Below are 72,089 nucleotides of genomic sequence, written 5' to 3'. Positions count from 1 at the left end.
TCCTACCCAGCTAGGGAATTATTCCTAGCACACAACCATACTTCCCCCATTAGGGTCGCATTGGGTCACCATTGTTACAACTCAGGTCCAAATCATGGGTAAGACCAGCGCCATACCCTCAAAGATACGACCAATCTGCCAATAAGTATCATGGATGTATAAGAAGAATTGTGAATTATATGACATGAGAATGTGCATGATTCTATGCTGATGATTATATCAAGTTACTGAGATGATAACCAAGTGGAATTCTTATTTACTGAGTAGGTGCCTATCTCTTCTCTAGAAATTTCTAGAATCCACACTAAGTCCATTTCTGGACCACAACACAGTAGCTCCAAGTTTTAGATCAAAATGGGAGTTTTACTCAACCAAATGCTATGATGTAGGACTTTATAGAAATCTTATAAAATTGCCTACAACTTTAATTTAATCACCAAAAGCTAATTCCACCTCTATACTAGTCAAAACATGTAAACTTACTAGGTCTATCCAGAAATTCCAAAGAGTAAGCATTTCAGGAGACCAACTTCTAACAGCCATAACTCCTAAACCATTTGGCCTATTACTCTGAACTTTTGACATAAGCTAGATAAAAGAAGTTCTCTACAACTTTGTTATTAACTATTTTACAAGAAATCTCATCTTGCCAATGTAATTCACCAAGTGACAGAATCTGTCCAAAACAACCTCTATGATGGAATTATAGAGCAATAATATTTTCACTGCATATAAGCATTCAAAATTGGACATCACCAATTATACCAATAGTTCATAGACCTCAAATACACTATAGAAAACATACTGGTCAAGCCCAATTTATTTATTTAAATGCCTTTATTAATTTAATTAGATAATTAGGTGAAATAACAAACATATACCAATTGTGCACAGTAAATTCTCAGAAAATTACAGTAGCTTCCAAGTGCTCCCAATAGGCTACTGTTTAAATTTCATATCATTTGAACATGTATAACATCCTCTACAAAAATGACAAGATAGCAAGGTTTATTTTAGTGAAAATAGTTACCCCTATTGAAAAGTGTCAAGAAATAGATTTAATATTTTTCTTAGCTTCACCATAACACATGAACATTGTACAAAACTTTGCATGAGCCCAAGTTATGTATTTTTGCCTTATTTATTTTCACTAGAAACTAGCATTTATTTAGGATTAAATAAGAAGACCATATCCAAAGTATGACCACTGCAAATTCAGTATTTTTCCTAACTAGAACATGTAAACACAAAGCCAGCAAAATTTGATTCACAATTTTATCACTTCCCTAGCTCAAGTTATGTATTTTACAATATTGCAAACAATTTAAAAGCACTTATTTAGCTCCATTTAATTCTCTAAGAAAAATACTAGAAACAGTGCATTTCATATTTTTATCAAATACTACACTTCATGATGAATCCAACAAAATTTGGTTAACTCCATTTGGACACTCCTAGCTCTAGATATGAATTTTTGAAACATGCATTCAAATCTGAAAACATAAATCAGAAATTCAAACCATCACAGACTGACAGCTGGGGCCCAAAGTCAGTGGACCCACATGTCAGACACATAGAAGTAGAGCGTGGTGGTTGATCGGTGAGAGTTCGCCGTCGATGAGGTTTCCGATGGTAGCATCTACACCGCTGCACTCTACACGTCGAGCCGCTTTGGTAGGTGTGCTCGGTTTGCCTAGAAGCTCACCGGAAGTAGCTCGCCAGCGGTAATTATCGACGACGGAGGTCACGCGATGGCATGCTAGCGTGCTCTGACCACCATACGCTCTGGTGAGGTTCTCTACAACTTCGTGGTAACCTATCGGAGCTAACCTAGGTGGCTAGGGTTCTAGTGATGTGACGGCGAGCTTGGTCTGCGTGCATGGCCGCGCGGCGGCGCTCGGTGCACATCGGTGCTCTCACCGTTCTGGCAAGATGGTGGTGGGAGAGAGGTATCCATCATGTCGTTAACTAGACCTAGGTTTACCCTACCAAAGACTCGAGGATGGAGGGATACGGTTGACTAGCGCGATGGTAATGAGCTTTAGTGACACGACAGCAATGGAGGCCGCGCGCAGAGCGGTGACCCATTCTGGCACCGACACACGGTGGCATCATCCCTAGATTTTGCCTAAGCTACAAGACTCTAATGGGATGCTAGACCAAAGGAGATGGAGGCCAGCGGGGTAGTGGAATGGCCATGCCACGGTGAGCCACGAGCGCGGCGACGCACTTTTGATGGCACGATGGCGGCAAAGCGAAATGCGCCCTTACCCTAGCTCGGCAAAAGGGGTTAAAGGGTCAGGGTCAAAGAGGTGACGATGGCGGAGCTGCAAGCGAGCTGGATTGGGTGGTGGTGTAGCAACGGCGGCGAGCGGGCATGGCAGAGCGACGGCAATGGCGCGGCAGCACGGTGCTTCGCTTTGCACGGGCGCGGGCAAGATTGAGCACGGTGGGAGAGTGAAATGAAGCGAGCAGCAGAGGCGCATGACTTATCCCTCTGTGCTGGCCTAATCGACCAGGCCGGTGCCGGCGTACGGCCACCACGCAGTCTGCCTGGCCTGCCCCGGTTGGCCACTGATGGCATGGCGTCCGCGGCCATCAGGCCCTAATGACATGACTGACAGAGTGACTTTGACCCCCGGTATCTCACAAACCCGTTAGAGTTAGCAAAATTTCCCTGAATAGAAATTGTAGAGCTACATGTAATCTACAAACTTACTTTAAGAAGCATCCCCAAATTCTCAATGGTTAGCCAGTTACAATGCTCCCAAGTGAGGTACATTGAAACTGTAAACAACACTAAGACTTAGAAAAATTTTAGCAAGTCCAAAACAGCATTTCTTGCTAGTTATGATCTATTTTTGAGCATGCTATGCACCGAATTAGGTCTTGACCCAAAAATAACAGTTGTTACTCTAGTCAAGTACTACAACTTTGCTTAAGGGTGCACTGCCATGCAAACATTATATGATATAGTTCAACTAAGGTCAATCATGCAACTTGAAAATGATAACTTACACTATAACCATGACTTAAAGGCCAAACGGGTCCAAGTCATGAATACCAAAGTTGTTCCATGTGACATTATAAACATGTTTAAGGTACTCCTAAGGTCCCACAAACATTTTATACATTGGTCACATGTAAATCCTAGCATATGTAAAGCATTTAGTAACAAACACATGTGATATAAGCAATCATAGAGATAAATTTTGAGATATTCGTGCTCATGAATGATCAATTATGCTTGTGCTCATCCAATGCCAATGCCAAATGCATGCTTAACACCAAGGGTGTTACACGTGCGCTTTCTCCCTCGCATAGCCGGTGGCCGCTGAAGCTCATGGGCAGAGTAGTTTCTCCTCTCTTCCCTTCAATCCATGAGTTCTAAGGTGATAACCCTAATCCTTCCCGATCTATGCAATGGAGTTGGTTCTTTGATGGATTACAATTTCTAGTGACTGCTTGATTATGATAGAAGTAGATTTGATGATCAAATTGAATCAAAATATAGATTTATGGATTGAGTGTCACTTGAGTCTATGGCAGTGCCGCATACTGGGAGCGGCAGTGCCGCGCACTATACATTGTTTATACAATTCAAAGTGACATTCCATTGATGACTCTCTATTTTGATTGGATTTGTTCACTAGATCTATTACTCTCTTAAACACAAAGTTACTTTACCTATTTAGTACTCAACTCCATGTTCTTATTAGATCACATATTCTAAGATTGTGTAGTGGCTTTGAAGAGCATTTGTTGAATGGGTTGAGTAAGCAAGAAGGAGCAGATCATGGGAGATGTGAAGCGCTAGGTGTGGCAGTCTTGCTCCTAGGGTGTGGCAGTGCCACACTACCTCAAATAAAAATGTTCAGGGTGCTTCCCTAGCTCGAGATTTGAACCTTCTTGCTTATTCAAATCATTTAACAAGTGTTCTTTAGTCTTCCATCTATATAGTTTCTCATTTGAATCTATTCTTATGCATAGATGGCTTCTAGAGGAGATGATGATCGAAGGGGGAAGAGGAAGATGACAGAACCTCATGACAAGCCAACTCCTCGCCATGGTCATGGGAGGACAACGGCTGGTAGCAGTAGTGCAGCAGCTAGAGGAGATGTCAAAAACAGGGGAAGGACTCAATTGATCTAGGAGGAGGAGAACTTGGAGAGGGCTGGCCACACCATTCCTCCTAGTTCTTGCCTAGCCACTCCTCACCTTGAGGAGTTTGACAAAGCCTATATCACCGAGTACCCTAAGGAGGTGCTCATGAGGCATCCAGTTGATAACCGTGCTCATCCCGTGCTCAATTATGCGAGAAAGCAGAAGATGGTATAAGAAGCACGTGAGAACAATCCTTATGAGCAACCAAAGGATTTAGGGTTTGACTATAGATTCTAGAATGAGTTTCATTCCAACTTCTATGCCTCAGCGATCTTCAACTCAAGGAAGTCCAAGATTGTCAAGATGCAATATGTTGACTGGGAGGAGATCAAGGAGAAGGATGACCCTAAATTCAACAAGGTGATCAAGACTTGTGAGCACTTTGGCCTCACTGATATCATGAGTTTCTAGTATAATTGGAATGAGGAAGTGTTAGCCTAGTTCCATGCCACCTTCTACTATGACATCTATGCAGATGAGATCCACTAGATGACTAAAGGAAGACACTATCACATTGACTTTGTGACCTTCAGCAGGATCCTTGGTTTTGGTGAGGAGGAGCAGGGCTTCACTTATATCCATGATGAGGCTAGAGCAGAGATCTGTGATATTGCATACATGTGGATTGACAGGAGAGGAGCAGATCATAGAGCTAGTGTCTTGCAAAGCTACTACTACATCTTGAACAACCTAATTAGGCACACCATCAATCCCAAGGATGGAGCAGCTTCAATTCTTAATGGCTATGTGAGGAATGTGCTTGCTAGGTTTGCTCCTAGAGGTGAGAGGTTCAATGTCCCTCACTTCATGTGGCGTGAGCTAAGGATTGCCATGGACGATGGGAGAAAGGGGCTGCCCTATGCCCCCTATCTCATGTTCATGATTGAGAGGGTCACTGGCTACAAGTTTGACAAAGATGATCTCCACACCATCTACAAGATTAAGAAAATCCAAGCCATAGGTGCTAGCAAGGCAGTGAGACGCTCTCCTTCAATTGAGGGTATGCCCGAGTCCTCTCGTTCTAGGTCCCACAAAGGTAAGAAGATGGAGAAGTTTGGAAAATGGATCAAGGCCATTTTTACCACCTGCACCTATGCAGTGAGCACCGCATATGAGGACTGGTTGGAGAACCGTGAGGCCAACTGGGAGGCTAAAGAGCGTGCAAGGCTGCCACCCCTTCCTCTAGCTGAATCACCGTTGAGGTTTGATAACCTCTCTAGCCTCTCTAACACCGATTCAGAGGATGAGGAGGATGAGGAGCAGCAGGAGCAGCCGGTGTTGGACCCTCACATGACCTTGGCATCGACCTTAGAGTCCTTGAGGAGGAGCACCAGACGCACTCGCCACACTTTGACCACACATCACCAAGGGAGAGCTATGGTGTCCTCTAATGACAATGATGATGATGATGGCAATGATGGAGATGCTACCCATGGTGGAGATGATGTCAACTGGGAGGTCATCCAAGAAGATGAGGAGTGAGTTTGTTGGTCTTTCTTTTTTTCTCTTTTTGGTGCTTTATGCCAAAGTGGGAGAAAATTAGAGGGGTCAACAACTTTTTGATGCCATGGAGAGGTTGATGCAGCAGGAGCTTCATGTCCTATCCATTGAGAGTAGTCTTCACTAGATGAGAGTTTGAGAGTCGCTCAAAACTCTATTTGTGTAATAATGCTGCCTAAGTACTCTTTATGTATGGGATATGGACATGTATTGATCTGTGTTGTAGCTTGTCATATAACTATGCTAGAATGTTCTTTTATATGAGTATTACATGTTGTGTGGTGCCTATTTTTACCTATGCTGTTACAGCAAGTGCGGCACTGCCGCACCCAGGCCCAGCAATGCCGCTCTGCGGTAGTGCTACGGCTAAGGAGCAGCAATGCCGCACATAACTATCACAGCAATCTTTGTTGTGCATAAACTATCATTTGCATCATGATTATATATCTGACACAGTGTGCAGCACCCCACAGGAGCATGGATGCAGGGGGACCCCATCACTTTCACTAAAATGTAAATCTTGGCTTCTTATGCCAAATTGAGAATTCAATTCTCCATTCACACATTTAGGGGGAGGCTCTACACCCATGGCTCAAAAGTCTCAGTTATGTTTCATATCTTTTGTAAGCTCTAGTTGGGTTGTCATCAATCACCAAAAAGGGGGAGATTGAAATTGCGATCAAGCCCTAATTATGGGTTTTGGTGATAATGACCACATAATTAGAGAACTAATGAGATTTATTGAGATGACAAGCAGGGAATCTATAATCGATGATGTTGTACGAAATGGAGGAGCCCCCAATTACATTTGTTGATGGCTTCAAACTCAAGGGAGGTTTAATTTCCTTTTTTATTTCAAATTTGAGTATAGGAGAAGTCATACTATAAAGGGGGCCACAATACTTAGGCTAAAGTGTGCAACCAAGTGCTCAACTCATACACTTACATCCTCAGTTACTCAGCCAAGATAGCCAGCACTTCAGAGTGCTCTTCTCTCTCTCCTCCATTAGTGACCTTGAGCTCCAAAGCTTCTCCATTGATTTCCCCATCAATCCTTGATAGAAAAAGGTCCCAAACTCGATTAGAGAGCAGATCCTTTGATTCCCCAACTCTAAAGGGCACTTGGTTCACGTTTTGGCTGGCAGTTGTGTTTGTCACTCTTGGAGCTTGGATCCTAGTTGGCTAGAGTGTCGCCCGTGGAGCTTGCCAACTCATATGGCAGCCCCGGGAGGTTTGTAACCATCTCTTGAAGCTAGTAAACTCATCCCTCATCTCAAGAGTTTACTCTCTTGACTTGAGAATGAGGAAGGGTTGCAAATCCCTAAGCCTTAGTGGCTAACCTCAACAACATGGACTTAGGCAAGCCTTGGTGGCGAGCCGAACCACGGAATAAATCATTGTGTCATCGTATGCTTGTTCTACTTTCTTGTGATTCATATTGTTGTTGAGGTGATTTCTACGATTTGTGGCCGATCTACTTGTGTGTGGTGTTCCTACCACTTCTAGCAGTTGATCTATGATCCATATACCTGTAAGAAGCTTAGTAATTTCTCTGATCTAAGTTTTCAATGATATATTTTGAATTGTGCCTCAAAGTTGTCTATAGGTTGTTGATGGTAGTTAACAACTATTATAAATCGTCAATATAACATGCATAAGGGCATAAATATGATCACCAACAAAGGTCTAGGGGTTTAAACTAATAAATTCCATGAGTTTTGGTAAATCTATATTTTCTGTAGGGTTTATCTAGAAAACCATCAAGGTGGACCTACATGTTGGAATTAATCACGCTTATCCGCCGTGAAACGGACACCAGAAGATTCTTGAAGACTCGAGAGGACTCCACACCAAAGCGGAGGGCGAGGCGCCGCTAGGTGGGGTCGGCCAGCCCTACCTGTAGACCACCCAGCCCCCTGGGACCCACATGTCATCCCTCGTCGCAATGTCGGTTCTCCACCGCCTCCTAGGTTGCATCTACACCATCCTTTAAGTTGGTTTGATCCAAGGGCTCATGATGGACGCTCCGGCCTATATATACCAGCCCCTGCCACCCCCTAGGAGAGAAGTCATTTGAGAAGAAAGAAACCCTAATCATCCTCAAAGCTCCACTATATTCTAGGACATAGCTAGTTAGGCTAGGTCTAGAGGGAGTCAAGCAGGTCTCGCTTGGATTCTTGATCTTGTCAAGAGCATGGTTTGGTATAATCTTTGTACCCCCTCTCTTTTGTATCTCCATTAATTTTATATGCTTGCTACAATTGTTATGACAACATTAAGATTCATATCATTCATGTTTCTAGTTATAATGTTCATCGTCTACTTTGATTATATGCTTAGTATAGTTGGATTATCATCAAATTCATACATAAGTTCGTATAGCGCTCACTCTAAAGTACACGGGGTGAGTGGTTGACATTGTGTAAGCATGGTGCCTATACGTTGTTTACCTGTGGATACACCCTATATTCTGGGTCATATGGTAGATCGAGGATGTGACACTCCTGTTGAGTCCTTTGTAGTCCACTCCTTGAATATAGGTGCAAATGGGGTCCAGTTACAAAGGAAGATAAGCTCTATTCTTCATCTTCCTTAGTAATATCCCTTATGTGTAGATATGAAGTTGATCTTAGCCATGACTACTAGGTGTAATTACACTAATCAATGTATGCTTTGACTTGTAATTAAGAATGACTTAGGAATTATTCCTCTAATATTCTTCCTGACCATGCTAATGCCATAGAAAGGAGTACTCTGAGTGATTTATCATTGATCAATACTTATCATATACATATTTTATCATATGACTTACCCCTGTTGTGAGTAGAAATGTGTCATGGTTTACTTCTCCAACAATAGTATAAGTTATCAATATATGTCCATGCCAGACCTTCCCTGTGGTAAAAATATAAATAACGATGCTTGGAATACTTCCGAGTGAAGTGCTACAATGGTATATTATCTGTGCACTTGCAGATCCTTTTCTTCCATATATTTCTTCTTTCAAGTCACAAGTAATTACCAACCAGCATTTCTGGCATTGTTGCTAGAGATTAAATTCATAACCGTGTTCTTAGTAGCGACGTTATGAAATGTCAACACAGGTGCGGCAGTGCCGCTGTTCTAGGCTGACAGTGCCGCGGTCTTAGAGCGGTAGTGCCGTGGGTTGAATTTGACAAAAATTCAAGTTTTGTTTTGACAAGCCTATTCACCCCCCCCTCTAGGCTAACCAGAGATCCTACAACTATGAGCTTCCTAACATCGTGGATGCGGACGTGATCGAAGCATTCCTCTCTGGCACGACCAATGAAGCACTCCTCCACGAGCTCGGACGCAGCAAACCATGTATGAGGCGGCAGTAGCTCGACCTCGCCACAAGCCATGCCTCCAGTGAGGAGGCCATCCGAGCAATCTTTTGCAAATATAAGGGCAAGGCCTAGGACGAACCCATGGACGAGGCTAAGGAATGCAATCGGTGAGAGAAAGGCAAGAAGGACAGCTGGAGGCGTCGCGATAGCGAGTTTGTCACGGCGGTCAACAAGGTCCACAAGCAGAAGACTGATAAGCTCAACCATGTCAGTTTTGACAAGACAGTCAAGCTATCGTGCCACAACCATGGCTACCTAGTCAAACACACCCTTGAAGAGTATGACCTCATCAAATGTTATTTCAAGGGTGACTAGAAGGCAACTGGCATGGGTGCGTCGTCCAGATCTGACGGTAATGAGGGAAAGAGGGATGCATATCCCTACCCAAAAGGGTGGCTCATGATTATTGGTGGGCCGACGGCACATGAGTCCAAACACTAGCAAAAGCTCGCAGACAGGGAGGTCAATGTGGCCACCCTAGGCGACACCGTCCTAGCTTTCCTAAAATGATCAGAGACCATGGTCACTTTTGATAGAAAGGATCATCCCGATCACATTCCATAGCCAGGACATTTTCTCCTTATCATTGACCCAATCATCAGCAAGACCCACCTATCTCATGTCCTCATGGATGGCGGGAGCAGTCTCAACCTCCTCTAACCCAATCATCAGCAAGACCCACCTATCTCATGTCCTCATGGATGGCGAGAGCGGTCTCAACCTCCTCTACGCCGAGACCTATGATGCAATGGGACTATCGCGAGTGGCGATGCGGCCATCCGATGCTCTGTTCCACAGAGGGCGCGATGCCACCGGATCTGTCCTACGACACTTCAGTCATGAAAATGGAGTTGGATTGGGCTAAGCCTCGTGGGTTGATCCCTAGGCAAGGTCGCATGACTATGGCATTCGAACGATCATATCATCAGCAAGCACGACAAGATGGCGGTGCACAAAAGAAAAGAAATCAAGAAACACGAGCTGATAAGATTTCTTTATTAAAAGGCCCTAGGTACAACCTAAGGCCCTTGGCCACCACCGCGGAGGATGTTCTCCACATTCACGGTGGCCACAATGGCGGCCACAGTGGTGGCGAAGTCACCGACCAGCTCGACCTGCTCCGCCTGCCCAGTGTGGCCCGGGAAGCTGTGCTCCACTCGACAGAAAGTCCTGGTCGGTGCGGAGCTACATGGCACCAAGGGCGACACTGGCTCCCTGCTAGATTCCCAACACCATAGCCCACTCATGGTCCTCCATTAGGAGAAACTCCTAGAGGCGGGCTTCCACCATCTTGTGGCAAGAGGCCGCCAGCTGCTCCTCCAGCGCTGGCAACAAAACGACAAGAAGATCAGAAGCTGTGGATGTCAGATAGGACGACAAGATGGAGAGAACCCTCGCCCACGATATGGGCCTGGGCATCGGCGGTCGCTGCATGCATGGTGGTAGTCTCCCTCTCCAAGGCGGTGAGCATCACCCCGACAGCGTCGAGGCAGCGACCTAGCCAACCCACCTCGTGGGTGGCCTCATCCGCCACGCGGACGAGCTCGATGACCTCCCACCGACCATCCGAGGAAGACAATGATGACGAGGACAAACTCAATCCCATCATCAGCGGGGTCATGACACGAGCGGCACTGGCAGCCCCTCTGGATGCGGCATGGGAAACGGCCCTAGAAATGTCACCGATCAGCACAGGTCAATCCCAATCTCAAAATATTGCTCGAAAACTTACCCTTGCCCGCGCAGGTAGGCTCAGAGACATAGTGGTGGACCTTCAGCCTCCAGTGACTCCTCTCGAGGATGCTTGCCATGATCCATCTCGGCGAGTGGAGAAGAGGCTGCAAGCACACAAGAACAAGAACGAGGAAGTGGCGGAGCAGCCGTACCACTCTAGTGTATTTATAACCGCGACGGACACCTAAGGCAGGTGATGCGATTGGAGGGAAGGCATAGCGATGGTTACCCACGCAGCGGTGTGAACCAAGTAACCATACGCATTCCCATCTTTTCCATACCATTTTGATTTATGCGCCCACGTTCTACGGTGCACGACTGCTCATGGGTGGGCGCCATTAAGCCACGATGTGACTGGCGAGGGCACCAACCGCCCACTGAATATGTGCACAGAATGACCCACCATTGCAACTTTGCCTCGACGATGTGCAGACGGCGCTTGTTGCGTCAAAGCGTGAAATGGCCACGGCTGAGGATGCAGCCACCGAGGCCCAAGCGTGGCTCGCTGGTAAGTCATATTGGGCACGATCTTGATCTTTCACTTCGTGCGATGCGACATCGTGTGTTCAGTTGTAGGGTTTTCTTGTCATCTTTTTCAGCCATCGAGGAGCAGCTCAACGCCACGTAGACCTAGGCAACAAAGTTGTCTAGGGCCAATGATGACCTGCTCGGTAGACGGTGGAGGCGATCCTCCTTCGTTGGGATGCTGACGACAATGCCCGTGTCACTGCACAATTATTGGTGGAAAACAGCCACCGCTTTGACGCCCTCAACCAGGCAGTAGTAGCCGCCATCCACGCGGTGGCGCCTGCATGCAGGGATGACAGTGGAGCAGCATCTTTAGTGTGGGGGCCTATGTGGGCTGGATCCGGGGTTCCCACTATGGTCGTCCTTTCACGATTGAGAGGATCTTCTCCTCTACTTTCAGCCCATGGCCACGGCCATCTCGGCCATGATGGATGTACTAGACATCATTCTTAACACTCCCCATGAGTAGTTGGATTGTAATCTGCCTCGACATCTTGTACAAAAATTGTTCATACTACTAGTTACTTTGAGTTTGAACTTTGAACATATATGTGTTTTTTGTTGCCTAGAATGTTCCATTTGTGCGCCTTTGACACGTATGACACCGTATGACACTGCAGTCGTTATTAGGTGCTACATCTTCATAGGACCCATTCACCACCACCGGTAGCCTTCACCGCTGCCTGCAAACGGCGTGGATGGTAACACTTTCGTGTCAATTTCCAAGCCCGCGCGTGAGTCCCGCGTGTATCGTTTCATTTTTTAACATTTGCATTTTTAGACATATTATTTCTTTGATTGACTGTTGCCTTCCCCGCTCGTGTCATATCATATATTGTACCATTGTATAAGTGGCTATTGTCATGCAACTCACATTCCTATTTTTATTCTATGCATTAATTAATGAATTGTGAGTTACTATGAGACAATTTAAAAGGACAACCATTGTACATATAGTCTATTAAGTCATCTTAAGTTATAGGAGAAGTGTTCCGGGAGAAGCGTGCTCCACTAAGATCACGTGGGACATGTGGCCTATTTAATGAAAATGAAAGTCCCACTAAGACTAGCCTTTAGTAGATGAGTATGAAATGTGCAAGTGAATGTAAACCACCTCATTTTCCACTTCCCGTCATCTTTGCCGCGCTGTCGCTCATGACCCGCATGGGTGACCGCGCAAGTCACGGATCATGATGGTTCCTTCCCCGCTCGCGTCTTGAGGTAGGGCTATTTAAGCAAAGGTAAGGCGAGCCTCTTAAGCGTGCTTTGATCCCAACCTTCTTTCTCCCTTACCATCGGACAAACCAGAGAAACCCTTCAGTTGCTCCTAGTCTCCCATCGCCATGGCTACCCTAGACCTCCATCTACTCCAATGCCACTAGGAGAAGGCCTTCAAGATCAGCTTCTGCCATCACCTGGGCATGGCTATGTCCGCTCATCTTGGCTATTAGAGGATGTTTTGCGAAGGTAGAGAGGAAGGCCTCCATTGTACGGTCCCGCTACTGATCGCCATCTGCGGTTAGAGCATGTAGAATCGAAACCATGGAGAGCTTTTATTGCAGCAAGGGCCCTGGCGCTGGTGGATCTTCTAGAGCTTTCATTAGAGCAAGGGCCCAAGCATCATCTGGATTACATTCATGAGCCAAAGTAGTTCTGGCTCATGAATGCAATCTAGATGTGGGAATAGATATCCCCGTTGCTCTGCTTCTCCACTTCCTCCCACTGCTCCTAGGGGGATGTTAGAGGAAGTTTTGCGAGGCTATTCCCATCTCCATTCTTCTATTTAGTCGAGTATGGGTTAAGGAGATAGATGCAAATGGAAGAATGTTGTTCCTCATCGCCGCTCCTTGCTCCCCAGTGCTGAACTATGTGACTACCCCTACTCCGCGAGGTGCAAGCCGCCACTCACCGCCAAAAAGCTAGTACCCCGTGCCAGTATGCCTCACCGGTAAAGGCCCACACAGATCCACCGATGACTAGGCTAGTACTCATCACTATCGTGGCCGCTCCAGCTCAATCCTACAAGATCCAAATGCAATGGTAATGCCTTTGCACTTCTCTCCATCTTTCTTGGATTTTTTCCCCTCTTCACTCATCTGAGTATGAAACAAGCTTCCATATATTTACTAAGGAGCCCATGATCCAATCTCCATAAGCGCTCCTTCTCTGATTCAGGCGATAGCGCCACCGCTTCCATCACCAGCCCCGATCCACCAGATCCTAGTCAAGAACTCAAGAGGGAGGAGGAGACCCCCAACAAGAGGAACGAAGTGGCCGTCCTCATAGACCATGTCTTCATCCTCATCCTCCAATGCCTCACCACCTGCTCCTTGTGCAGTTGCAAGTGTGTCTGTTGCTCCTAGAACCGCCTCATCTCCGAATCTAAGTATCATAAGGAGCTACCCTAGATTATCACCGGATTCTTCTATCACAGATAGAAAGGCAAACAAAACTTCACCAGCATCAACGGTGAATACCCCTCCTTGACCTTCTTGCCCTTCCCCATTTAGGATGTTGTGATCTCAGATTGCTGCCGTGGGCTCATCCTCTGCTGGTGCATTGGGTTTCTCTATGTTGTCTATAATCCGATGACTAACAAATGGTGGTTATTGTTGGATAACAACCTTTCTCTTGGTTTAGCTCGCTTGGGGTTCGATCTAGTAGTCTCCTCACACTTCCATGTGATTGAATATGGGAAGAAGAGGGCGGGTGAGTCTATAGGTGTGAGCATCTACTCATCTAAGAATGAAGCATGGATGTTTAAGGAATCTAAATGGGGTGAGGGTGTTGTATGCACATATTCGACAAGTGTGTTCCTTAATAGTTCTATGCACTGGCTGGAGTTGTCCTAGATAGTTGCTGTTGATATGCAGGGAAAGACATGGAGGAAAATTTGTAGGCCACGTGATGAAGCAATCTCCATCCATGAAGCTCAGGGTTAGTTGTGTTTATGTACTGCTAGTATGTTCAGGAAGTATCAACTTTTATTTGGATCCTAGAAGACTATGGTACTAATAACTGGCCATTGAAGCATACGGTGACCACGTTGGAGATATTTGGATAGGACAATATATATTCAATTTGGTTACAATGTTTGCGATGCGGACTACAGAGTGATTGCAGTTCACCTGGAATGGAATTTGATTTTCCTTGCTGGCAAGGACAGAACATTGATCGCATATGACATAAACCTTAGAAAAGTTCTTGTCCTCCCTGCATAGGTCATGCGGTATCCTAGACCTACTTGGAGGCTACGTCCGAAGGGACCTCACTATCTTCCTTATGTTCCCTTGTTCATGGAGTCAGTAGGAGAGCAGTAAAGTTGCATATGCTATTCTTTCTTCAGGTAGGGAGTTGTTTTGATTCTATATACAGTCCAATTTTGTTGTGGTAACTAAAGCACTTGTATGTTGGATATTATTAATGCTGCTACTTTGTGCAGGTTGTGGAGTCTGAGTGCTTTTAAACGATTTTCCTGCAATGGCTAAGGGAGGAAGAAGAGGGGTTCCATGGTCCACTAGCTACCAAGCTAAAGGAAGCTTTGCCTTGCAAGTAGGAGTGCCAATCTGAAGGAGCGGAGCATATCTACCTCATTTTCATTACGTAAGTCTATAGGGAGGAGAACCTTTATTCTCCTATCTATGTACCGCTTGTGTTAATTCTTGAGTTGACACAATTGTTATGTTAGTGTCGCTTGTTATTATAAAAGTACTCTTCGTTGTGGACATGATGAATGATGTATAATGAATATATCTATATGGTGTGTGTTCAATAAGTTATTAAGGACTAGCTGAATTGGTAAATACATTGTGAAAACTGGATGCAATTCTATCACCGTCAGATGTAAGGGCCGTTGGTTGTTTTGTCATCACCGCCATACCACTCGTCTTTGGTGAAGCAGACGGCCATCACCACCACTATTCGTCTGATGCAGCAGGGGTCAATAGTATATCACCGACACATCGTTTAGTAACTCGACACCGACTAAAGGATCATCACAGGTGCATCGTACTGCAATGTGACAGTGATCATGCCCTATGACTAGACGGTTCATACGCTGAAGCGATGGTGATGTTCACCTCGATACAGGCGGGTCATGCTCCAATGCAATGGAATAAGGATCTGATCACAAATGGATCATAAGCCATGCGGCGGTGTTAGTGCATACCCACATAGGCGGGTCGTGCTCCAACGTGACGGAAGTAAGGACCTTATCATGAATGAATGATAAGCCAATACGCTGGTGTAGTGTGCACCCCAGTCGGTCTCAAATACCAACAGTGATGGCTATGACTATCACTGCTGACAGCTTACTACCAAGGCCAAAATTGGACTGCAATGGGGGTTACGACGTGGCTGTGAAAGGTTCGAGTGTAGTAGTGGTTAAGTAAAGACTATGATTACCTTAGGTGAGTTGGTCTAACTTAGTGAATCAATATTGAGTTGTTCATCATTTTATATGAAATGCAACTCATAATGAACAACATATAAGCATCCAAAATAGGGTAATAGTAGTGTTGTCTGCATGTCATGAAGTCCCAATGACCCAGGTGTGTAGGGACGAGCTGGCAGACTAGAGGGAGGTGAATAATCCTTTCTAAAAATTAATCTCCCTGGCTAACCGAAACAAATATGAAATTAAAACTATCGGTCTAGCCAAGACTACACCCCTCTATCTAAGTTATCAAGCACCTTAAAAAGATCCTAAACAAGCAACTAAGGTACCAGGCTAGCTAGAGCTCACCTAACCAATTCTAGGAGCAAGGTCACACAAACCTATGTCACTAGTACTTCAAGCACCGGAGAGCTCCTACACATGCTAGTAGCAAAAGCACAAAGCTCACTAACAATGCTCAATAAAAAGGCTACACAAGCCAAATTAGAGAGCTCAATTTACTTAGCTACACAAACTAAGCAAGGCAACTAATTTACTACAAAAGTAAACTAGTTACACAATGAAGCTACTTCTATGCTACACAAGCAAGAAGGTAACTAGCAAGCTACATAAGCTAACTAATTACAAGAGCAATTACACAAGCACAATATATATGAAAGTAAATACAAGCTTGTGTATAGGGATCGCAAACCAATGGAAAGATGATGACACGATGATTTTTATCCCGAGGTTCACTTGATTGACACCAAAGCTAGTCCCCGTTGTGTCGACCGCACACTTGGTGGTTCGGCGGCTAATAGGCGTTCACAAGCCTAGCCCACATGTTGGCACCGCAAGAACCAACCCACAATGGAGGGTAGCTCAATGACAGGCTCTACTAGTGTTGCTCTTCGTGTCTCCCGCGGGGTGAGCACGGTACCCCTCACAAATCCTTCTCTGGAGCACCGCACAATCTTCTTGCATGCTTCACGACGGAGAATTCACCACCAAGCCATCTAGGAGGTGGCAACCTCCAAGAGTAACAAGCACCACTGGCTTGCAACTCGAACACCTAGTGCCACTTGATGCAATCTCATAATGCAATCGCACTAGAATCACTCACTGGCAATTGATTCACACTCTTGCAAGCACAAGTGAGTTAGAGGCTCTCCTAGCACTCTCCAAGCATGGACACTATGTCCCAAGGCCGAGCTCCACCTCTGTCTATAGCCCCCAAGCCAAATAGAGCCATTGGAGCCTTGGAGCACATTTCTACGCGGTCACTGGACAGCAACGTGTGGGCACCAGACAAGGGGTGGTGGTGCCCCAATGGTCGAATTGCAACAGCTAATTTGAACTAGATGTTGGGAAACTTGGCACCGAACAAGGGGGGTGGTGCACCACCCTAGGGGTGACAGTGCCCGCGACCAAGTTTCCTTGCTCTCTGAAAAAATAGGGCGGTGCTAGTCACCAGACAGTCCAGCGACCATGGCAGTGGCCCTTCAGCTCAAAACCAAAAACCACCACTTCAATCTTGTAGAGCATTTTATTAGCTTTCCTCAAAGTTCTAGATCATCGAAATCGGGGTTTGGAGCTAAGAGTTATGCCCAAAATACGAAAGGGTGGTAGTGCTGATTTGGGCACGTTACAGGGGTGCACCGCCCTCGGTGCACAACAAAAAGGGTGGTGGCACCCCCCAGGCTGGGCTGCACATTGGCCACAAGTTTGGTTGTGTTTTCCAACAATTAGGCAATCCAAACTTTCTATTTTCTTCTCCTTTTCTTCTCCAAGTTGATCCAAATCAACTCCAACAACTTCTCCTTTGCAAATGTGCCAACACCACCAAGTATACAACATCATGTGCATGTGTGTTACCATTTTCACAATCATTTCAAAGGATTAGTCACTCAATTCACCACGCCACTCGATCCTAGCAATGATGCAAAGTTAGATTACTCGAGTGGCACTAGATGACCGATATGCAAACAAGTTTGCCCCTCTTGATAGTACGGCCATCTATCCTAAACCCGGTCATGCACTTCTCTACACAACCTTTGACCAGTGAAATAAAATGCCCTATAGGTTATACCTTTGCCTTGCTCATTCCATTCCATCTTCTCCAATGTTGATGCAACACATGCACCAACCATATCACAAATGATATGATCCACTTCATATCATCATGTGACCTTGTTGGTTCATCGATCTTGACCTCACTTGCTTTACACCATTGCCTTCATCCAACGGCGTCAAGTCTTGCTCAAGCTTCACCGCCACGTGGTCCATCGCTCCAAAGCCTCCAACTTGCCATTCACGCTTGCAACTGGTCCATCAAGCCAAGTCTTGTCTTGATCTTCTCCACCTTAGTCACATGACTCAATGTTATGTCTCATATACAATAAGCTCCTTCATCATATTTGTACCTGTGGACTAATTTTCCTGTGTCTCTTACATAAACACAAATTAGCCCACCTAGGTTGTCACTCAATTACCAAAACCAAACAAGGACCTTTCACCAGGGTGATCATGACTACCCATAAATGTTCCTCACAACCTAGGTTAACCTACGAGAGGATATTGAAAGAGTTAGAGATGAGCTCGCTTGATTGAAACGAGAGATAAAGAGCATATGAAAGTTATCTGAGATAGAGAGCTTCAACGATTGATCTAACAGTGGATTAGTGTTGTACTAATTTATATCTAGACATGTGATAGGGTAGTTAGTCCTAGGGTTAAGGGTTAAACATTTTAAACATTAAAAAATATTTGACGGACGATACGTAGACTCGATAGACAGTCCATGGAAATTATTCTCGAAGCTAGCAAGTTTAGGTTGGGCTCTGAGTGAATTTACATAACATTCTAGTAAAATTGCTGGATGATCCGTGGGTCGACAAAACGTTACACGGAGCGATTCATGGTGTAGGGACAGTCATTTTGGGTGATATGTGTTCACGGATGCTCCATGGATTTGACGGACGCTCCGTGGTGAACTTTGTTGTTGTGGGGGTCGTCGCCGCGACACGAGACCCCTAGGAGAGTGCCATCTGCACTTCCTCTTTAGGATCTTTGTAACGATCGAGTGACACATAACACCCCAAATGGCAAACCAACACATAACACGCAACATTGCGCCATTCAACTCAAATAATTTAAATCATACTATTTAAGTTGGTTCAAAATACAATGACCACAAGTAAGGTTATGAAGAACACATTTTAACCCTCTATGGCTCAGCTTCGGGAAAATCACTCAAAGCTTATCGAAGTTTAATAACCTACAGCTCATCTTGGAATCGCCTGTTCTAAGGTCTGCTAGTCATTAGTAGGGTGAGCCTTGGCTCAAGATAACCAAATCAAGATACCTGCCAAACAAGTTATTAGCAGCACCATGAGTACATTGCATACTCATAGGACTTAATTCCAACATATAAATATCTGGTGGATGCAGATATTATCAGGCATTTGTACATTTGCAGAAAAGCAATGACGTTTCTTAAGATGACATGCTCATGATTCAAGTTTGACATGATCATTAATATTTGTTAGAAATAGTAGTAGATAGCACATATAAAATGATTACCACATCAATCCATATCATAATACCATTTGCCATTAGTTCTACCATGGGTATAGAAAGTAAGAACAACCGAAAAGATTCTGCCCGAGGGACTTCAGGCTTTCAAATAAACTCTGCAGAGGTGTATAACTGTATCCACATAGAAGAATAGGACTAACCACCATATCTTGTGCACAAAGATAAGGGTTGCCTCACGTCTCCAACCTTTCCCTAACCTGGCCAGAATGTCCGATGAAAGGTTCAACTGGTTTTCGGTTAACGCTACCACCATCTAACCGGCACCACCTTCTTACTAGTTTCACGGATAGACCAGTTGCAATTAGTTACTCAGCTTGCCGCCCCCATATGTAACATGTGGTCTGTACAGGTGGTTACTGAGACTCACATAACCCAATGCATTGTCCTTAATCGCTCCATGAGCTACGCCACTTGAGATCCAACACTTACAGTGACCTACCCCTCGTATGAGCAAGAATTACCAAATTGATCATCAAGTTTATGTTTCATATTGAGGTTGGTCCTTAGTCATGATTAGGGAAGTAGATAAGTTGTAACCCTCTCAAGTTTTAGTAATTAGTTAACCCGGTGTAGCATCCTACACGCGCGAGAGTGCGTTCCCTTCTTAAACTCGACTTCTAACGGATCTAAGCAATTAAACGTTACAAACCTGGTCGATTAAGTGAAGGGCTCTAATTACTTAATGAGTAGTTCTAAATTAATGAAGCCGCTTTAAGTTGTTAATCACATCCCAATCAAATGCACAACTCATAATGAGACAAATAATGAGTATCCAAAATAGGGTTCATAGTAGTGGGTGCCTGCCTAGTTATACCGTTCGAACGAATCCGAAGCTGACGATGGTGACTTATACACGTTCCTCATGCTACACGATTTCATGAAAGAAACGGGAATTGAGATTGAAGATAATCGATAGAGACATAGAGACCAAGAACTGAGTTGGAACTTTGGAAGAGATGTCTAACAAGACTCTACTATTGCACTATTTATAACTAGGTTTGATCTAGTATTGTTGACCTCATGGGTAAGCTTCCTAAACAACCTCACATCTTCTGTTAACTAACGGACTCTTCGCTATATGTGGCGGACTCTCCGTCGAGTTGGGCTCCGAGGTGACTTGGTCCTAGTTTGACTCTGTTAGGGTTGGCGGACTCTCCGTCCTGGGTGACAGACACTCCGTTACTTAGCGGATGCTCCGAAGAACACTCGGTGGTTTAGGACTTTAGCATTTATGGGTTCATATCCTTCATCGGACGGTCCGGTCCATTTGGCGGACACTTTGGTAAAAACTGGGAGCTCTCGGGTTGCTGGTTAACTAGGTTTATAATTCAGCGAACCCTCCATGAGAGGTCACGGACCCTCCGCTGGAAACTTGGTGCTCTCAAGTACTTTGGTCACTACCTTTATAAATTGGTGAACACTCCTTGGAATGTCGCGCACTCTCCGCTGACTCACTCCAAAGGAGTTTAAGGATTTGTTGGGTAACCTATTAAGGCTGGCAGACTCTCCATCATATCTGATGGACTCTCTGTCAATAGGTCAGTAGAACCTATGTTCATAGCTTTTCATGGGTGATCTTGGGTTTCAATCCTAGATATGTGGTGCTGTGATGCATACATGTGCAAGACATTCCTAGCTATGGTAGTTTAGGTGACTCACTAGGCTCAAGATAACTATGTTTTGAGCTAGGTTTACTAAGTGTAACTATGGGTTTGGGATTAAACCAAAAATATAATAAAAGGGAGATAAGTCATGAGATTGAGATAAAATCCTTAGCTCTGAGATTTGAGAGCTTCCGTAGCCAAAAACTTGAAGATCCAACTTCTTTCCATCCTTGCTTTTACATCCAAAAGAGTAATTGGCTTCCCATGTGCTTCCTCTTGCAAACATTCCAAAATATGAATCAAAGGAAATACATAGGGTGATTGGGTGATTGAGCTAGATGAGGATCTCTTGAACTTACTCCACCTATGATGGAATCACCACCAGCAAGAAGTCTTCAATCTTGCACCAAGAACCATAGATTAGGTTTTTGGAGAGAAATCCAAGAAATGAGGGTTACTCTTCTTGAGCTCATCATGAATGTGATTGAGAAGTGGAGGATGTCCATGAGGTGCTGCTGATGTTTCTCTTCTTCTTCTTCCTTTCCTTCTCCAATCCTTCCCCCAATCCTTTCTCCTTCTAGTTCTAGGGTTCTTGCTTGTTCTTTAGTGTAGAGTGAGAGAGGGATGGATGCAAATGAAGAAATAGGTGAGAGTGAGTGAGGAGGTGTGGCTTCAGCTGAGGGATATCTCATTCTCATGCTGATATGTGGGCCCAAGTCTTTATAAATGGAAAACAGCTCATCTTCCACTTACTCTTGTTGTTCTATGACCTGGCAGATGGTCTAGTACATCTTTTTTTAGCGGAGTCTCTGGTGAATCTTTGTCTTTCCTGAAGTGCTCAAGTGACTCGATGGCTTTGTATTGAACACCAAGATATCCTATTCTAGGATACTCCCTGAGGTTGAGTTGGTGTTGATGATATCAATAGATTGCCTTCTAGCTTATGTAGAAATTGCCTAATCCCTTTGGTCATTAGCCTGACCATGTCTATTCGAGGATACTTGTGGGGTGAACTAATGGATTCACAACTATTGACCTTGCTCAAAGCACCATGGATTTCCACAGGATCTCGGTAGGATGCTTCCTCTGATGGTCCAAAATAAGAGCCTATATTGTAACGAACTTGGGTCGTTACATCTGTGCTCTCGGGTTCTCTTGAAATCAAATTTAATTGTTGATGGAAGATCTGGGGATCTCGTGGACGATTCGTGAATTCATTATCACTACGGACTGTGTTTGGCTGTGATTTGGTTAAGCGCTGGTGTTGACGGATGATATGTGAATGTGACGGACGCCAGAACATATGTTCTTCATTGTTCATATTGCTTATTTGTGATTCAAGCCTAGATTGTGGGTGATGTTTACCATGGATGTGTAGGGGCTCTCTAGGATTGTTTAGGTGACATGTTGGGCTAGTGATGACTAGGTTTTTAGCTCTAGTTATCATGTGCACCATAGTGATTTGTGAATCAATTTAATCATGAGAAATGAAAAAGAATTTCATGAGATTAGGCATGGCAACTTATCTTTGATGGGTGACCTCTAGGCCACCAAGATCAGAGATGGGGTCTTGCTCAACCTTGCTACCAAGCAAAAGGGATGGATTTAGCTATTTCATGAAATTTCTTGCAAAATCCATAAAAATATATGGAGCTGCTCCATGGTGAATCCTGAATCCAGATTCACCTTTTCAGTGGTGGAGCTCTACCAAATAGGTCCTTAGCGGTCGACCACTACTCGATCAATTATTAATTTTGGTTATTTTTTCATTCACTTTTTCTTTTTGGCGTCGCTTCCCACATCTTTTGTTTCTTAGGTTTGTTCCCATGTCCTATTTATATTGACTGGTTTTCTTTACTTATATTATAGCATAGAACTTGTTGATTCAACACTTCTACCAAAACTATTAATTCAATATTTTCTGGTTGGGCCATTTTGTATAATTTGTTGATTCAACATTTTCGCAAAAAATATTGATTCAACATTATTAGTTATCTAACTTTTTTATGAGAGAGGTAATTTAACCAGAGTTATTTAACACAGGAATTTCACAAGATTCATATATTTTTTTAAAAAAAATCAGGTAATTCTACAGAAAAAATATTTGGATTCGAAAAAACCTAATAATAACCTAAACTAAAGTACCAAAAACAACAACGAACTATGCGTTTAGGTTTACGTTTTTGACTTGACGCGAGCGTTTACATTTTGCTAAATTTATTCTAGCTGACTTCGTGAATCTCAACATTTATATCTGATCTTAATCTTTCAGACTAATTCATCGATATCAAAATTTGCCGGTTAGCCGAAAGCTTCCGGACGTATTCATCATTCTTGACAATTGCCGGTGTACTCTGTCTCTCTCCTTGCTCTCTCGCTTGGGTTTGGTTCTCCAGGGCCAGGTCTTGTTCGGGCTCTTCGCCGGCGACGAGCACCCACCAGGAGTCCAGGACCAGATATGCCCACCCCTTCTCTTCCCCTAACTTAAGCTATTGGTACTCAAATCTGATCTATTGTATAGTGTATACATGTGTAGTATTATGACTATTAAGTTCGATTCTTTTTAGGCAACAATTATCCGGTGTACATGTGTACACGCGTGTCTTATACTTGGTAGAGCAACTAATATTTCTTTCCTTTCAGAAGAAAAGTGATGCTCTCCAGTGTAGGATTCGTAGGTCTGTAATTAGCAATGAGAGAGGGTTCCCAGGTGAGCTTATTTACTGCTCTACTGTCTTATTGAACGTACAAATGAACTAATATGTTCTGATCCCAAAAAAAAAGAATTAATATGTTTTCAGTGGAAGTGATTATGTTCTATTCCATCGAATTGAATGTGCAAATTAATGTTTGCCCCAGTGAACAAATTGTGGAATGTGTGCATTATTTATGCCTTGGCGCTTTGGAGAAGTTTAAAGCAGAAGGTTCATCCATTTTCCATTAGGATTAGGATGACACAGAATAACAAAACGATATTTGCAAGGTGAAGAAAAATGGACTTAATGTTAGATAAATCTATTAGTATAATAAGTATATTCATTTTATAGCAAATAGAATATGTGGAATACGCGATGTATTACTCAGAGACAAGAGTTGTGTACATATAGGGTACGGCAAGCCCATGGGCCGTGACACGTTTACAATCTAACACTCCTCCACAGTCGGAATTGGGAGCACCGCGAACATTAAGACTGGAACTAAACTTGACGAAGACGGACGTCGGGTGCCCCTTGGTAAAGATGTCGGCATACTGTGAAGTAGTAGGAACATGTAGAACTCGAACTTCTCCAAGAGCGACGCGGTCACGAACGAAGTGTAGATCAATCTCCACATGCTTGGTCCGCTGATGCTGAACGGGGTTGGTGGATAAATAAACGGCACTGACATTGTCACAATACACAACTGTAGCTCATCGAAGAGGGCAATGGAGCTCAAGAAGAAGCTGCCGTAACCAGCACGCCTCCGCAACCCCATCGGCAATAGCGCGATACTCAGCCTCTGCACTGGATCTGGATACAGTTGCCTGACGCTTCGAGGACCAGGAAACCAAGTTGTCACCTAAAAAGACGCTGTAACCAGAGGTGGAACGACTAGTCTCAGGACAGCCGGCCCAATCAGCATCGGAGTACACAGTGAGATCAACAGGCGAGGTGCGATGGAGGTGAAAGCCAAGCTCCAAAGTTCCCTGGATGTAGCACAGGATGCGCTTCATGGCGGCGAGGTGAGGCTCTCTCGGATCATGCATATATAAATAGATCTGCTGAACAGCATAGGCAATATCAAGATGGGTGAAGGTGAGATACTGAAGCGCACCAGCGAGACTGCGATAGTGTGTTGGATCAGCCACGGGAACACCATCAGTAGACAACTTGGCGTGAGTATCAATAGGTGTGCTGCACGGCTTGCAGTCACGCATACCAGCACGGTCCAAAATATCCAGCATATACTGCTTCTGAGAGAGGAACAACTCATCAACCCGACGATCAACTGAAACACCCAGGAAATGATGGAGAGCACCCATATCAGTCATAGAGAATTCCCGCTGGAGAGCTGCTATAATGCGCTGAAGAAAACTCTGTGACGAGGTGGTGAGAACAATATCATCCACGTAGAGAAGCAAGAAAGTTGTGTCAGCGCTGCAACGGTACGTGAAGAGTGAAGTGTCAGCCTTGGCCTCAACAAAACCAAGAGAGGTGATGTGACTGGCAAAGCGACTGTACCACGCGCGGGGGGCTGCTTCAATCCATACAGTGACTTGTTCAATCGGCACACATGATTGGGGCGGGAGGAATCACAAAACCCAGACGGCTGCTGACAGTACACAGTCTCTGTCAATGTCCCATGAAGAAAAGCATTCTTGACGTCCAGCTGATGAATGGGCCAAGAATGGGACAGAGAAAGTGTGAGCACAACACATACGGTAGCGGGCTTGATGACTGGACTAAAAGTCTCCTCATAATCAATGCTAGGACGCTGAGTGAAGCCACTGAGAACCCACCTGACCTTATAACGATCAAGAGAGCCATCAGACAAAAACTTGTGACGATAAACCCATTTACCGGTGACGACGTCCACACCCGGTGGATGGGGAACCAGAGTCCAAGTGTCGTTGGCCAGGAGGGCATCAAACTCCGCCTGCATCGCTGCTCGCCAATGAGGATCAGCGAGAGTAGAGCGAAAGGTCTTCGGCAATGGAGAGAGCGTCGCTGCGTGCAGGTTCAAGCGATCAACCGGCTGAGTGAAGCCGGACTTGCCCTGAGTCCGCATGCCATGATCATTGACCACGGGCTCAATGGGCTGGTGCCGCGTGGAGACGGTGCGGCCTCCTCTGCTGGCAGCAACCTGTGACGAGGTGTCAGCAGGGGCAGCAGAGGACGCCGAGCTGGGCGCCAAGCCGGGCGCCAAGGCAGGCACCGAGCCGGCCGTCGATGCAGGAGGAGAGCCAGGCGCCGAGCTGGTTGGTGCCGAGCCACCACCGCCGGGCGCTGTCGTGCCGCCCATGCTAGAGCCATGCTCGACAGCAGGCGTCTGGTCGGCCTGTGGTGGCGCACTAGTAGGAGTACCTGCAACCACAACACTTGGCCCGATGGGCACAGTGGAAGAGTCATCATCGTTCAAAAAATCGAGAGTGGCGGCATCCGAGGGGGAGGTCGACATCTCAGAAAAGGGAAACAGGGATTCATCGAACACCACGTGATGAGAGATGATGATCCGGTTAGAGTGGAGATCAAGACATCGATAACCCTTGTGATCGGAAGAATAGCCAAGGAAGACACAGAGAGATGAACGAGGAGACAATTTATGTGGAGCAGTGGAAGATAAATTGGGATAACAGGCATAGCCAAAAACACGAAGATGTGTATAGGTGGGATGGGTGCCATGGAGAGCAAAAAATGGTGTAAGGCAGCCGAGGGTCTTGGTGGGGTGACGATTTAGAAGATAGGTGGCAGTGTGGAGGGGGTCAGCCCAATAGACCGGAGGGAGGCTGGCCTGAAACAGTAGCGAGCGCACAATATTATTAATGGTGCGAAGAGCGCGCTCAGCTTTACCATTTTGCAAGGAAGTGTAATGGCACCATGGGAGAGGAAGAACGTGCGGGCCAAAGAGTGATCAAACTCACGACCGTTGTCGCACTAGACGGCCTTCACGGGAGTGCCAAACTGTGTATGCACGTAGGCAAAAAAGTTAGAAATAATGGCAAAGGTGTCAGATTTAAGGCGAAGCGGAAATGTCCAAGCATAATGAGAAAAATCATCAATAATTACAAGATAATATTTGTAACCGGACACGCTAACAATGGGAGATGTCCAAAGATCACAATGTATTAAATCGAATCTGTTGACAGCACGAGAGCTAGACGACCCAAAAGGAAGGCGAACATGGCGCCCTAACTGACAAGCATGACATATGTGTTCATGTTTGGGTTTATTACATGAAATAGCATGGGTGCTAATAAGCTTGGACAAAGCTTCGGCGCCAAGATGACCGAGATGATGATGCCACAAGGTGGAAGTAGGAGTGGCGGCGAGGGCAGGTATGCTGGTGGGCGGGAAGAACGGGTATAGATCACCCGTGCTATTGCACCTGGCGATCACGCTCCGTGTTTGTAGGTCCTTCACAGAGAAGCCAAATGGATCAAACTCGATGGAACAACCAATGAACAGAAATCAAGTTCTTAATAATGCTAGGAGACACTAAGACATTATTTAGAACAAGAGAGCGATGCAGTGTAGAAAACGAGTTTGAACCAGTAGAAGTAATGGGCAAAATAGCACCATTACCGACAATAATAGAGGAAGGACCAGACAAGGAGGGTGAACGAGGAGACGAGAGAATACCAGAGTGGGCGGTCATGTGAGAACCGGCACCAGAATCAGCATACCACTCGGCGGGGTTGGGCGGTGGCATCAGGGACATGGTGTTGAAGTTGTTGACGAGTGATGCCTGATCCCAAGACCCACCGGCCATGGGGTTCCAGGGCGCGTAAAGCGGCGTCCCAGACGAGGAAGAAGCCGAGGAGGGGGCTGATGCAGGAGCCCCTCCACCGTACCCAAAACTAGGAGGTGGTGGCTGGTAGTAGACCCCCTGGTATGGCATCATGTGAAGCGCCGGTTGGGGCTGGTCGAACGGCACGGATGGAGGGCGCAGCACGTGACCAGGGAGACCGCCATAGCCATGAGGCCAAAGCTGCACGGTGCTAGATGGTTGATGTGGCCGGACCCGGGGGTAGGCGGCGCACCAGGACGTGGTCCAGAAGAGCTGGACTTGGTGCCGCTGTGGCCGCTGTTGCCACCGTTGCCGCCACGTCCACGACGGTGGTTGCGTGATCCGCTCGATCCGCCCCATGATCCAGTGGGAGCAGCAGGAGGGCGTGGTTGATGTGGCGCCGCGATCAGTGCCTGTGTCCCGGCCATGGCCGTGGAGGCTGGAGTGCCATCATCCTGGACGTCGTTGACGTCGATCTCCTCGAGGAACAGCAGCGTACGCGCCACAGCAAACGTGGGAAACGGCCGCTGCATCTTCAAGTTAGACACCATGTGCCGAAATTTCCCGGTGAGGCCGTGGAGGAGGGTGAGGACGAGTTGTCGGTCGCCGATCGGATCGCCGAAGTCTTTGAGGGAGGCAGCCATCGTCTCGAGGCGGCGGCAATAGTCCGTGATGGAGAGATCGCCCTGCTTGAAGGAGCAAAATTCAGCCTCCAGTAGCAAGGCACGAGACTCGCATTGCCCGAGGAATTCATCCTCGAGGTACAGCCATGTGTCATGGGCGGTGGGATCGCGGATCATCAAGGACTGCTAGAGATCGTTGGAGATGGTGCAGTAGATCCATGTAAGGACGCAGCAGTCCATGGTCGCCCACGCTGATCGATCGGGGTAGGAGCCATCGGAGAGGACGTGATCCTTGAGGTTGTACTTGCCGAGGACGACGAGGAACAGGGTGCGCCAGCGGCCATAGTTGTTGGCCGGCTTCTCCAACGTCATAGGGACGAGGATCTTGATATTGAGGACAGCGATTGCCTGGGTGTGGAGGGTGGCATTCGCTGCCTCCTGGGCAGCAAGTTCCTTATCAAGGGCAACAGCAGCCTCGCATGCTTCCTCCGCGCAGCGCTTGGCAGCGGCTGCAGTAGCAGCATCGTCACCCATGATGGCCACGCACGTGATCTGTAGGGTCCTGGCAAGATGCTCAGCAGCAGGAGAGGGGCGCCCGGCGAGTTGGCTTAGCGGCGGCTAGGGTAGGCCAGCGATGGATCGGCGGCGGCCTAGGGTGTGGTGGAGCCGGCGACGAAGTCAGCAACGGCTAGGGTTTGCGGAAGCGCGGTTGCAGGAGCGAACCGTCTGATGGCTCCTACCCCGATCGATCGGCGTGGGCGACCATGGACTGTTGTGTCCTTACGTGGATCTACTGCACCATCTCCAACGATCTCCAGCAGTCCTTGATGATCCACGATCTCGCCGCCCGTGACGCATGGCTGTACCTCGAGGATGAATTCCTCGGGCAACACGAGTCTCATGCCTTGCTACTGGAGGCCAAATTTCTCTCCTTCAAGCAGGGCGATCCCTCCATCATGGACTATTACCGCTGCCTCGAGACGATGGTCGCCTCCCTCAACGACTTTGGCGATCCGATCGGCGACCGGCAACTCGTCCTCACCCTCCTTCGCAGCCTCAACGGGAAATTTTGGCACATGGTGTCTAACTTGAAGATGCAGCGGTCGTTTCCAACGTTCGCTGCGACGCGTACGCTGCTGCTCCTCGAGGAGATCGACGTCAACGACGTCCAAGACGACGGCACTCCAGCCCCCGCGGCCACGGCCAGGACACAGGCGCTGATCACGGCGCCGCATCAACCACACCCTCCCGCTACTCCCACTGGATCATGGGGCGGATCGGGCGGATCACGCAACTGCCGTCATGGACGCGGCGGCAACGGTGGCAACAGCGGCCACAGCAGCACCAAGTCCGGCTCTTCTGGACCACGTCTTGGTGCACCGCCTACCCCCGAGGGTGTAGCTTTGGCCTCATGGCTATGGCAGTCTCCCTGGTCACATGTTGTGCCCTCTGTCCGTGCCGTTCGACCAGCCCCAACCAGCGCTTCACATGATGCCATACCAGGGGGTCTACTACCAGCCACCACCTCTTGGTTTTGGGTACGGTGGAGGGGCTCCTACATCAGCCCCCTCCTCAGCTTCTTCCTCGTCCGGGACGCCGCTGTACGTGCCCTAGAACCCCATGGCCGGTGGGTCTTGGGATCATACGTCACTCGTCAACAACTTCAACACCATGTCCCTGACGCCGTCGCCCAACCCCGCCGAGTGGTATGCTGATTCTAGTGTCGGTTCTCACATGACCGCCCACTCTGGTATTCTCTCGTCTCCTCATTCACCCTCCTTGTCTGGTCCTTCCTCTATTATTGTCGGTAATGGTGCTATTTTGCCCATTACCTCTACTGGTTCATACTCGTTTTCTACACCGCATCGCTCTCTTGTTCTAAATAATATCTTAGTGTCTCCTAGCATTATTAAGAACTTGATTTCTATTCGTCGGTTTACCACTGACAATAATTGTTCCATCGAGTTTGATCCGTTTGGCTTCTCTGTGAAGGACCTACAAACACGGAGCGTGATCGCCAGGTGCAATAGCTCGGGTGATCTATACCCGTTCTTCCCGCCCACCAGCATACATGCCCTCGCCGCCACTCCTACTTCCACCTTGTGGCATCATTGTCTCGGTCATCTTGGCGCCGAAGCTTTGTCCAAGCTTATTAGCACCCAGGCTATTTCATGTAATAAACCCAAACATGAACACATATGTCATGCTTGTCAGTTAGGGCGCCATGTTCGCCTTCTTTTGGGTCGTCTAGCTCTCGTGCTGTCAACAGATTCGATTTAATACATTGTGATCTTTGGACATCTCCCATTGTTAGCGTGTCCGGTTACAAATATTATCTCGTAATTATTGATGATTTTTCTCATTATGCTTGGACATTTCCGCTTCGCCTTAAATCCGACACCTTTGCCACTATTTCTAACTTTTTTGCCTACGTGCGTACACAGTTTGGCACTCCCGTGAAGGCCGTCCAGTGCGACAACGGTCGTGAGTTTGATCACTCTTCGGCCCACACGTTCTTCCTCTCCCATGGTGCCATCCTTCGCATGTCGTGCCCTTACACTTCCCAGCAAAATGGTAAAGCCGAGCGCGCTCTTCGCACCATTAATAATATTGTGCGCTCGCTACTGTTTTAGGCCAGCCTCCCTTCGGTCTATTGGGCTGACTCCCTCCACACTGCCACCTATCTTCTAAATCGTCACCCCACCAAGACCCTCGGCGGCCTTACACCATTTTTTGCTCTACATGGCACCCATCCCACCTATACACATCTTCGTGTTTTTGGCTGTGCCTGTTATCCCAATTTATCTTCCACTGCTCCACATAAATTGTCTCCTCGTTCATCTCTCTGTGTCTTCCTTGGCTATTCTTCCGATCACAAGGGTTATCGATGTCTTGATCTCCACTCTAACCGGATCATCATCTCTCGCCACGTGGTGTTTGATGAATACCTATTTCCCTTTTCTGAGATGTCGACCTCCCCCTCGGATCCCGCCACTCTCGATTTTTTGAACGATGATGACTCTTCCACTATGCCCATCGGGCCTAGTGTTGTGGTTGCAGGTACTCCTACTGGTGCACCACCATCGGCCGACCAGACGCCTGCTGTCGAGCATGGCTCTAGCATGGGCGGCACGACAGTGCCCGGCGGTGGTGGCTCGGCACCAGCCAGCTCGGCGCCTGGCTCTCCTCCTCATCGACGGCCGGCTCGGTGCCTGCCTCGGCGCCCGGCTTGGCGCCCAACTCGGCATCCTCTGCTGCCCCTACTGACACCTCATCACAGGTTGCTGTCAGCAGAGGAGGCCGCACCGTCTCCACGCGGCACCAGCCCATTGAGCTCGCGGTCAACGATCACGGCATGCGGACTCGGGGCAAGTCCGGCTTCACTCAGCCGGTTGATCGCTTGAACCTGCACGCAGCGATGCTCTCTCCATTGCCAAAGACCTTTCGCTCTGCTCTCGCTGATCCTCATTGGCGAGCAGCGATGCAGGCGGAGTTTGATGCCCTCCTGGCCAATGACACTTGGACTCTAGTTCCCCATCCACCGGGTGTGAACGTCGTCACCGGTAAATGGGTTTATTGTCACAAGTTTTTGTCTGATGGCTCTCTTGATCGTTATAAGGCCAGGTGGGTTCTCAGAGGCTTCACTCAGCGTCCTGGCATTGATTATGAGGAGACTTTCAGTCCAGTCGTCAAGCCCGCTACCGTACGTGTTGTGCTCACACTTGCTCTGTCCCATTCTTGGCCCATTCATCAGCTGGACGTCAAGAACGCTTTTCTTCATGGGACATTGACAGAGACTGTGTACTGTCAGCAGCCATCTGGGTTTGTTGATTCCTCCCACCCCAATCATGTGTGCAGATTGAACAAGTCACTGTATGGATTGAAGCAGGCCCCCACGCGTGGTACAGTCGCTTTGCCAGTCACATCACCTCTCTTGGTTTTGTTGAGGCCAAGGCTGACACTTCACTCTTCACGTACCATCACGGCGCTGACACAGCTTTCTTGCTTCTCTACGTGGATGATATTGTTCTCACTGCCTTGTCACAGAGTTTTCTTCAGCGCATTATAGCAGCTCTCCAGCGAGAATTCTCTATGACTGATATGGGTGCTCTCCATCATTTCCTGGGTGTTTCAGTTGATCGTCGGGTTGATGAGTTGTTTCTCTCTCAGAAGCAGTATATGCTGGATATTTTGGACTGTGCTGGTATGCGTGACTGCAAGCCGTGCAGCACACCTATTGATACTCACGCCAAGTTGTCTGCTGATGGTGTTCCCGTGGCTGATCCAACACACTATCGCAGTCTCGCTGGTGCGCTTCAGTATCTCACCTTCACCTGTCCTGATATTGCCTATGATGTTCAGCAGATCTGTTTATATATGCATGATCCGAGAGAGCCTCACCTCGCCGCCATGAAGCACATCCTGCGCTACATCCAGGGAACTTTGGAGCTTGGCTTTCACCTCCATCGCACCTCGCCTATTGATCTCACTGTATACTCCGATGCTGATTGGGCCGGCTGTCCTGAGACTCGTCGTTCCATCTCTGGTTACGGCGTCTTTTTAGGTGACAACTTGGTTTCCTGGTCCTCGAAGCGTCAGGCAACTGTATCCAGATCCAGTGCAAAGGCTGAGTATCGCGCTGTTGCCAATGGGGTTGCGGAGGCGTGCTGGTTACGGCAGCTTCTTCTTGAGCTCCATTGCCCTCTTCGACGAGCTACAGTTGTGTATTGTGACAATGTCAGTGCCGTTTATTTATCCACCAACCCCGTTCAGCATCAGCGGACCAAGCATGTGGAGATTGATCTACACTTCGTTCGTGACCGCGTCGCTCTTGGAGAAGTTCGAGTTCTACATGTTCCTACTACTTCACAGTATGCTGACATCTTTACCAAGGGGCTCCCGACGTCCGTCCTCGTCGAGTTTAGGTCCAGTCTTAATGTTCGCGGTGCTCCCAGTTCCGACTGCGAGGGAGTGTTAGATTGTAAACGTGTCACGGCCCATGGGCCTGCCGTACCCTATATGTACACAACTCTTGTCTCTGAGTAATACAACGCGTATTCCACATATTCTATTTGCTATCAATTAATATGCTAATTTGAGTAAACATCTGTTTGCTGTCTGAACTTCTTGATTGTTATCGTTGTTCAAATGTTAAATGCCTCATGCAAATTCTTTTTGGGTGGATCAAACATCACAAATTGATTAAAAACTCTCTCCTCCCCTTACTAGCTTCCAGAGGAAACATCCTGTCGTGCCCAGGTTTCAGAAACAGAACAGCCGTACCCTGCCAAAGCAATGTTTTTTTTTCTCGAACACGTAGGAGAGCTGCGTATCATTATATATTAAGAAGAAGAAAAGGGGTGTAAAACCCCATAACCCAAAAACAACAACACCACACACACCGCACCTCACTCAAAAAACCACTGCTCGCCTATTACATCAAAAAAGACTTGACCTCGACCAAGAAAGAGAGTCCTAGTTTGCACTTGGCACTAGAGCGACGAGATGAGAAATTTCTCTAGCCCCAGCCAGACTCCATAGAAGTATCTCCTCTCTAATGAGCAACAAAACACCATTCAGGTTGGGGGTAATCCCATCAAACACGCAGCGATTGCGATGATTCCAGATTGACCAAGCCACCAAAATTATGATAGAATTGAGACCTTTTTTAATTTGACCATCCACTCTAGAAACTGAACTTTCCCACCAGTCATTAAAGGAGGTGTCGTCAGGCTGAGGGGATAGGGGCTGCAGACCAAAACTCTGTAGGATGATGAACCACACTTCCCGAGTGAAAACACAAGAGACTAGCAAGTGGTCGATTGTCTCCTCAGCTTGGTCACAGAGTGGACAGCATTCAGGGTGAGGCAGCCCCCTCTTGGCGAGGCGATCAGCTGTCCAACATTTGTTATGGGCAACCAACCACATGAAAAATTTACACTTGCCAGGTGCCCAATTCCATAGTCTTTCCCATGGCCTGAACTGAATTGCACCAATGAACAGCCCCTCATAAGCAATGTTACCCTGATAGGCTCAATCTCTGCTGCATAGCCTGCAAAGGAGTACCTCTTACGATCGATCCACTCCCCTGAGTTAACAGAATCTTCGAAATAAGGGTTCCCTGCTCACCAGCACATCTGCTTTTCCTAGCAACATCTCCATTTCCCAGTCAGAAGCATGCTTGTCCAGGAAGGTTACCATACCTTCTTCATTTCTACCTTTTGTTATCGAATAATCCTTCCATGGCAATTTGCCAGCTCCTGGAGTTTGATCACCTTTTGGTCCAATATTCATCTTCTGTTTGTGGGGCAAAGAATTTTCTGATTCTGCACCAAGCTTACTACCCTATTCAGCAATTTTGCCTAGTCGTGATTTTTTCAAAAAAAAAGGCTGCCATATTGTTCCATTTCCTATTAACAAAAATCATGTCTCCGGGAGGTTTTTTTCTCTCGAATAAGCAGGAGAGCTGCATATCATTTCATTAAGAAGAAGAGTTGTAAAGTACAACACGCAACCCCCCCCCCCCCCACCCCCTTTAATGCATCGGTAAGGAGAATATTTTCTACAGTCGCCTCTGTCAGATTGATTTTTTTTTTTTCTATGGAGCATTTTCTTCGTGAATCTCTTACTCCTTGTATGCCTGTGTATAGTATTAAAAGACGGCGAGCTCATTGAAGGTTATTTATGCCTTGAGTTCTCTTTGCTTTTGTATATGGCTTAATGCATCAGTAATTCCTGTTTTATCTGTCATCTGTAGCTATCTGTTATCTTTTTTGCAGTGATTCAATATCATCTTCTGGGTCTTCTGTGTAGGATATTGAGAACAAGGAAAGGTTTCAGACGGTACAGGGTCGTGATCGAGAGCAAGCTGAACAGATAAATACAAGAGTCATTGATGCAACTGGAGGAGATTCTGGTTCGATATCAGCTTCTAGTAATGATAATAAAAAGGTTTCTCATGAAGACATTGAACTTGTAAGATGAATTTATTCTATTTTGAATATTGGAATGTCCACAGTTTATAGAGCTTTACTTTGTAATCATCTATTGTTTCTAAGCAACAAAAAAAATGTTTTTGCAGGTCCAGAATATGATAGAGCGTTGTTTACAGCTATATATGAACAAAGGAGAAGTTGTTAGAACTCTTTCTAATCGTGCACGAACAGAACCTGGCTTCACAACTTTAGGTGTTGTATTTGATACTACATTTTATTTGTGCATATAATACAGTAAACTTCACTTCTGATGTTTCTACATCCATAGACTTGTATAATTACTCCCTCCGTCCAGGAAAGAATGCAATTATGGGAACCGTGCCAGTCAAACTGGCTCAAGTTTGACCAAATTTATAGTAAATATTATTAGCATTTATGCCACCAAATAAAATTATTATGAAAATATATTCTATAACTAATCTAATTGTATTTATTTTGTCCCATGAGTATTATTAGTTTTTCATATAATTTTAGTCAAACTTCAAACTGTTTGACTCCTCAAAATGAAATGTGAGAATTGCATTCTTTTGTGGACGGAGGGAGTAGCTCAATAGAGGCCACGTGGTGGTTTTGCCAGTGCATTGTGTGCTGAAGCGTCGTTCATGTGGAAGCTCATCTGGCTCCATGCTTTCTCCTCTCTCTCATCATATATTTCCATGGTGCCATTGGTAAACATGCTTTGTGACAAACTTATATCTGTCCTGGCGTATTGGTGACATACAGTGACCCACTTAAACAATATAATTATGAGCAATGATCTACATTTCAATTTTCTTAGTTTGGGAACCTCTATGAACTGTCGGTCAAGTATCATGTAGTACCATTTAATGTATGCAATATACCTCTTTATCTGAAGGAGCCAATTTAAGCTATATCTGGGTAATGCAGTAGGTATTTGTGAAATAGAAATATTTTTGTGTTGTGCCTAAGTTGGGTACCTTCAATTGTTAAGAGGAATTTCACTGCAAAGCTGTCACCCTATAACTTTTAGCCTAAGTGATGCTATTGTTCTTAAAAGCTACTAAGATAATCTAATAAGCCCATTTCATTATTATTCTTTCTAGATCTTCTTTGAAATATGCGCTTTATTTATTTTTAACCTCATTATGCCAATTGTATTTCTCTAGTTGTTTTAACTGGTTAGTGAAGATCTTAACCTTGTGGGTCTTAGAAACATCTTTAATGGAAAGATGTTCCTCTTCTTTGCTATCTCTAAAATTTGTCATTTATGTGTATCTTCCACTGTAGCACTAAATTTGCCACCATATTTTCGTTTTCAGTCTGGCAAAAGCTTGAAGAAGAGAATTCTGAGCTCTTTCGGGCTTACTACATAAGGTTGAAATTGAAAAAACAGATCAACTGGTTTAGCCATTTATTGGAGCATCAGTACAACCTGATGAAGTATCCAGTACCCCAGCAGCTTCCATTTGCTCCAATGCCCAATGGAGTTCGTCCTATGTCTGGTAATGGATAACTTTGTCCTGCAATCGTGCAATCGTGCAACAAAATTAGAAGTGAAAGTGAATAAGTTTGTTTCTTTCAGCCTTGCCCATTTATTTCAACATGATTCTCGTGTCAATTCTGCAGTTTTGGTAGTCATCAGTCATTTTATCTTTTATTATTTGAAATTTCCAATTGCTTCCACCACATACACATCACAGTTGCTCAATGGATGCCCTAATTGCTGCTTTAGGCTGTCAGCGGCAAGAGTGGACCCTGCAATCTGCTTCAGGTGGTATTAGCATATTGTACCTAGTTCTGCCTTTGGTTGTTAACCAGCATTGGAGATACAGAAAATACACATTGATCTGGCACGTGCAAATTACTGTGACATAGTGTATCTTCGGAAATCATAACACAAATTCAGTCCTCATCTTGAACGACTTGTTCTGATTTACCGCATTGTCTCCCACTCCCAGTTTCCGTTAAAAAAAAACTGGGAAATGTGAGTGCAATATTTTGTGGTCTTATTGTTCTTTTGGACTGTGCTTGATAATTATTTTCACAGTTGAGAATTGTGTGGCTGGGGCTGGACTGGAACAGATTACCAATACCAGCACCAGTCCAAGGCCTGTGAAACTCGTGAACAGCAATATTATAAACTGTAAATGTGTATTTTAATCATCTTATTAAGTGCTTCAGAGATCATCATTAACAAAATATGAATCTACAATGTGCAAACTACCCCTTTTTGTTGTACTTAGAGCAACATGCAAATCATTACACAGCCATCAAACAGATGATTTAAGAAGCGAAGTAAAACATTAGCAGATCTTGTCATAATTGCACAAAGTTCTATAGTTGAAACAATAAATTAAACTAAACATTTGCATTTTTTTGTTGTCTTGGTGGGAAGTTATGAAGATTTACTATACCTTAGTAAATGCTGCTGTTGGGTAAACATGCGGTTCCAACTAATTGGTCGTCCTGGTGGCATGGTGGACTTGGAAGCATAGAAATGGTTGCGTCTTTGAGAGATCTCAGCCCAATTTTAATTCCATCATGCAGGATTAGAGATGAGGCCAAGTTTGTTGTGGTGTATGGAAGGAGCCAAAGGGCTTCGTAGCTTATGGCCATGATTGGTTTGTTGGTCTTTGGTTGTTACTTAGTTTGTTTTTCGGTGATTTTCTGCTGTACTGGTCATGCCCTTCTAAGGGGTAGTATGAGTCGCCTAGACTCCTTGTTCTTCTTGTTAATATAATTATTATATTTAGCTCTCCTGTGTGTCCAAGAAAAAAAACTAGTCCTCACAAAAAAAAGGGGGATAAAAATGTGAAAGTGGTGTTTTTGTTAACTTCCACGTTTCTTCTTTTGTAAACTGATTCTTTACTTTCCTTTGTTTCTCTTTACTGAATACAAATAGATGCACTTCTTCAAAAAAGCTTTGTGTCTTTCTTATTCAACTCCACCTGTTGCCAGTGCAGTTAATAGTATGCCAACGGGATACCCTGTGCTCCAACAACCTGGAATGGCTGCTCCAGGTCAGCCTTGTCACAGAACCGACCAATTTATAATAGCACAAGTACAAAAACAATCGCCGAAACGATCAAATTCTCGAACTTGAGCCCATATAAACCCGGTAGTCAACTGAAATCTCGAAAGATTTCAAACCAACTTGCATACAACCAAGATCACGGTAATTCAACATAACATATCGTACGTTACAACATTTCGCAGACGTTCGCAAATACATTACATCATCACAGAGTCATCGTTATTACAAAACAAGTCTTGTAAACATGCGGAAGCAAATAGTTTAACTCACACACCCGAGTTCAAATACACATATTGGTTCGCTGATCACAGCCCGCAAAAGCATTCAGATAAGAGAACAGAGATCATGCCCATGATCTAGTCTTCATCACCCGCCGGGTGAAGACAATACTTACAGAATCCCTAATATAGGAGGTCATCTGCAACAAGAGGGAATAAACCCTGAGTACGGGAATGTACTCAGCTAGACTTACCCGTCGAAAACCAAACAAATGACACCAAGGATTATGCATAGCTGAATGTAGTGGATCTGGCTGACACTTTTTTTTTGCAGAAAAGCATAAGTAATATGATCAACTCTTATCCTGACTAGCAGTGACTTTTTAGCCATTAACATGTCATCTACATTAGCACCTATACTAAGCAATCATTTTATTAGGGTGCAAACATTAATAACCATATCAGGTATTCATTGTGGCAACCTTATCATCATCATCCATTTAACCATATCGTTAAATTAATTGAATCTACGTTGCCGCTGCTCAGTCAAGTTCTCACTATCCGGGAGAGACGGCGATTCGAATCGATTCCTATCCAGCTGGAGGGGTATTCCTAAACACAAACCCTGCTTCCCCCGTCAGGATCGCAAACAAGTCACCTTTGGTACGATTCAGGAGTCGCGAGTCCGAACAGATCGGCATTCTCAGAGAACCACTCTGCCAAGGTTGTTCGGGACTCTAACCCGCCTTGGACTTATGCCAATAGCTCTCCGCACATCCTTACTACCTCCAGAATGCACGCCACTGCTCGCGTCCCCGGCCTGAGTCGAGCTACTCAGCTTCGTGGTCGGAACGACTTATCCGGCCAGCTAAGTGTTAGGCTGCCTTCAACATGACATGTGGACGTACAGCGTATCGGTCCTTAAACGACTCAGACGGAGTCACTATGTTCAAACCTACACAAGACCCCGTCCGGTCTTAATTCATTATTCACATGGTTCTTTTCCACGAAAGCAAATATAGCCAACTGTGATCCACCTCATCCTAAAGCTCGCAGGTGACAGAAAATCACCTGACTTCTACCGCACTAAGCATGGCTAAGCATTTAACCTGTGCTGAACTTAAATAGGATTCCAGTGCGATATCTGGACAAGGAAGGATATATAATGCAGCAATTGGTTCCAACCAATTCCTATACTTAATGCATCATCAACAATAAAAGATACTCAATGTATTTGTGAAAACATGGGAGGCTTAATATGCTCTGGGGCTTGCCTTTCAGGAACGAGGAAGGCTGGTGGTCAGGGCACTCGGGCAATTCCTCCGCGCCGGCTGCTTCGTCGGCTTCCTGCACCTCGGGCTCCTCCTCCTGGTTGGCTCCCTCGAACTCCATCAACGTCACTCCCTCTGGCACACCTATTGCATGAATGCGCAAGATAAATATCATGGATACACATGATGAATGTCAGGGATGCTCGGGGAATGCGCATGTTCGCTGTAGTTTGCCTATTCCATCTTAAGCTCTATTCAAATCACTTTACTTACCAAGTTTATACAACCTAATGTATAATTGCTCATCTTCAGTTAATGACCTAGCACCTGCACCTAAGCATATTCTCAAGTTAGGCTAACCCCTAAACAATCAACGAGAACATTGCACAAGCATACACTCAAGCATTTGTATTTTAACAAAATGAAGACTATGTAGCGGTACAGTAAATTAGCCATAACTAGAGATTTATAAATCCAATTGACACGCAACAAGATAATCTGGAAAGCTTATGAAATTGTCTACAATTCATTTTCAGACCTCAAAGCATGATTCAAACCTTTACCAGGTCGAATTCATAAATCAACAGAACTCTGTCCTCACAAGGCAGAGAGTAAGCAAAAACTAGAACCTAACTTTAAACAGCTATAGTTTCTAAACTACTGGGCCAAATCCCTCAAATTTTGACAGGAGTTAGATACCTAAATTATCTACAACTCTTGTATTCACCACATCCTCAGAAAATCAAAATATCATGGGGAACTTTCTAAAGTCCCCGGATCTGTCCAGAGGGACATAATGCAAACGAATAATTAATAACTTATGATGTAAACACACAATTGGACAAAACTAACTCTACTCACCTGTCACACATATCACAAGAACACCAGAAATTAGGGTGTTCATCCCCAAAACATTTCTTTTAATACCTTTCTTAATTTATTTAATTAATTAGAGGAAATAGTAAACATATATGAAAACTACACCATTAAATCTACAAAAATTACAGTAGACACTACATGCCCTAAGTAGATTACCATAAAAATTTCACACCATTTGAGTAAGTATAACAGCCTACACAAAAAAGGTAAGGCAGAATGGCTTAAAATGGCATAATTAGGAAACTTTGGTGAAAAGTGTCAAGCAACAGATTTCATATTTTTCCTAGCATCCTTAAGGTACTAAGATACTACCTACCAAGTTTCATGGCCATAGGATTCCTAGATAATTTACAAAAATTCACACAAGTATCCACCAATGATAAAAGGAAAATCTATAACTCAAAAACTACACATGCAATGTCTCTCAAATTTTAACCAGAGCTTCTACTAAGCAATACTAGCTTACCCACAAAATTTCACAATTTTTGGATCACAGAAACTCAAGACATGATTTAAACAAGTTTGCATGCATTCAAAAACACTTTTCAAGTTCCTATTTAATTCATCCAAAATTTCTACATAAAGTGCTCAAGACATATTTTTCTTAAATACTAGACCTCACTGTGAGTCTAACAAAATTTGAATCACAGTATTTGGATCTACACAAATGGAGTTACAAAATTTACAAAACAGCATTCAAAACTGAAATTTGAACTAGCTTATGACTTAAACAGTCACTGACGTGTGGGACCCGGTTGTCAGCCGGACCCACTGGTCAGCGAGACGAAACAGGGGAGGCAGCGACGACGGCGCGGCACACGGTGAAGCTCGCCGACGGTGGCTCCTCCGGCGAAATCGATGGCACCGGCGTGCTCCCCAAGGTCCCCCGCGTCGATTGACCCCCTAAGCCTAGACCCTAGCGGCCCCTAAGCACGCCGGCCATGGCGCACGGCGGCTCGGCCATGGCGCACGGCGGTGCGTGGCCGCGTTTCGGCATGACCGAACTGGCTTGGTCGGTAACGTCTTCATAGGAGCAACTACATGAGATGGGGAAGACGAGACAAGGGCTAGGGATGGAGGAACGGTGCGGTGGTGCGCTGGCCACGGTGAGCGCCAACTCCGGCGAAGCTCGGCCCTGGCGGCGGTGGCTGGAATGGTCACAGCGACCTTACCTAAGCTCGAATGGCTCGGCTAAGTGGTGGAGGACGTAGAGGCGAACACGGCGGAGCTACGGTGAAGGTGTAGTGCGTGTTTTTGCAGCGGTGCATGAGCTCGGCGACGGTGAAGCTCCGCGGCAGCGATGGTGGAGCGGCTGCGCTTCAGCTGCTGCTGCTGCGAGCTGGAGAAGTGAAGGAGGATGAGGAAGAGTGAGCAGACAGGCAGGCGGACGTGGCTTCAAGACGGAGGACACCGGGCAGCGACGGCAGGCCAGCCACGGCGCGTGGCGGCCACGCGGCGGTCGGTCTCTGTTGCTGGTCGGCCATGACCGGTCTGAACTTCTTCATTTCAGAGTTCACGATACCGACTGACAGGCTAAGTTTGACAGAGATTTACTCCTAAACCAAGACGAGTTAGTGGAAGAAATGTTCATGAAAGTTATAGAGCTATAGTAGGGCTACAACTTTGATTTAGAAATCAACAGCCAGTTCTCCATGGATCAAGAGTTGTATCAAGCCAAAGTGGGCTCAATCAAACTGAAATGGTAGTTAGGACTTAGCAAATTTCAAGTGTTGAATCCACCTTCAAAGCTGACTTGTGGGTCCTTTTTGAACATGTTGTGCACATTTTCATGACTTGGCTTCTAAACAAAGTTTGTTCTTTATAAAATTTGCTACAACTTTGTTTTAGGTTGCTCAGACATGCAAACATCCTAAGCTACACTTTTTAAACAGTCAAACAAAAGGGTTTAGGGGTCAAAATTGGTCAAACCACGACTTGGGAACCTAATTAGTCAAAGTGATCAACATGAACAATGTTCCAAATGACATCCTAGGTGTAACTAAGTTACTTACAAGAATTTTTAGCCACACCATACATTGGTCACACAAGAATCAAGCAAGGTATGTACTGAAACAATGAAAACACATGAAATGTTACAAATGTTTCATAGTCATGTTTCACATGTTTCATGATCTTGTTGCATAGTATTAACTAACTTTGTTTCACTAAAGTGAGTGGCACATGTTGCATTTAAGTGTTGCACACTTTTCATTTCATAAAGGAAACAACACACATGAAACATAATGATACGTTGCAATGTTTCAAAGACATGTTTCATGTGATATAAGCTTGTGAATGAATGAATGATGCTCATGTCCATGAAATGCAAGTGCAAATGTGGAAGCTAAACACCTGGGGTGTTACAGCCCTCCCCCTTATAAAAATCTCGTCCCGAGATTTGAAAAGCGTACCATTGTTGATAGAATTCCTTATAACCATCCCTCAAGTAATCTTCCCTTTCCCACATTGCATCGCGTTCACTACCCTGATTACTCCACATGACTTTGTAGAACTTGACCACCCGACTCCGAGTCACTTGCTCACGAGTGTCAATCACTCGAACCGGCTTTTCTTCAAAGGTCAAATCAGATTTTAACTCGATATCCCCCAATGGAACTCTCTCTTCAGGGATGCGAAGACATTTCTTCAATTGGGATACATGAAAGACATTGAAGATAGCACTCATCTCAGGAGGTAATTGAATCTTGTACGCCACCTTACCACTTTATCCAATGATTTCAAACGGACCAACATATCTCGGCGCAAGCTTTCGCTTCACACCAAAGCATTGGACACTCTTCATAGGTGAGACTTTCAGATAAACGAAGTCTCTAACTTCAAACTCGATAGGTTTTCTACGTCGATCAGCATAACTTTTCTGTCTAGCTTGAGCTGTGGCCATGTGGGTTTGGATAGTACGGACTTGTTCTTCGGCTTCTTGAACAAAATCAATTCCATAATATCTTCGTTCACCAGCTTCTACCTAGTTCAACGGGGTTCTACACTTCCGGCCATACAAAGCTTCAAACGGTGCCATCTTTATGCTCTCTTGATAACTATTATTGTACGAGAATTCAGCTAGGGGTAACCATTTTCCCCATGAGCCCTTAGCCGAGATGACACATGCTCTCAACATATCTTCTAAGATTTGATTCACTCTTTCAGTTTGCCCATTGGTTTGCGGATGATAGGCAGAACTTCTTACTAGCTTAGTTCCTAATAATCCGTGTAAGTGCTCCCAAAAGCGAGCAGTGAACTATGGTCCTCTATCCAAGACAATAGTACGAGGGATCCCATGAAGTCGGACTATCTGATTGAAGTACAACTCCACATAGTCGGTTGGACGAAAGTCTACGCGGACAGGAATGAACTATGCAGACTTGGTTAGACGGTCTACAATCACCCAAATGGAGTTAAAATTCCTCTGAGTAGTAGGGAGTCCAACAATAAAATCCATACTTATCTCTTCCCATTTCCAACCTAGAATAGAGAGTGGCTGCAGTAATCCAGCTTTCATGTGTACAGCCTTGACCCAACAACAAGTGTCACACCTAGCCACATAAGCGGCTATCTCTTTCTTCATTTTGGTCCACCAAAATCGAGGCTTCAAATCGTGATACATTTTACTACTACCAGGATGAATAGATAATTTAGAGGAATGAGCTTCGGATATGATTTGATTTCTAAGCTCTCTATCCTTCGGAACTACCAACCTATCCTTGAACCATAACACGCCTTCCTCATCTACTCGAAAATGTTTGGTTTCTTGCTCTTTCATCTTACACTTGATGTGAAACACACCTGCATCTGTCTTCTGTAGCTCGATAATTCGACTCTGTAGAGTACAACTGACAGTGATGTTGTGAAGGACTGTAGGATGAAGGAGCTTCGACAAATGGACATCACTCTCAATCAATGAGTGGCAATGAGACTTTCTGCTTAAGGCATCCGCGACGACGTTTGCCTTGCCAAGGTGATAGTGCACTTGGAGGTTATAATCCTTGATCAACTCGAGCCATCTTCTCTAACGCATATTCAACTCTGGTTGAGTGAAGATGTACTTGAGACTTTTATGATCAGTGTAGATGTTGCACACATTGCCAAGCAAATAATGTCTCTAGGCCTTCAAGGCATGAACAACAGCAGCGAGTTCCAAGTCATGTGTTGGATAATTCACTTCATGCTTCCGAAGTTGACGAGAGGTATAAGCAATGACTCTACCCTCTTGCATAAGAACACCTCCTAACCCAATACCTGATGCATCACAGAATACATCAAAAGGTTTCTCGATATCCGGTTGTGCCAAAATCGGAGCCGATGTTAGAAGAGTTCGTAGGGTGTGGAAAGCCGCATCACACTCGGTAGTCCAGACAAACTTCATGTCTTTTTGCAGCAACCGAGTCATAGGCTTGGCTATTTTAGAGAAATCCAGGATGAAGCGACGATAATAGCCAGCCAACCCCAGAAAACTCCGAACCTCATGCACCGAGATTGGAGCCTTCCAGTTCAATACTTCTTGCACCTTGGTGGGATCAACCATAATTCCACCATCGGACAACACGTGTCCAAAAAAGGTACCTCACGAAGCCAAAACTCACATTTGCTGAACTTTGCATACAGCTGGTGTTCCCGCAATCTAGTGAGAACCACCCGCAAATGTTCAACATGATCTTCTTCATTCTCGGAATAGACCAGGATATCATCTATAAATACCACCACAAATTTGTCCAACTCGGGCATAAACACCGAATTCATCAGATACATAAAATGTGCGGGGGCATTGGTCAATCCAAAAGACATAACCAGGTACTCATACAGACCATATCTTGTAGAGAATGCAGTTTTTGAGACATCCTCAGGTTGAATTTTGATTTGATGATACCTAGATCTCAAATCAATCTTGGAAAAGACTTTTGCTTTAGACAACTGATCAAATAAGATATCTATGCGTGGTAGAGGGTACTTATTCTTGATTGTAACTGCATTCAAGGGATCTACACACATGCGTAGGGATTAATCCTTCTTCTTCACAAAGATAGCTGGGCACCCCCACGGAGATGAACTAGGATGGATAAGGCCTTTCTTTAGAAGTTCATTCAGCTGGGTCTTAAGTTCGGCTAGTTCATTGGGAGGCATTCTATATGGCCTTCTAGAGATGGGTGCTATGCCAGGAAGCAACTCTATCTTGAATTCCACTTCTCGATCCGGGGGCAATCCAGGCAAATCATCAGGGAAAACATCCGGAAAGTCACACACGACAGGGATATCTGCCAGAACTTTGCTTGCACCGCATTGGTCGTGCAAGAAAGATTGATGTCCCTGGGTAACTGTACTAGAAAACCCTCCTGATTACCAGGATCTCTGAGCATAACTACCCTAGTCGATGTATCAATAAGCACTCCATGATGGCTCATCCAGTTCATTCCCAATATCACATCGATACCTAGCCCCGGTAAAACTACCAGATCAACCTGATAACTTCGCCCCTCTATCTCAAATTGTACATCCCCAACTACCATCTTGGTTGGGATAATACCACTGGCAGCCCTAATACAATAACCCTCACCCTCAATAGTATATGTTTTCTGCATAAACTTGGATGCAAATACTGGACTAATAAAGGAATGCGAAGCACCTGAATCAAATAGTACAACTGTGGGGTGTTGGTCAATCAGAAACTTACCGGCAGTCACTACCTCTCCTGAAGGAATCTCAGTAATATTAGTGTGGTTCACTTGTCCCTGATGGCCACCTTGGTAGTTATTCTTCTTAGGGTAAGGGCACTCCCTTGCCCAGTGGCCTGTCTTGTTGCAGTTCCAGCATGACAAGTTTTAAACTTAACCATTATGATACGCATCCCGAAGGGAGCGAATTAAAGTACATTACATGCCGAGTTCGAATTTAACAGGGTACATCCAACATCAGTCTTTGTACTTAAGTTCATTACATCAATGACTGCAAAAGCTTAACTAGTGAGACTTGCTAATGAACTACTCGTCGAAGTGATCACTGTCCACATCGGAGACACCTTGGACTTCTTCTGGGTCTTCCTCTTCTTCATCATCTGCCGGCTCAGCTGCATTGTCATCCATCTGCATGTCCTCTTCTTCCTCATCGGCCTCAATCACTTGAGGTCCACCCACATTTGGATACCTTGGTATGGGGCGAGGAATAGGAAATAGACGGTTGTGCAGCTGATGGTGCTCAACCTGAAGCTCTTCAAGCTGTTCTTGTAGTGCTTGCTCTCTTTGAAAGGCATTGTGGTTGGCCAACATCCAACCCCGATGTCTTTCTTCTGCTAACTCTAAAGCTGCATCCCGGTGACGTGTCACACGATCCAACTCTTGTGCAGCCTCATCTCTCTCAATAGTGAGGTTCATCAGCTGGTTATGAAGCTCATCTCTCTCGCGTGCGGTTTGACCCCACTGTTGTAGACGATAATTTGCAATACCGCGAATCTCCTCAACTTCTTGTTGAGCTCTCCCACATGCATCTGCCCTACGACGATACTTGTGGGCACGCAACCTGAACCTGTGCTGGGCTTCCATTGCCTTGCCAGCTTCATCTAGCGCACTTGAAAGGGTGTTTTGCCTGACTCGACAAAGCTTCAAGACTTCCATCATAGCACTCATTCCAGCGTTGTCACTCTGCACACGTTTGCCACGGCCTCGAACCAAGGTCTGACCAACATCCTGAGTCCACTCAGCCTCAGTAGGAGACACTCGAGGAATGGATGAAGCAGGTCCACCCACTAACTCATCCCCAAAGCTCTGTGCTATATCCATCAGCACATCAAGGGCAGCAACCTGAGTGGCTTCCCATGGACTTCGTCCATCAATCTCAATGCTCTACCCATGCCACAATGGTCTTGTGGGGTTTTGCGGCACTACAAAGGTCACAACGTACCATGGTACATCTCCCAATGGTACCGCCTGCCTCCACGTGTAGCTGGGTGCCTTCGGGTACCCAACTGAACTGAGCACCCTCCAGAGCAAGGTGGGAGTACCGAACTGGTCCCAAAAGGTGCTGCTACCAGTAGGAAACATGGGCACGGCCATCTGTATCAAAAAGGGATGCAATTCACGTGAGAGGATTACTTTGCTGAGAGATTGCACTTTATACTTGGGATAAGCAATTATAAGGGAGGGAGTAATACAATATGAATAACATGAGTGAATATGATGCATGCTCGTTCCGTATGTCCTCACAAACCTAAGAAAATTTAAGCTTTAGCGGGATATACGGTGGCATACATACGTTCTCTCAATTAGCGGTAACTAGTCGATCTACACGGTGCGTTGTTAGCATACCTGCAGAAAAACTTCATTGCAGCCCAACCCAACAAGATATAATGCTAATTACACAAGTAGTAACTAAGATACTCTCCATATATACATCCCCCGATATATATACTTCGGTATCCAAACTACTCGACAAATGTACCCACAATTAAGTACCTTCATATATACATGTATGCAACATGTAAATACTCCAGCAACCATAACTAGCTCTCCCCTGGACCGACGGTTGGACGGTCATGCTCTCGCAACTCACACTTACCTTAGCGTAGAGGCAATTGATCCATACATTACCATTCAAACGAATGGCACCCATGCAATATCACGCCGCATGGATGACGAAATAGAAACAATCAATTCCCCCAAGTTAGTCATTATATATAAGCCACCTAGAAGTCCTTAAGTGGGCTATAAGGGATGTGATCACCAGTATACCATAAAAATCTTGATTTTTGAATACTTATATATAACTATAAGTTGAAAAACCGTTTTTACAACAAAAGCTTTTGTTTTAAATAGCCATAAGACATGTTTAATGTTGAATCTAGCTCTGATGCCAGCTGTCACAGAACCGACCAATTTATAAGAGCACAAGTACAAAAACAATCGCCGAAACGATCAAATTCTCGAACTTGAGCCCATATAAACCCGGTAGTCAACTGAAATCTCGAAGGATTTCAAACCAACTTGTATACAACCAAGATCACAGTAATTCAACATAACATATCGTACGTTACAACATTTCGTAGACGTTCGCAAATAGATTACATCATCACAGAGTCATCGTTATTACAAAACAAGTCTTGTAAACATGCAGAAGCAAATAGTTTAACTCACACACCCGAGTTCAAATACACATACTAGTTCGCTGATCACAGTCTGCAAAAGCATTCAGATAAGAGAACAGAGATCATGCCCATGATCTAGTCTTCATCACCCGCCGGGTGGAGACAATACTTACAGAATCCCTGATATAGGAGGTCATCTGCAACAAGAGGGAATAAACCCTGAGTACGGGAATGTACTCAGCTAGACTTACCTGTCGAAAACCAAACAAATGACACCAAGGATTATGCATAGCTGAATGTAGTGGATCTGGCTGACACTTTCTTTTTGCAGAAAAGCATAAGTAATATGATCAACTCTTATCCTGACTAGCAGTGACTTTTTAGCCATTAACCTATCATCTACATTAGCACCTATACTAAGCAATCATTTTATTAGGGTGCAAACATTAATAACCATATCAGGTATTCATTGTGGCAACCTTATCATCATCATCCATTTAACCATATCGTTAAATTAATTGAATCTACGTTGCCGCTGCTCAGTCAAGTTCTCACTATCCGAGAGAGACGGCGATTCGAATTGATTCCTATCCAGCTGGAGGGGTATTCCTAAACACAAACCCTGCTTCCCCCGTCAGGGTCGCAAACAAGTCACCTTTGGTACGATTCAGGAGTCGCGAGTCTGAATAGATCGGCATTCTCAGAGAACCACTCTGCCAAGGTTGTTCGAGACTCTAACCCGCCTTGGACTTATGCCAATGGCTCTCCACACATCCTTACTACCTCCAGAATGCACGCCACTGCTCGCGTCCCCGGCCTAAGTCAAGCTACTCGGCTTCGCGGTCGGAACGACTTATCCGGCCAGCTAAGTGTTAGGCCGCGTTCAACATGACATGAGGACGTACAGCGTATCGGTCCTTAAACGACTCAGACGGAGTCACTATGTTCAAACCTACATAAGACCCCGTCCGGTCTTAATTCATTATTCACATGGTTCTTTTCCACGAAAGCAAATATAGACAACTGTGATCCACCTCATCCTAAAGCTCGCAGGTGACAGGAAATCACCTGACTTCTACCGCACTAAGCATGGCTAAGCATTTAACCTGTGCTGAACTTAAATAGGATTCCAGTGCGATATCTGGACAAGGAAGGATATATAATGCAGCAATTGGTTCCAACCAATTCCTATACTTAATGCATCATCAACAATAAAAGATACTCAATGTATTTATGAAAACATGGGAGGCTTAATATGCTCTGGGGCTTGCCTTTCAGGAACGAGGAAGGCTGGTGGTCAGGGCACTCGGGCAATTCCTCCGCGCCGGCTGCTTCGTTGGCTTCCTGCACCTCGGGCTCCTCCTCCTGGTTGGCTCCCTCGAACTCCAGCAACGTCACTCCCTCTGGCACACCTATTGCATGAATGCGCAAGATAAATATCATGGATGCACATGATGAATGTCAGGGATGCTCGGGGAATGCGCATGTTCGCTGTAGTTTGCATATTCCAACTTAAGCCCTATTCAAATCACTTTACTTACCAAGTTTATACAACCTAATGTATAATTGCTCATCTTCAGTTAATGACCTAGCACCTGCACCTAAGCATATTCTCAAGTTAGGCTAACCCCTAAACAATCAACGAGAACATTGCACAAGCATACACTCAAGCATTTGTATTTTAACAAAATGAAGACTATGTAGCGGTACAGTAAACTAGCCATAACTAGAGATTTATAAATCCAATTGACACGCAACAAGATAATCTGGAAAGCTTATGAAATTGTCTACAATTCATTTTCAGACCTCAAAGCATGATTCAAACCTTTACCAGGTCGAATTCATAAATCAACAGAACTCTGTCCTCACCAGGCAGAGAGTAAGCAAAAACTAGAACCTAACTTTAAATAGCTGTAGTTTCTAAACTACTGGGCCAAATGCCCTCAAATTTTGACAGGAGTTAGATACCTAAATTATCTACAACTCTTGTATTCACCACATCCTCAGAAAATCAAAATATCATGGGGAACTTTCTAAAGTCCCCAGATCTGTCCAGAGGGACATAATGCAAACGAATAATTAATAACTTATGATGTAAACACACAATTGGACAAAACTAACTCTACTCACCTGTCACACATATCACAAGAACACCAGAAATTAGGGTGTTCATCCCCAAAACATTTCTTTTAATACCTTTCTTAATTTATTTAATTAATTAAAGGAAATAGTAAACATATATGAAAACTACACCATTAAATCTACAAAATTTACAGTAGACACTACATGCCCTAAGTAGATTACCATAAAAATTTCACACCATTGGAGTAAGTATAACAGCCTACACAAAAATGGTAAGGCAGAATGGCTTAAAATGACATAATTAGGAAACCTTAGTGAAAAGTGTCAAGCAACAGATTTCATATTTTTCCTAGCATCCTTAAGGTACTAAGATACTACCTACCAAGTTTCATGGCCATAGGATTCCTAGATAATTTACAAAAATTCACACAAGTATCCACCAATGATAAAAGGAAAATCTATAACTCAAAAACTACACATGCAATGTCTCTCAAATTTTAACCAGAGCTTCTACTAAGCAATACTAGCTTACCCACAAAATTTCACAATTTTTGGATCACAGAAACTCAAGATATGATTTAAACAATTTTGCATGCATTCAAAAACACTTTTCAAGTTCCTATTTAATTCATCCAAAATTTCTACATAAAGTGCTCATGTCATATTTTTCTTAAATACTAGACCTCACTGTGAGTCTAACAAAATTTGAATCACAGTATTTAGATCTACACAAATGGAGTTACAAAATTTACAAAACAGCATTCAAAACTGAAATTTGAACTAGCTTATGACTTAAACAGTCACTGACGTGTGGGACCCGGTTGTCAGCCGGACCCACTGGTCAGCGAGACGAAATAGGGGAGGCAGCGACGACGGCGTGGCACACGGCGAAGCTCGTCGACGGCGGCTCCTCCGGCGAAATCGACGGCACCGGCGTGCTCCCCAAGGTCCCCCGCGTCGATTGACCCCCTAAGCCTAGACCCTAGCGGCCCCTAAGCACGCCGGCCATGGCGCACGGTGGCTCAGCCATGGCGCACGGCGGTGCGCGGCCGCGTTCCGGCATGACCGGACCGGCTTGGTCGGTAATGTCTTCACAGGAGCAACTACATGAGATGGGGAAGACGAGACAAGGGCTAGGGATGGAGGAACGGTGCGGTGGTGCGCTGGCCATGGTGAGCGCCAACTCCGGCGAAGCTCAGCCCTGGCGGCGGTGGCTGGAATGGTCACAGCGACCTTACCTAAGCTCGAATGGCTCGGCTAAGTGGTGGAGGACGTAGAGGCGAACACGGCGGAGCTATGGTGAAGGTGTAGTGCGCGTTTTTGCAGCAGTGCGTGAGCTCGGCGACGGTAAAGCTCCGCGGCAGCGATGGCGGAGCGACTGCGCTTCGGCTGCTGCTGCTGTGAGCTGGAGAAGTGAAGGAGGATGAGGAAGAGTGAGCAGACAGGTAGGCGGATGCGGCTTCAAGACGGAGGACACCGGGCAGCGACGGCAGGCTAGCCACGGCGCGTGGCGGCCACACGGCGGCCGGTCTCTGTTGCCGGTCGGCCATGACCGGTCTAAACTTCTTTGTTTCAGAGTTCACGATACTGACTGACAGGCTAAGTTTGACAGAGATTTACTCCTAAACCAAGACGAGTTAGTGGAAGAAATGTTCATGAAAGTTATAGAGCTATAGTAGGGCTACAACTTTGATTTAGAAATCAACAGCCAGTTCTCCATGGATCAAGAGTTGTATCAAGCCAAAGTGGGCTCAATCAAACTGAAATGGCAGTTAGGACTTAGCAAAATTTTCAAGTGTTGAATCCACCTTCAAAGCTGACTTGTGGGTCCTTTTTGAACATGTTGTGCACATTTTCATGACTTGGCTTCTAAACAAAGTTTGTTCTTTATAAAATTTGCTACAACTTTGTTTTAGGTTGCTCAGACATGCAAACATCCTAAGCTACACTTTTTAAACAGTCAAACAAAAGGGTTTAGGGGTCAAAATTGGTCAAACCACGACTTGGGAACCTAATTAGTCAAAGTGATCAACATGAACAATGTTCCAAATGACATCCTAGGTGTAACTAAGTTACTTACAAGAATTTTTAGCCACACCATACATTGGTCACACAAGAATCAAACAAGGTATGTATTGAAACAATGAAAACACATGAAATGTTACAAATGTTTCATAGTCATGTTTCACATGTTTCATTATCTTGTTGCATAGTATTAACTAACTTTGTTTCACTAAAGTGAGTGGCACATGTTGCACTTAAGTGTTGCACACTTTTCATTTCATAATGGAAACAACACACATGAAACATAACGATACGTTGCAATGTTTCAAAGACATGTTTCATGTGATATAAGCTTGTGAATGAATGAATGATGCTCATGTCCATGAAATGCAAGTGCAAATGTGGAAGCTAAACACCTGGGGTGTTACAAGCCTCATGTTAATCTAATCCAATGGTCTGTGACCCACCAAGCAGTCATGTAGTAAATGGAATTCTTGCTCCAGGAGGTTATCATCCCATCTGCGTGAACTCAGGAAATGGGTACACATCTATTTTATCTGGTTTCCTTTTGCTTTCACATGTTTGCAAATTCTGTTCAAGTTAAGCATAGTATCCTAAACTGGAAAGAGAAAAAGAATCTTGTAAACAGCAGTTATGGTTCATTTTGGAGATTTAGAAAGGAATTTTAAGAAAATTGACCAGTCCTACAAGTCAAACCATCTACTTTTTTGCATTTTCTGTATGTTTATAATCATATGAAATAATCCAGGAAAGAAATATTTGTAGTTTTCTTAATTTGTGAGCAAGATGATTTCTATATTTGAGTGCTTGTGTGGAGTTCAGTACTCCCTCCAGTTATAAATAAGTGAAATTCTGAGTTGTAGTCAACCAAACCAAATTTGATCACATATAGCTTTTATAGTGTGTTGAATCGAAATATTTCAAAATGATATAAAAGTATTTTGTCTCCTAATATAGCTTCATAAAAGTATAATTTTGCTAGATCTTATAAATATTTTGTAACAAAAATTACTAAGTTAGAGTTGTGTCTTGGAGACAGTATTGATGTCCAAAGTCTCACTTATTTCTGACCGGAGAGAGTATTCTAGTACTCTTAATGATGAGACCAACTGTAGATGATTATGCCAGGTGAAGAAAATTAATAGGGAGTTCTATTTTTTCCCTTCTCCATTACTTAGTTTGCTAAAACTTGAAAACCCAGCGGGAGAGGGGACAACCAGGCGGCAGGGAGGGAAAACCACCCGAAAACCACAGGGCAGTGGGCGCCTAGAGGGATAGCAAGAACCGAACGCACCCATATCTGTGAATTGGGGAGATTTACCATGTGTTTATCTATAGGTAGTTCAGATACAAAACTGTTGGAGTGCTTCTCCTTCTTTTTGCCAAAAAAAAACAAATTATGGAGTTGTTTTAAGGAGTTCATGGAGTAACCAAGCCTGATGTTAGATTAGTTTACTGACTCTATGCTTGCTTTCTATTGTTGAAGCATAATGGAGAACAAAACACATGAAACTGCAAATGCTGCCATAGCATGCAGTGCTATGTCTTCTGAGATGGCTGTGAGTCCATCATCTGCGATGTCAAGCAACCATGTATCTTTCACTCCATCTGAGATATCAGGGATGTGTGTGGATGAGTCAGCAGCAAATGCCACATTTCCGGCTGATGTTAGAAATGGACGGCCTCTGCAAATAGGATGTGATGCTGCCAATGGCTCTTCCTTAGGCCAGCAGATCTAGGACTTCAGTCTTTTTGATCTATCAGCAGATTTGACAAATCTGGGAGGTATTGTTGTTATCTTTAAACATCTTATCATGAATAGCATTTCCATGTCTAATCAGTTCTTCCAGATACACTGATTTGTTAGATTCGGAAGCATGGCATATGTAATACGCGGCATTTCTTTTCTTTTTTTCTTTTTTTGCACGATAGCTTTTGTGGCTGATGATGGTGCAGGAAGGTACTCCCTCCGTTCTAGAATGATAAACCTATTTTGTATAGGAAAGTCAAGTTTTACAAACTTTAACCAACAATTAGTCAAATTACTTACAAGTTTAGGATATAAAATTTGTATCGATCTATTTGTATTCAAAGTGACTTTAAGATGATATTGATTCTTTTACAAATGACAACATATTGTGAGAGAAATTAATGGTCAAAATCTAGTTTATATGACTTTATTTCCCCTTTCTGAAATATGATTTTCTTTCCGGGGCAGAGGTAACAAGTTATACATGTACATAAGCAGACACAACTTCTATGCACATAAAGTGAACTAATTAGTTGTCCTTCAAACCATTTATTCATGTCTAGTTGCAGATGAGCAAGGTGTCGGCGCAAAAAACGCGTCGATGCGTCAAGACACACAGCAAGCCGGAAGGATCTGCTTGACGGAGCAAGACCGGAGATCCGCTTGGCTTCAACGCAGGACCAGTTGATCCTACGAATTCCTCTCGAGAGCGTGTCAGTCAATTTGACCTGCAATTGACAATGAGAGAAAGTTTATCAGTAATTTAAGGTGGAACATGTCGGTCTTTGCCCAAACAGTTCCAAGTGTGCCGCTTCGAAAGCAGTCAGTGTTAGCCCACTGGATCTTTAGCACGGAGATGTCCAACCACTCACTAATGTTGTCGAGCACGCACTAATAATGTCGACAACGAACTATCGTTGTCCTCCCTCTAGTCATAGTGTGTGGTCAGACAATGTCGGTCGTGGTCGGCAACACCGGTGATCCAGTGGGCCAATAGCTAGACAGGAAAAATACAGATGTAATTAAATTCATCAGCTAGACAAAATATAACCAGGATGAAGCATTGAGCCGATGAGTCTGACGAGAAATGATATAACATATAAACAAATCGATTGTCTAATACGAACAGTTCTACAAATGCTCTGAATCTAATCCGCTATCATCAACAGTGAGGTTCAATCGGATCGATGCAGCTATGATGATAACAACAAACTAAAACGAAAGAATTCACAAAACCATTCATACCCTAGTAGGTTTCTGAAAGGCATGCTATATCTTTGAAGGCGCAAGCGAATCGGCTAAAAGAGCCGATTCTAGTAGAAAAAGGGTCACATGTAAACAATCGACTATTCAATACGAGCAGACCTATCAACTCCTCAAACCTAACCTATCATCTTTAACAGTGGGGTTCGATCGGATCGATGATAGCCATAATAAAGATAACAGATTAAATCTTTAAAGAAAACGGATCTACTCATATTTAACAGGATCGTGAAGACATACTATGAGCATTAAAGTGTAGGCGATCGACTATATAGCCGATGCAGGCATAGCAAACAGCTAAGGTCACGCCTGATCGGGAGCAAATCTACCAACTAGCATCCTCCAATCTAAAGTGCCATCACTAGGGATCGACCGGATCATTGCAGCCATAATAGCGAACTATAGACCATATTTAACTAGCCAGCAAACCTCTTCAAGATCATACTGCCTTAACCGCGTACTATGCGCAATCAAGATCGAGGTAGAACAGCCAATAGAACGTAACCCGTAGCTCAAAGTAAGAAACATCATATTGTCACAAAGCAAATGACGGACTAAAAGGATACGAGGCCGATCTAGTTCGATCTTGATCGGGCAGGTTGATGTTGCTAAAAAGCCATTGACAGTAAAAATATCAGCAAGATCGGTAACTTAATAAATCTACCCGAAGAACGTCACCCTTAGATAGAGCCGATAACTTGACCTTAATCTAATTCGAGCAATGGAGGTCGACCGGATCGATGTAGCCGTACTTGAACTAGATAAGAGTCGATAACTAGCTTATACTAGAGCTCACAGTGGAGGTCGAACTTAACCGATGCAGTCGTACAAACCAAAGTATAAGCCATGACGGTACTTATAGATAAACCGAAGGTCGGCCGGACCGATACTGCCCTGCTTGTTGAAGAACTCGTCGGAATCTACTCTACTCCTACTCCTAAGGGTTAGCATAGAGCTGAAAAAAGTAACTTGTATTGATTGATTGGATGTCTTTTTTACAATAGCCAAGGTCTAATATTTATATCTGGAACCTAAGCATGAATCCTACTTAAGTACGACTCATTACAATCTCTAGCATAGGATAAAACATTCCAAATTTAAGGTAACTCGGACCCTAATCTTTCCCTTTTTGTAGAGTCCGACATGTTTTTTCTCGACGCCAACCGTAGCTTTTTATCGTAGTTATGTTTCTCTTCTGCTTGCTTCCTCGAGTACCCTTGGCTTCGCTAGACCCTCCATGGTCTAATTCCTTGCTATGAGGATCTTGAGTGGTTAGAAGAATTCTTGTGCATAGGGTGATTGTGTCGCTCATTTCAGCGTCTTGTCGAGCAAGAGGATCAGCTACTGTGGTTAGAAGAATTAGTGTGACATCACCTGAGTTTTCTCACCATGATCGCAAAGTTGTTCTAGTGTTCGCAAGGGCTAAAATGTGTGGACACCTTCCCCTTGTTCGCTTCATCAAATGCCCATCAGAGAAACCATAGACTTCTTTCCTACGGTTTCACAGCCACCGAAAAATCGGTTGGGTATATGGGCATCTTTTAAGCAGGCGGCCTTTCCTCTTCCCCTGATGCAATTTTATCAGTGGGCCGATATGACTTGGTCCATGATGATCTTCGGCCTTGTAGGGATCCAGACTCCCTTCAATCCAAAGAAGTCTTAGTGTGTTGATCGTCAGTTAATGTAAACCTTTCGTATCAATCCCACGATATTTTGTAATTATGGAAAGCAATAAGTCTGAATCTATTGTCTCTTCGTGATCCGTCCCTTGAATTTCCGGAGTGTCGATCCATTTCCATATCTGACTTTAATTCCATAACCCCGACGAAGCCTATCTTCTCACCTCCCGGGCTATATATACGGGCCACGGCTGTGGATCAAAAAACAACCTGCTTTGTCCCAAACCTTCTGTGTCTTTGGTGTGATTCTACTTTCCCATAGGTTTGAAGGCATGAAGAACGGCAAGAGGTCTACTGAGGAGGCCTTCGATGGGTCTGTGTCACGACGCCAGCATCTTCGTCATCAGGAGGGTGCAACCCGGGATGCTCCCATCGTCCCAGAGCATACGACCGACTCCGCTCAACTTCCAGGGTCGTCTTCATCAATAATTCGCCGCCAGCTCCCCTACTACCCGAGGAAGCGGATCGATAACAACGATCTAATCGTCTCCATCGATCGGGCTGGCCAGATGCTCGCCGACTGCCTCTCCATCACAGAATCGGCTCTAACCACCTTGATTCAGCATCGATCACCCTCCGAGGCTGACCAGGTGGATGAGAGGTTGGCCAAGGCTGAGGCCAGAATCATGGGTGAGATGCATACCACAATTTTCTGTCTCTTCTTAATTTTTGTCTTCAAGATCTTGATCATACCGTCCTCGAATCTTTTTAGATCTATCGGCTCAGCTAGAAAGCCTTCGATCAGCTACGGAGTACGCGGCAGGATTTGTCAATGCCAGGGGTGCCGTGTCGATGGTTTGCTTGCACGACATCCCAAACTATGTCAGAGAGGTTGCTCTTCATGGTGTTCATCATGGTGCTACCATGGCATTGGCTGCTGCGCAAGCTTGCTCTGGCCATGAGCTTCGACTTCTTCCCCGTAGTTTTCCAGCCACCAAACACCCTGAGGATCATGAGCACCTGGTCGAAGATTTCTTCAACGTCGTCAACTCCATAGCCCTTACTACCTAGGCCGAAGACATAGTGAATAAAGTGTTCCCTATCCTTTAGCTTGTAATAGGGGAAGCTGGCAAATAATTTCTTTGTTTTAATTAGTTTCTTGTACTCATATTCCATGTACCAATCTGTGTTTGTTCTTGCTCTATAGGCGATACATATCGTATCGGCTTTTACCCCTTCAGGTTTATTTTTGAACTGGAGGCGATACCCTTCTGGTATCGGCTATTAGAGTCGATGACCGAACAAATCGGTTATCAAGTATTAATCCAAACGCTAGGATAATATTTCTTTAGATATTTTCCATTGATTGCTCTGTCAAACTCTTCTCCTCCTCCTAGTGTTTCCAAACTATAAGCGTTGCCAGGCGCACAACGTTTAATCCGATAAGGTTCTTCCCAATTAGGTGACCATTTGCCAAACTTGTTGTCCTTTGACCCGATCGGCAATTTCACTTTCTAGACTAAGTCTCCTTCAGAAAATTGTTTGCTCTTGACCTTTTTATTGTAACACTTTGCAATCCTCAGTTTATTGACATCGATATTCTCAAGAGCACGTAGCCGATGGCAACTCAAGTCCTCTAGGTCGTCTATCATAAGATTCTTGTAGACTTCGGCTGACAAATCATTTTGCAATGTGACATGCCTCGATCCAGTTTGAATCTCCCAAGGAAGGACTGCATTATGACCATACACAAGTTCATAAGGTGACATTTTAATTGATCCATGACAGGCCATCCTATATGCCCATAGTACTTCATTAAGCGTTGAATGCCACTTCCTTGGTTGCTCTTCAATCTTTTTCTTGATCAGCTTAATCATAATCTGATTAAAAGCCTCTGCCTAGCCATTAGCCTAAGCATAGTAAGGAGAAGAATTTAACAACTTGATTTCCATACTGGTAGCAAAATCTCCAAACTCTTCTGATGTGAACATTGTCCCTTAATTGGTGGTGATAGTTTGAGGAATTCCAAAATGATAAACGATATGCTTCTTGACAAAATCAACCATGTTCTTTGAGGTTACCGTCTTCAAAGGAATGGCCTCAACCCACTTAGTGAAGTAATATGTTGCTATCAATATGAACTTATGTCCTTTACTTGAAGGTCGAAAAATCTGGCCAATTAAATCAATTCCCCAATCTCAAAACGGTCATGGTTTGATTATTGGATTCATAGCTGATGCAGGCGACTTCTAAATATTACCAAAACATTGGCAATTTTGACACCCCTTATAATATTCAAAATAATCTTCTAGTATTGTTGGTCAGAAATATTTAGTCCTACGAATAATCCATTTCATCTTATAAGCCTATTGATGAGCTCCACATATCTCTTCATGCACTTCGCCCATCAATACCTTAACTTCTTGATTTAAGCATTTAAGCAATACCCCATCGACTGTTTTATAATATAACTGATCATCCAGCAAGACATACTTGATCGATTTATACATTAGCCTCCTGGTAACCTTCTATGATGGATTCTTAAGGTAATCGGCCATTTTAACTCTCCAATCATTATTCGAGGTCTCGCTACTTAAGATCTCTTGAAACACTCAATAACCTGACGTACTTTGAGCTAAACAATTAGCCTCTTGATTCTGTGCTCTTGGAATACGTTGAAGAGAGACATGAGGAAATTCCTTGAGCAACCTTTGGCACTCATCATAATATACCATCAGAGTATCTTCTTTGCACTCATATAGGTCGATCAACTGATTAATAATTAACTATGAATCTCCAAATACTTCAATTACATTGGTCTTTACTTCATGAAGAAGTTAAAGACCCTTAAGAATAGCTTCATATTTTGCTTGGTTGTTGGTAATCATTGGCTCAATTGGAAAAGCAAACTCAAAACTTGCCTCGAGGTGAAATAATAACAATACCAACGCCACCACCTTACTTGCATGATGACCCATCAAAGAACAACATCCAAGGTACCGGCTCTATGTAGCCATTACTTAGCTTATGATGCTGGGAGACAAAATCGGCTATTACTTGCCCTTTGACTGCTTTAGCCAATTCGTACCTCAAGTCAAATTCCGACAACGCAAGAATCCACTTCTCTATTCTTCCATTTAATATTGGCATTGATAGCATGTGCTTGATCACATCAGCCTTGGAAACAACTGTACACTCAGCCGATAACAAGTAATGTCGCAACTTAATGCGAGAGAAATATAAGCATAAGCATAACTTTTCAATGGGAGAATATCTTGTTTCTGGATCCAAAAGTCTTCTACTTAGAAAACAACTCATTCTTTTTCTTCAAACTCTTGCATCAAGCCCAATCCAATTGTTTAGTTATCGGCCGATATGTACAACTTAAAAGGCTTACCTTGCTGAGGAGGGACCAACACTGGTGGATATTTCATATATTCTTTTATCTTCTCAAATGCCTTTTGTTGTACGTCATCCCACTTAAATTCTTGATCATTTTTCAACTTTAACAAGGGAGAAAACGGCAGAACTCTTTTCGACAAATTTGAAATAAACCTCGTGATAAAATTAATCTTACCAAGTAAAGATTGTAACTCTGTTTTAATAGTCGGGGGCACTGTCTCATCAATTGCTTTCATACTTTTTTGACCAATTTCGATTCCTCTCTCGTGGACCATGAAACCCAAAAATTGTCTAGCTAACATTCCAAAGGCACACTTATTAGGATTCATCTTTAGACCATATTTTCTTGTGCACTCCAAAGTCTCCCGCAAATCAGCTAGATGTTCCTTGTACCCCTTGGATTTTATCATCACATCGTCAATGTAGATTTTAACAATTCTGTCGATCAACTTATGAAAAATATAATTCATTGCCCTCTGATAAGTTGCACCGACATTCTTCAAAACAAAGGTCATCACAACCCATTCAAATAAATCGATTGCGCTAGGGCATCTGAAAACTGTTTTTGCTATGTCTTTCTTAGCCATAAAAATTTGGTTATATCCTACATTGCCGTCCATAAAACTAATAACCTTGTGTCCGGCTGCTACATCTACCAGCATATCGGCTATCGGCATCAGATAACCATCCATGGGTGTAGCTTTGTTCAGATCTCTGAAATCGATGCAAACTCTTAATTTCCCATTTTTCTTATACACAGGAACAACATTCGATATCCATTCTGCATATCGGCACGGTCGGATAAATTTCGCTTCGAGCAACCTTTCAGTCTCCTTTTTAATATCATCAAGAACATTTGGGTTGAATCTCCTCGGAGTTTGTTTAAACGACCGATATCCAGGTTTGATTGGCAATCGATGTTCAATAATCGATCGGTCTAGACTAGGCATCTCATAGTATTCTCAAGCAAAACAATCTTTAAATTCATTTAATAGATCTACTAACTCTTGCTTATACTTAGGATCCAACTTAGTGCTCACATACATCGGCCTAGGCCTATCTCTAGGATCAATGTCTATCTCCCTTAATCCACCGGTTGACGCGAAACCATGATTATCCATCAAAACAAACTCTTAGAGCCGATTGCTTGGATCGACTGTTGGCTTTCATCATTGATCTTCATGAAGCTTCCTTTTCATAGTTTGCTAGAAAAACACTCGAAGTCTTCCAGCTCCCAATACACTGGATCGGCTATTGCGATACTCACAGATTCATCAGCGCAAACCAGCTCAACATCATCTTTATGCCATTGAATCAAACATTGATGCATAGTTGATGGTACACAATAATTTGCATGAATCCAGTCATGATCAAGGAGTAGACTGTATAAACCTTTCCCATCAATGACAAAGAATGTAGTGAGCAAAGTCTTACTTCCGATTGTCAATTCGATGTTCATTGCCCTCCTAGTCTTAGATGCATTACCTCCGAAATCCTTAAACATCATATTAGTTTCAATCAAATCTCCTGGTCCCTTGCCAAGTTTGCAAAAAGTAGTATAAGGCACAAGATTGATAGAAGCACCTCCATCCACCAATATCTTGCTCATCGGCTTTCCATCAACAAAACCTTTTACATATAAAGCCCTTAAGTACCGATGTTTGATTAGCTTATTGAATATAGCCTATTGTATCACTGTTAACTTGGCAACTATTTCCTCATACTCCGATTCATCAAAATCCAAATAGACTTCTTGGTCTGCTGGAGCTCTAAATTTTGATGGCAAAAGAAAATATATTTAAATATTAGTCGATGGTTGACCCCTATCGGTTGTTTGTTTAGCACGCCACACTTGAGGTCTACCAGATGCCTGAGCCTATTCTAGCTCTCTGTTCCTTAGGCGTTGCATCCTTCTTTTCTGGTTTCTTATTAAACCTTCTGGACACCACTGGCCTTTTTGTCAAACATATTCTTTATCATTAATTTCTTCTTCATAATCAGCCCAATTTTGATCAACAACTCGCTTTCCAAGCCGATCATGAACGCTTCTATTTTTAAGCGTCGATCCATATCATCATGATGATACTCATCTTGAGCATGGATAGACCGGCAGTTGGCTTGAGATTGCCTAAACTCTCAATATTGATCACTGCACTCTGGGCAATTATTTCTGGTAGGCAATTTCAAGCCTTCATTCCAACAATGCCTGAAGAAAGGATAATTCCAGTGTGATTTAGCTTGCTTTCTTTCATACCTCTCTTTTTCTTGTTGACGCTGGTATTCTTGCTCTTCTAACCAACGTTGATAATCCTTTTTCTTTTATCGCTGCCATTTATTCAACAAAATTCGAGATGTAACATGTGGCCTTGTCGCCCCATCCCTTGACGTCTCTCTCTGCTCATATCGGCTCTTTTGTTGGTCACGATGCCTTCTAATCTCTCTATATTCATTAGTCGATATTTGCATCTCAGGATCGACTGTTCCAGTTTCTTTTGCCTTGGCCAATGTCAGGACTTTAGTTTTCCCTTTGAGCAACCTAGCATCAACCATGTTTTGATCTCTTAGGAAAGGATTATCATCAACTTTTATCTTTCGAGGTGTATCAAATTTAAGCCTTCCTTGCTGAATAGCCCTCCGTATGTGCTGTCGGAAAATTCTACATTCATTAGTAGAATGAGAAGTGGCATTGTGAAATTTATAGAACTTCTTATTCTTCAACTGATCAGGGGGCAACATAACATGATTATCGGGCAACTTGATTTGTCCCTTCTCGAGCAAGAAATCGAAGAGCTTGTCCGATTTTGTGACATCGAAATCATAGCTTTCTTCGACTCCTCTTCCCCAAGGATTTGGCACCATTACTGTCTTCTTACCCCAATTTCATTCAGCTACGGCAACCTCTTCTTCTTCATCGTCTTCATAGCCGTCATCAACTAAATATGGATTATAGGCTTCGGTAATTGCAGCGTTCTTCTAGAATCGGGTATCTCTGCGCATATTCTGGAATTGGCTATTGAGCACTGCCACTCATTGAGCCAACTGACCTAAATTGTCAAAACTCTTGTCCCAGCAGCTTCTCTCTATATGTTGGCAACATTCCTTGAACTACCAAAGTAGCTAGCTGATCCTCAGTCAAGTTCGATGAGAAGCACAAATTTCTAGTCTCTCAGAATCTCTGAAGAAACTTGATGCCTGATTCATTAGTTCTCTGTCTTATAGTTGTCAGATCAGTAATTTTCTTTTCTCATGTCCTAGTGTAAAAATATGTATGAAACTTCTTCTCTAGGTTAGCCCAATTGGCAATGGAGTTAACTGGCAGCGATGAAAACCAAGTAAAGGCTGGCCCTGACAGAGACAAGGAGAAGAAACGAACTCGATGGGCCTCTTTAATGGATGCTTTGCCCAACTGTGTAAGATACCAACTGACATGTTCTATTGTACTTGTGCTATCTTGGCCATTGAACTTAGCAAACTCCAGGAGCCTATAATTTATAAGAAGAGCGACCAAATCATACCACTCTAGATATAGACATTTGTACAAAAAGGTCTGCCCTTTTGGCTTCAAACCAAACTGATTCTTCATCATCTCGATCACTCTAAGGAACAACTCATTAGCATTCGAATTTGGATCTCTCTGCAATTGTTGACCCATCTGTAGATTAAAATTTCAGGTACCTTGACACCTTAGATTTGGAATCATGTGAAGAGTATTGTTATCTATGCCATAATGATATCCTTGTGGAATCTCTATCTGCTGGGTCCTTTGCTGGTTTGTTGCTTGAAGTCTCTGGCTGTAGATGTTGGGATCTATATCTCTACGAATCTTTTAAACTGATGGTGCTATTTTTTGAGCCGACGACGGTATCTGGCCTGATGTGCCAAAATTGATTATCTGATTCTGAACTTGCCCCGTCGGCTATTGCACATGCAGCACTGACGATCCAGGATTATACTATATCTGATTAGCAGTAGCTCCTTGAACTTGCTTAGACGAGCTCTGAACTGCCTGGAGATCATCATTACCAGTTAGCGCTGCTTCTTGATGGCTAGTACCAGGTTGATTAGTCCCCTGAGTCGACGGATATGGAATATGTAATAAGTCGGCCCAACCTGATCAATTGAAAATCCATGAAACACCTCTTTCATGGTGTTGTGGAATGTATTCAAGAAGACTGTATTATAGTTTAATATGGCATCATAAATAGATTTGTTTACAGCTTCTACAAAGAAACGCCTGTCTTCAGCTTCATCTGCATCTGTCTGCCCGTGCAACAGAACTCTTGGTAGTGGATATTTCTGAACAACTTTATTGTCACGCGTCTTGGTGTAGGACAACAAACACTTGTTCTGAAATTCTTTTATAGCTTTACTGATGACATATTTATCTTCATGAGGTAGGTCTTCATAAAGCACCATAAGGATGTCATTGTTGTTGTAAGTCGCCATGACGATTGTGGGGTCCCACCAGGCGTGCCACGTGTGTCGGCGCAAAAACATGTCGATGCGCCGAGACACACAGCAAGCCAGAAGGATATGCTTGATGGAGCAAGACTAGAGATCTGCTTGGCTTCAACGCAGGACTAGTCGACCCTACGAATTCCTCCTAAGGGCGTGCCAGTCAATTTGACCTGCAATTGACAAGGAGACAAAGTTTATCAGTAATTTAAGGTACAACATGCTAGTCTTTGCCTAGACAGTTCCAAGTGTGCCACTTCGGGAGTAGCCAGTGTTAGCCCACTGGATCTTCAGCACGGAGATGTCCGACCACTCACTAATGTTGCCGAGCATGCACTAATAATGCCGACCACGAACTATCGTTGTCCTCCCTCTAGTCATAGTGTGTGGTCGGACAACGTCAGTCGTGGTCGGCAGTGCTGGTGAGTGGTCGGCAACACCGGTGATCCAGTGGGTCAACAGCCAGACATGAAAAATACAGATATAAGTAAAATCATCAGCTAGACAAAATATAACCAGTATGAAGCATTGAACCGATGAGTCTGACGAGAAAGGATATAACATGCAAACAAATCGACTATCTAATACGAACAGTTCTACAGACGCTCCGAATCTAATCCGCTATCATCAATAGTGAGGTTCGACCGGATCGATGCAGCTATGATGATAACAACAAACTAAAGCCAAAGAATTCACAAAACCATCCATACCCAGATAGGTTTCTGAAAGACATGCTATATCTGTGAAGGCGCATGTGAATTGGCTAAAAGAGCCAATTCCAGTAGGAAAAAGGTCACAACATGTAAACAATCGACTATTCAATACGAGCAGACCTATCAACTCCTCAAACTTAACCTATCATCTTTAACAGTGAGGTTCGACCGGATCGATGACAGCCATAATAAAGATAGCAAATTAAATCTTTAAAGAAAACGGATCTACTCATATTTAACATGATCATGAAGACATACTATGAGCATTAAAGTGCAGGTGATCGACTATTTAGCCGATGCAGGCATAGCAAACAGCTAAGGTCACGTCTGATTGGAAACAAATCTACCAACTAGCATCCTCCAATCTATAGTGCCATCAGTGGGAATCGACCGGATCGTTGCAACCATAATAGTGAACTATATACCAGATTTAACTAGCCAGTAAACCTCTTCAAGATCATACGTGCCTTAACCGCGTACTATACGCGATCAAGATCGAGGTAGAACAGCCAATAGAACGTAACCCGTCGCTCAAAGTAAGAAACATCGTATTGTCACAAAGAAAATGACGGACTAAAAGGATACGAGGCCGATCTAGTTCGATCTTGATCGGGCAGGTTGATGTTGCTGAAAAGCCATTGACAGTAAAAACATCAGCAAGATCGGTAACTTAATGAATCTACCCGAAGGACGTTACCCTTAGATAAAGCCGATAACTTGACTTTAATCTAATTCGAGCAGTGGGGGTCGATCGAATCAATGCAGCAGTACTTAAACTAGATAAGAGTCGATAACTAGCTTATACTAGAGCTCGCAGTGAAGGTCGAACTTAACCGATGCAGCCGTACAAATCAAAGTATAAGCCATGACGGTACTTATAGACAAGCCGGAGGTCGGCCGGACCGATGCAGCCCTGCTTGTTGAAGAACTCGCCGGAATCTACTCTACTCCTACTCCTAAGGGTTGGCACGGAGCCAAAAAAAATAACTTGTATTGATTGATTGGATGTCTTTTTTACAATAGCCAGGGTCCAATATTTATACCCGGAACCTAAGCATGAATCCTACTTAAGTACGACTCATTACAATCTCTGGCATAAAATAAAATATTCTTAATTTAAGGTAACTTGGACCTTAATCTTTCCCTTTTTGTAGAATCCGACATGTTTTTTCCCGATGCCAACCGTAGCTTTTTATCGTTACCTGCTGGCGTCATCTAAAGAGAGTCAATTCCAGTGCTGCATTTGAATCAGTTGATATCGACCCTTATGCAATTGATTCATTGATGACACGACCTTGGACGCTTCGAATTCCCGTGTTCTTCCTCCCAAATTTTAGTGTAAACACAACATTATTATGTTTTCCATGACATGTTCTCACTCCTGCTCTTTTTTTTTCTATTGATTGACTTGCAGACCTGTCAGCTCTCGAGAACTACTCAGGCAACCCTTTTGTTGCCTTCAGACTCAGATCTCCCGCTTGATACCCCGGATCATGATGACATTGGTAATTTGAACCACCTCTTCGATGTTTCAGTTGTACCTTGTGAATCCTCAAAACCCATCGCTAGCGATCTCTGATCATGTGTGTGCATGTGCTCCTAGTTGAGTATTTTGCCGATGCCATCAACAGCCCTTCTCAATCAGACGAAGATAAACCATGGAGGCAAAGATGCTCAGGTTGTTGTTACTTGACCAGGCCGCCACTTCCTCTTAGTTTCTTGGCAAATAGTTCTGTATCATATGGAGCTTCCTGTTTACATTAGAAAAAAGAATATCTGTTGACGTTAATGCTTCATGCTGCCCTCAGCTGGGTGTAAGCAACCCACATTACAGAAAAATTTTGTAGCGAACATCCTAAGTATTTCAAAAAAATGGTGGTATGGCCTTGCTTATTTTCTGCGCAGCCCCTTTTGTCACCTCAAGGCTTAATTCATAATTGTTGACGCAAAATATTGGTCACACATGACACGCCTAAAGGACCAGCATGCCTGGATTGCACGAGGACCGATCGAGACTCGAGAGTGAAGGCTGACAAACTTGGCCTAGCCGACTTCTGCAGGCAAACCTGGGCCTAGCTGGGTTTTGAACCTAGCCTAGCCCATTTTTGCAGAATCCCGTAAGTCACATCGTTGTAACATGCATGCTGTTGAGTACCATTTAGATAGCTTGTATGATTACACTAAAAATATGATCGGGAGAGTTAAAAATGAAACTATCAAATCAAATGCAATCACAAGGATCAAATTTTGTTAAAATTAAAAACTCACGAAAAACTGCCTCAAGCCGGTTTCAGCAGATAGGCCACGTATGCCCATTAAAACCGGGCTTTGGCTAGTTTTAGAAGTGGTTTGAGCCAGTTTTGGCGACAGATGTGTTGGGGAAAAGGGCACTTCTTTGGAAAAAAAAAGATTACCCAATCCGAAAGGATTTTAAATTTCAACTAAAATTTCAGTTATAGGTGTGCAGCAGATGTGTCAGAGGCTTGGAGCAAAATATGGCAGAAATTAGGACAATGTGTGATATTCCGGTGGGTCTTTTGAAACGATTTTCTCTCTGCTAATTTAATTTGTATGGTTACATCAGGGTGGATCTAGGTCTTATTGGTGTTGGGCCTCTTGATATTGTGGCTTTTTTTGAATAATTGCATTTTCATTTTCTTTGAATTTTTATTTATGGTTATTAGCAAACGTGGATGTGTGCTGCAATAGGACCTAATATGTCTCGGAATCGAATTATGTACCCTTGGATGTGAGTTGTCATTCTAACTCCTATGAGTACCGGATCATATATGAGATATGGAGGGTGCAGCGGTATTTTAGGGAGTAAAAAGAGATGGTTAGAAGTCTTGATTTTTTTAATACTCCATCTATTCATAAATATAAGACGTTCTGGCTTTTCTAAATAAAGATATTATGAGTACATAGCTTTTGCTATGTATTTACATATATTACATATAACGTAGTTTATAATAAAGATAATGTATCTAAAAACCAAAACATCATATAATTTGAAATAAAGAGAATATTATAAGTATATAAATATAGATAACAAGCGAGTAAGGGCTGATGCCTGGGTGCCTCATGATATTAAGCCGACTTTTACATTTTTTGTTGTCATGTGATGTGGGAAGGGTGTGAAGTAACAAGTGCAAAATATTGTAGTAGGAGAGCTGCTCCTCGTGTTCCTGTTGATAAATTTGTAAAGATGGGCGAAAGTTATTTTTAGAGACAAAGATCTTTAATTTTGATGCCATGCTAAATTGCCTGCTAGTACAACAGTACCATTACAGTATGTAGTCACAGCACCCTATAACAAAATAATGATAAAATAATGTCCTTCTCTTTACTAACCAAAGGTTGTTCCGTATGTTCCCCTCAGATAAGCCAAAAGAGAAAAACGACACCTGCAATTGTGGCTTTAATCTGGATCTTGGGAAGAGCAGGCAGGTATTGTCAGTCTGCAATTGCGACAGGCACCTTTACGGCTGAGAGTGCCATGGATAAAAGAGCCTAGATCTGCCTGCACTTTTGACCAGACCGACACGGCGACACCGGAAATGCAGCTCGAAAATGCAATTACGTGCTTTTTAATTTTTTTTTCATAGACACCGCACACTTAACCCCTATGGATACGAGAGCATAGATCTGTTCTTTTTTTCCAAATAGTCTTGTGTTGGTTTATACTACTTCGTAAGACTGGAGAGACTGTTTTCTCATGTAATATACGTATGGTAGTTTTCTCAAAAAAAATCACACAAAGAAAATTTGTATAAGCTATTGAAGTATAGAGAAAAAATTAGGAGCTTGTTAGCACGAGATATATATATATATATATATATATATATATATAAAGAGAAATACTTATTCAATTACTCTTAAAATAGAAATATAAAGATTAAAATTCCAAAGTTGCCTTTACATAACAGAGTTGACTTGACAGAGCAACCATCCAGGTGCCATGTGTTGCCAGTGGCCGGTGTTTATTTTGTCACTGCTGGGCATGCTCTAAATGGCCATGCAAGCATCACACCAAATTTTGAAGTTGCTAGTGATGAAACGGATGTTGCGGGTGCCCGTTTAGCGACCTAGGACGGGGCAGTGGTTCACTATTAGAAGTCGGAGTTGCTCTTTGCTTTCGGACGGAGCTCGACAACAGTGTCCTACGAAGGACTCCATTGTTGTGATCGTGCCCATCCTGTTATGGCATTGACGAGGCATACGCCTCCCTGGTGCTTTTTTCTTGCTCTGCAGCCATTGATTTTCTTGAGTGGAGCCTACTGAAGTGGAGTCGAAGCTATTTTGTCGGGGGCATGATGAAGCTCGACGACGATGACATGTGGTAGACTCATTCCAAGTGTGTTAGAGCAACTCCAACCAAGCCCTCAAATTTTGGAGGAAGAATGAGAGGCTCCTACATCTAAGGGTTCAGGAGAGAGAAATGAGAGTTCCTTATCCATCGAGGTTTGAAATTAGGGTGTCGGTTGAAAAGGGTTTTCGTGTGTTTGAGCTCTTAAGATGGGATGAGGTCTCAAGTACGGGTTTGGTTGGAGTTGCTCTTAGTAGAGCAAATTATGTTCAGATGGTGGTGTACATCTTGGGGGTTTTGGCTAAGGTTCGGCACAGGAAGTCGAAGCTGATTTGTTGCTTTTCATCAAAACTCAGCAATGATGCCATATGGTGGGCTTCTTTTGTGCGTTTGTTGTTGGGTATGTCATATCTTTGTACGAACTTCTGTTTTTCTTAATTGAACTCCAGAATTCCTGTCTTTTTGTTAATTCATTTTAAATTACAAAGTAGTCAGAGGGACATCGTAAGAGACATGAAGCTTGATTATGTTTCCACTTCCAGTTCCAGTGTGGAACTTATAAAAGCTAAAAACCGTTGATCGCGGGTTCCCTCAAAGCTTTTTCTTCAGGTTTCCCTCAACCAGCTCCCTCCTTCACTTCCCTTATCGGAGAGGAGGATCTTTTGCTTTGGTTGTCTCACCCTTTTTGTTCTCTTTATTTATTTATCTTTATTTATATGTTTTGTTCCAGCACCAACAATCATGGTCTACACGTAATCATGCATGTCGACGCCCCACACTACTCTGCAATGCCTAGTATGAACACTAGCATGTTTTGGAATATCCATCAAGATGCCCTTCTGAGTTCTGATTAATTAAGGTATTCATGGTCTTCGAAAAGGTAACGTCATGAGTAGAGGTGTAATCGGATAGGATATAGACCGATAATGTTTACACTATAGTATTTGTTTTCGATTTTTCTTTAAGTTAGAGTCGGATATGGATATAATGTCAAGTACAAAAATGAATGCGGATTTCTCTCAGTTCAAATACAAATAAATGTTTATCGAATACGGGACAAGCCAGATCGGGACAACGTTAGTCATGAATATTTCTTCAGATATTGAGTAAGGGTAACAACAGCATGTATCACATGTTTTCAATTATTCAACACACTTTAGTCAAATATCAAAAAATATAATTTTTCTCATATTAAGAACACATGTTTAAATTTAAGTCAAATTACTCGAAATTATTTTCAGAAACCCCACAAGCCTGGGAGGGACCCCATCAGGGCGTGCAGCGGCTATAGGCTACCTTAGCCAGCCTGATCGCTCTAGAGCTTCGTCGTCATTGATCCACCGGTCATGCAACAACAACGAAGAACGAGGAGAAGTAGTAGATGGGAAAGAGAGGGTAAAAGGTTAGTAGATTGGTTGTTTGATCATTGTATGGTTGGATTATCTTAATCGGTCGTGATCCTCTGGTGTAAAACCTTTCCCAAACAACTATAAGTTTTCCAAGTGTTTGGTGAGTCTCGTCGAATTAGGTTCAAATTGGGCACGGACTGGAAAACCCGGCTTAGCTGGTTTCTGCAAGTGGGCAAAAAACTTCCCAATGACATAATTTCTTCATCCAAACTCCAAATTGAGTGGTCTATATATGTTTTTCGGTCATCTCGACGAGATAAATGCAATGATGAAGTCCATTCTCCAATTTGAGGAAGATAAAAAAATAAAAATTAGGTCACTTTTATGTACAAAACAATAAATAAACTAATTCATCATAAAATATGTGGATAATGGAGCTATGTCCAAAAAAGAGAATTATGGAATGAATAACTAATTATTCTTGGAAAACTATTAAAAAAATCTCACATAAATACATATATATAAAGGTTACAAAATCCTCACAAATATTTATGAATCATTATTCTCACAGTTATTTATGTGTGAACATAAATATATGAGTAAAATAGATAACTTTGAGGACCATGATGAATTTTACTCTAAATATATATAGGAGTAAAAATAATATATGCATGTCAAAAAATAGGGAATTGAAGAATCAAT

The 72,089-nt window shown here is 43.8% G+C and overlaps 1 protein-coding gene and 1 long non-coding RNA gene across 2 annotated transcripts; both read left to right on the top strand.

Annotated features, from left to right (window-relative positions):
- The first annotated feature begins 23,269 nt into the window (after positions 1–23,269).
- On the top strand, positions 23,270–51,470 carry LOC136515576 (uncharacterized). Its single transcript, XM_066509126.1, has 7 exons — positions 23,270–23,580; positions 34,793–34,954; positions 35,061–35,166; positions 36,255–36,437; positions 37,899–37,996; positions 41,072–41,218; positions 51,306–51,470. The coding sequence occupies exons 1-7, from the start codon at positions 23,563–23,565 to the stop codon at positions 51,468–51,470; spliced, it is 879 nt and encodes a 292-aa protein (XP_066365223.1). The 5' UTR covers positions 23,270–23,562.
- Positions 51,471–52,938: 1,468 nt separating this feature from the next.
- On the top strand, positions 52,939–55,046 carry LOC136518557 (uncharacterized). Its single transcript, XR_010774550.1, has 3 exons — positions 52,939–53,049; positions 54,017–54,315; positions 54,850–55,046. It is a non-coding gene; the product is annotated as an uncharacterized lncRNA (long non-coding RNA).
- The last annotated feature ends 17,043 nt before the right edge of the window (positions 55,047–72,089 follow it).

Source organism: Miscanthus floridulus, chromosome 17 (assembly GCF_019320115.1).
Source record: "Miscanthus floridulus cultivar M001 chromosome 17, ASM1932011v1, whole genome shotgun sequence".
Taxonomy (NCBI): domain Eukaryota; kingdom Viridiplantae; phylum Streptophyta; class Magnoliopsida; order Poales; family Poaceae; genus Miscanthus; species Miscanthus floridulus.
This window is presented reverse-complemented; position numbering and strand designations above follow the sequence as displayed.

Bases quoted from the DNA above. Each gene is read 5' to 3' on its own strand.
- LOC136515576 (XM_066509126.1), top strand. The intron at 34,955-35,060 runs GTAAGATGAATT...ATGTTTTTGCAG, and splicing joins CTCATGAAGACATTGAACTT to GTCCAGAATATGATAGAGCG. The intron at 36,438-37,898 runs GTAATGGATAAC...TTGCCAGTGCAG, and splicing joins TGGAGTTCGTCCTATGTCTG to TTAATAGTATGCCAACGGGA.